Below are 69,448 nucleotides of genomic sequence, written 5' to 3' on the forward strand. Positions count from 1 at the left end.
GGGATGCTGGGCTGATCCTTGGTCTGGCCCAGATGTGCTCCCTCTCCTCTCCTCTCTCCTCCCTCTCCTCTCCTCTCCTCTCCTCTCCTCTCCTCTCCTCTCCTCTCCTCTCCTCTCCTCTCCTCTCCTCTCCTCTCCTCTCCTCTCCTCTCCTCTCCTCTCCTCTCCTCTCCTCTCCTCTCCTCTCCTCTCCTCTCCTCTCCTCTCCTCTCCTCTCCTCTCCTCTCTCTCCTCTCCTCCCTGCATCCACCCTCAGGCAGCACAGGGATTTATTGCAGGGTCTCCATGCTGTGCAGGGTTGTCTTTGCCATTAGTTTCTGGAGTGTTTTTTTTTTTTTTTTTTTTTTTATTTTTTTATCCAGAGCTACATGGTATGTATCGGTGTTGGAGCAGGATTATCTGGAGCGCTGCGAAGAAGCCTTTGGGATGAGGATCCATTGTGGAGCCAAACGAGGGAAAGCAAAGGGTGGCTCTTCAGACAAACACTTGTTTAAAAGAGGAGCAAAGGGAGACTGGAAGAGATTTTTCTTGTTTTTCACAGCTGAGGCTGGCTTGCAGGACTGACAAAGCCTGAAAGCCCACAGGATGCAGCCGGGGAGGGCTGTACCATCGGGCTGCACCAGCTGCACCAGTGGCTGGCTGGGGCTGGGCTTCAGCTGCTGCCAGAGAAACCTCGCCGCAGGAACGACAGCTTTTGTGTTAAATGTGGGCTACAGGATCAGGTATCCACCAAGCAGCAACCTAAATTACATTTCAGTCCTTTCTTCACTGCTTTTTAGGTTGGATAAAACCCTGGTTTAGTCCATTTCAGCCAGCTATAAATGTTAGTCGGAATAAAACCCTCCCCCGAACATATTCTTTCTGGCTCCAGGTCACGTTCTCTTGGTTTGGAACCCATCACCCTGCCCCACCAGCACCTCACAGCGCCGCGAGATGCTGTGCCCAAACCCACACCTGGGAGGGTGTCGTGGCCCCGGTAGAGGCAGCGTGTCTGACCCCCTTTTGGTACCTGACTCCTGTATCTCCCCGCTGCCTGCGCCCGCCCCAGGGCTGCCCGCCAACACACACACATGTATCCCAAATAACTGAACCACCCTCACTTTCCCACTCCTGTGTTCATCATCTTTTGGAGGATGAGACCCCGGTTGTGTGGATGCCAGTATGGTTCATCGCCTCCTCCCTGCCCGGCTGGGAGATGCTGCTGGTTTTGAGCTGCCTGCCCCTGCCTGCATCCCCAGGAGGGGACCTGGGGATGGGGAGAGGTGAGCACTCGGCTCCTGCCTCCTCCGTTGGTTTTGAGGTTTGATTCCAGTGTAGAGCTGCGCGTTGGGGCAGTATTTCATGCTTGCCAATGTCGGCTGATAAACCTTTGATTTTCACTTCTGGGAATAATAGCGTGGTAATGAATTATATTCACAAGAATAACTGTAATAGTCATAAAACTGCAAATAGAAGAAAACTGTAAATCAGTCACCCCCTTGTAATGTGCTTACTTCATCTGAATCACCCTCCCTGGGCAGATTATCAATTTTATTTGGCTTTTCCATCCTAAACTTTTATTAAGTGGGGTGCCTCATGCGTAAAGATACCGAGCACAAGCCATATGTTCCAGGGATTTATCTGTTTATTTTGCCTGCCTTCCCTCCCTCTCCCCTCCCGCTCGCAGCTCTCCGGACCTGCAGGCGGCTGACGTCGGACAGTAAAAGACACGTCCCCAGTGTCACTTTACCTTTATTATGCAAAAAAAATAAGCTGCCGGGTGATGCATAGGCCTCTGTGCTGTGCAGAATTAGCCAGACCCTGCAGCACGTTTAGACTTCCATGTAATTAAAATAGAAAGCCATTAGCATAGCTCCAGGGTAATCAAGGGGCCACATCCTGGACTCCAGCGTGTCCTGGGCTGCAGCACAAAGATGCTGCTGCTCCCAGTCGATGGCACGACGTTCGCCCCGAGCCCGGCGGGTAAACCAGGGCAGCCCCCAGGCATGGGGAGGGGTGCGAGGGCAGCCGGGGCAGCACTGGGGAAAGGACGGTGATAATTTACCACTGCGGTGCTGAGGCTGAGCACAGGTGGAGAAGGTGGTTTCGAAGGCAGAGCCGCGGCACCAAGTGCCGCCCGGTGTCTGTGCCACAGCGCTCGCCATGCTTTTTCCCCCCTGCCGTGGAGGGAGGCAGCAGCAAAGATCTTCGGGCCCCAAGCATCTTCTCTTGCTGGGGACAGCACGGCAACTTTTAGCAAAGCCCCTGTCTTTTCTCTTTTTATTGGAGAATCATATAAAAAATGGCTTTTTGTTTCTCTCCCAGCTGCCTGCCCATGCCAGTTTCCCCGTTTCCTATCAGAAATCCACTGGTTGCAGTTGTGTCCAAGGGGTGCAAGGCTGGCAGGAGAACAATTCTGAATCAGTGCTGGTGCGAAAGGCATCAGAGCAGCCAAATGAGCCGGGGGAAAGGTGCAAATTACACTCAGCAAAATGCAGCTGTGGGTTTGGTGACCTTTTCGAAGGCAAGGAGCGAGCCGGAGTGGAGTTTGCCTCAGCTGGACATGAACTTGCCAGGGCCTGCACGGTATTTCATGGCTTTTGGAAACACCGGCGGCAATTTTCCATCGTAACGCAGCAGGGAAAAAGGGGAAAAACCACAGACTGTGTGATTTACAAGATGCCTCTCTTGGATAGTTCCATCTGTGATCTGAAATCATCATGTAATGTAGAAGACCCAAATTGTTACTCCAACTACTCCCACTGAGTGGGCTTTTGCCTTGATTTTTCATGCAAGTCCAGCTCCTCCTCCCCCATGCCCAGCAGCCTCCAGCGCTGGATCAGGCCACGGCTGCCTCCGGCAGTGCCTCCTGCCTAGCAGCAGGCTCATTTTGTGGCTCACGGTGGTCACTGCATTCGCAAGAGGTGATGTAAGAAAGCGTTCAGGTGGCTTTTGTGCCCATATAGCTCGTCTTCGAGTCTAAAATCCAGATTTCTTGAGTTAATGAAAATAATCTTGTCTAATTAATGATGGCTAATGGAGCTGAGCCCACCTACACACATCGAGGACTCTTGGCCAGTCTCCTTACATCTTAGCGGGACCTGCAACACATCTGTTGAGCAAAGGATGTGCTGGAGATGAACCTTTTCTGCTCTGGCAAGTAGCTCCTCGCAAGTCTCAGGCTGTTTTCCTTGGCAAGAGCTTCAGCTGTGCGTGTGTGTGTGTTAGTGCAGGTGCCATCCTGGTGGGCTCGTCCTGCTGGCATTGCACACGTGGACATCTCCTGGGTGTTTATTAGTGCAGGCTCAGGGGTGACCAGAGAGGGGTGAGGGGGCTTTGCCCAGATCCCCCATTCCTCCCTGCATCGTTTCTGCCGAGGGCCTGTGCCTGGACCAGTCTTGTAACGTGGTTTTCCCAGTCTCCCTGGAGGAGATCGCAGTTTGAGCCTGGAGATGTCCCAGCTCACCAGCCCTTCTCTGGCTGCCGCTGGATTCAGTCAGGCTTTTCCAGAGCTCCTGTTTGGCCTCATCTAAGGAAAACCAGAGCCTGCCAGGCGTGCGCTCTCAGGAAGGCTCCAGCCCCGCTGTGCAGATCAAACTGTTACTGGCTTCGGCAGAGCTGGAAAACAGACTGAAAAAAATCCCGAACTGCAGAGGTGACTGAGCTGGGGCGTGGGTGGAGGACAGGCAGAGAGCGCAGTTATTGCTGTGACTCATGCAGGTGCTTCACTCAGCACCCAGCACATGGCGTTATCCCGCACCCATGCCATCAAAGAGGCTTGTCGGGGGGAATGAACAGTCACTGGAGTAGGGAGAAGGGAATACCACGAGGCTGGAGTGGGAAAGGCTGGAGGCACCGCGGCTGGAGGTTCAGCCCAAGAGATGCTCCCCAGAGAGGGTCTCACTTGCAGGCTCCGGGTGATGGGTGGACATGGGCTCTCCAGTCCTCTATTTCCAGAGGTCCCAGAGGCTGGGGGAGCCCGGGGTGACCAGCACAGGAGCAGAAAACCCCTTGTGGTATCCCTGAGGGGTGTGCGACCTGCCCTCGGTCCTCCAAGGAGGGCTGCGAGAATGAGTTGCTTCTCATGCTGCTTCACAGCTCTGCAAGCTGGAGCAGAGCCGTGCTTGGGAAGAGTGGGGTGGGGGGAGAAAAAACTCGTAGGAATTGGATTTTAAAGGCGAGTCCGAAGTTCAAAAGTAGCTGCAATTTGAACAGAAATCTGCTCTTTGCAGCCAATTAGCAAGGTTGAGAAAGCAGCGGGAGCGTCTCATGTTTTGACAGTGTTAAAAAGGCACGGAAACTAAACAGTGCGGATTGAACATGCCACCCATGCGAGCTGTCACTGCGGCATCAGCGACCCAGCGCCGAGACGAACTGCCGGCGGCCCCAGCAGCGCAGCAGGTCCTGGGGACCAGCAAGGTCCCAGCCTGCCTGCCAGAGCCAGCATCCCTGCCCTGCCCTGCCTGCTGGGGTGGTGCCGAGAGGAAAAAAACACACGTTTTTCATTAACTCCAGACAGAGCAATTTTGTATGCAAGTGCTTGTGTTTATACCACACGGCCCCCTCTTTTTCTTCTTGGGTTGAAGGTTTTCTCAGATGGAAGGGTCTGGTTTGGGCTGTCTCTGCTGTGTAACAAGGATGCTCTGGCTGCCTGGCTCTGCTCCCATGAACAGATGAGTTTGCAGGTGTTTCACTCTCCCAGAAGAGCGAATCGACGGGTCTGGCTCCAAATTCATTTAGCAGACTTGGTCTTCAGAGAGTCAGACGGATCTGGCACAGCATCCGGGGTGCAGCTGAGGGAGGGCAGAGGGTGAGGGGGACCCTTCCTGAGAAGGGATCCCCTGCATGCAGGGCAAGGGATGCTCTGTTGTCCTAAGGATGCAAGAAGCAGGTCCTCAGGTGATTTCTCCAGGGCCTGTGAAACACCGAGGCTCCCGGAGAGACAGATTTTGCTTCTCTCTTGACTAATGAACAGTGAAGGACTCCGTGCCTGGTGTCTGGGACTCACGTGCACACACACAGAGTCCCTCTGGGACCTGCTCATATCAAGAGCCTCTTGGTGCAATCCCCTCATGGTTTCCCAGTGAAAAGAGGCTGATCAGTGCGGGGGGGTGCGGGGGGGGGGGCATTGGTATGGGGCTCCAGAGGTCCTTTGATGCAGCTAAGGCAAGAAGAGGATCTCCAGACACTCGTCGCACGTGGCATGGGTGGAAACAAGCAGGATCTGAGCTCTCTTCATTTTGGCAACTGGGAAGAGTGGCGACCCCCTCCCTGGACCACCTTCCTGCCTTGCTGGTGAAACGTCTCCCCTTCCCGGGATGCTTCCCGGTGAGCAGCGAGTGACTGAGCCATCGACTTTGGGGACAGCAGCGAGAAGACACCCCCCAACCCTGGGCAGAGCTGGCGTGGAGCCCCGCAGCCTCCACACAGACCCATGCCGGCTAACGCAGCCCTTCCTCCGGCTGCTGCGATCATGTCTCCGTTCCCTGCTCCGCCATCAAATTAACGAGGAGCAGCAGCGCAGGCAGATCGCGAGCGAGCGAGCGGCGAGGGGGTGGCGGGGGAAGGTGGGGGACACACACGCTCTCAGTGACTCACTGCCCCGCTCCCCACTCGGGGAGAGGGTTTTCTGTTTTGGAGGTGAACGCTGGAAGGCAACTCCCTCTTTTCCTCCCTCCCTCTCCCTCCCAAAGCCAAAAAAAGCTGTGACAGCTTGATTTAGGGCTGGATAATGAGGCAATTGTGAGGAGGATGGGTACAGCGGGAGTCTGCGCTTGCCAAATCGTTCAGCTTAATTGATCAAATATTTTTATGCATCGTTTATTCCTTTAAGGCGACCGTAAGCCTCCTCTCCTGCTGCACTGAAATGAAAAGAGCAATGCTGGAAATCACCCAGGCTGAGCCCCGGTGCAACAGAGAGGGGTGGGTGGCTGCCGAGGACCTCCCCGGCCACTGAGGGCTTGCCTGGCTGCCTGCGCTGCCTGTGCTGCCTGCACCAAGCGGAGGGTGGGCGAGTGGATCCGGCCCCCCTGGGGCTCCCCAGGGCACGCAGCAGGCAGGAGCGCAACCGCAGGCAGCATCCATCCGGCAGGGCTTGTCCTAAAGGGCTGGCCAGAGCGCGGGGGCAGCCGTGTGTGCCACCCAGGCTGCGACTGCCCTTCCCTGGGCCCGGCTGTGTCCCCGAGCACCGGGGCAGTGTGCCATGCGAGGGCTGTCCCTGCCGTCTGCGGTGTGAAGGAAAACACCCAGCGAGCCAAGCCGGACGCATAAGTAATTGCTAGGAAATGTTTCCCCCATGCAATTAAGTCACTGTAATCACTAAATCCCTCAGTCAGAGCTGGATCTGTTAATCTACAAAGAAAGAAGGACAAATCAAATCCTTTCCTCGCTGGCTTTTATCTCCTGGCCTCCTGCTGCAGGATGCCGGTGGCTGGGAATTGCTCTCGGTGTAGGCAGAATGGGGTGTGTGTGTGTGTGTCTGTGTCTCACTCCAGCCTCCTCCCTCGGCCATCGCGGCTCCCAGGTACCAGGCTTCAGCCCCCTGAGACTCCCATGTCCCCTACAACCCTTTCTTGCCTGGGTCCAGGCTGGCCGGCGCGGTGCTGGGGGTTCCCTCGCCCACCCAGGCTTTAACACACTGTATTTGCCACCATGGAGAAGAGCCGCTGCTGAACAGGGTGTCGGACCCCGGGTGGGCTGCCGTGAGGGGCTGGGGGCCATCAGCGGAGGAAGAGCCGTGTCCCAGGGATGGCAGGAGCAGCCCCATCCCTCCTGCCTGCAGCTCAGTCCCTGGGCTGCAGCTCGGTGCCTGCGAGCGCCCGGGTGCTTTGCTTTCTCCATGCTCAAAACAAGAGCTGCCTCTAGCGGTACCGCAGACGCCTCGGGGCTTGTGCGGGGCTCCAGGCGAGGAGCTCCTGCCCAGCCCTGCCTTGGGGGCTGCTGCCTGGCTGTGATGTGCCCCCACCACCCAGCAACCAGCTGGGGCTGCACGAGAGGGACCCCACGGCGTCCCATCCCGTCCACCACCAGCATCCCCCTTCACTACCCGCCTTGCCCTGGTCCCCGGCATGGAACTGCCCCTCCTGCCAGTGCTGCTGTCAGCTCAGATCCTGGCTCGGAGCTCACCTGTGTGTTCTTGCTGTTTGCATTCAGCTTGGCACACAGAAACCTTGACCCAGGCTCCCTTTCAGCTAAACAAACCAAAAGCCTTGGGCTGCCGAGATGAGAGCGGCAGCAAAGATACGTCCGGCACTTTCCTGCGTCGCTTCAAGAACAGTTTGATGGGAAGCAAAGCACTGGTGTTCACAGGCAGGGAGAGACCAGCAGGAACAGCTGGCACATGATAACACACATGGACCAGATGTGTGATTCTTTCCAGGGGTGGCTTCACTGGTGCACAGAGAAATGTCAGGGATCAAAGGGAACTGGTCTGCCCCATTGTCCCCACACCTTGTACATCCACGGGGTCATGCTCAGCCCTCAGCACTGTCCCCCTCACACCCTGACTGTGTCCTGTCCTACCTCTAAGGCCACCTTTCCAGGCCAGGGGATGCTGGAACATGCTCTGGCTGAGAGGTAAGAGATGGGGCAGCTGATCGGTACAACATATCTCAAGATGCTATTTTAGACTCTCCTGACCAGCAAATTCTGTTTTCTCTTATTCAACCCCCATCCATGACAAACCTCCACCAACTGTCCTCTTACTTCACCTAGAGAATTAGCAGACATAAAACCTCATGATCCTTTTGGAGCTCCTGCCTAGCTGGCCAAGGCAAGGTGAGCTCCACCAGCATCTGTGGGAAGCAGAGGTCTCTTCCCTCGTGGGAAGCAGAGGTCTCTTCTCTCCCAGATGCAGCTGGGCCTCTGCATTTTCCTCTTTGTTCAGAGCAAGTCGAGTGACATGAGATTTCCTGGATCACACACCCAGGGATGTTCCTCTATACTCCTGTGCTCCAGGGATGAGCAAATAGACCATGAAGCTTCAGAAGAAGGCTGGAAATCCTGGAGACATCTGAAATGAAATGCAGGGAAGAAGACAATCAAGTGGAGGTGAATTGACAGCCAGGGCTGAGACTCCCAGCCCAAATTCATAGGAGAAAGATGGCTGGCACGTGCTCCTTGCTGCCAGTCGAGGAGGACACTGTGGTTGAGGTATGTGAGGAAGAATTGCCATTCTTTATTGACCACTAATGGTATTTGCAGCTCTGCATTTAAAGATGATGATAAAGGTAATCAAACTGTCAGGAACAAAGACAGATGGGGAGCTCGCTGGAGCCAGCGAGGGATTCCCTGCTTTCAGCTAAGAGCTGTGATTTATATTTCATTTGCACCTATGGACTCAGAGCAAGGAGCAGGGCAGCAGTGCTTCACAAAAACACTGTAGGGAGGAGTACAACAGACACAATTTATCTGCGCTTGAGCTACTAGACCTGTTTATGCCTTCTTCAGACATCACTGTGAAATATCGCAGGGGTTATAAACTTTTCCCAGAAAATATTTTGATGAGCAGAATTCCCTTATAACAACCAGTGGCTTAACTTCCTGCAGCCCGATTCATCCTGACAACCAGCGCCCCCCCTCTCCCTTCCTTCTCCTCCCACGCAAGGTTCTGACAAGGTCCTGACAGCAGGCACCGCAGTCCTTATGATCTGTCCGAGCTATGGAGTACACAGTTCTTTCAGAAGTATAGGCTGCAAGAGCAGCGGCAGGGATGAGGGAAGGGGAGGGAGGTGCAGGGACCCCCCGGCTGCATCGCCATTGACCTCCACCTGCCAGTAAGTCCATAGCTCAGATTGTGGATGGCTGTGGATCCCTAGCTGTATACTGGAGACCTCTCTTGCTATCCTCTGAGCTCTGGCTTTGTCATGATTCTGGCATCCCTCCTGTCTTCTGTCTTCAGATGTTGTCTCCTTTCTCATCTTACCTTTGTATAGTGTCACGTCGACAACAGGGACAGCCGGCAGCTTTACTTTCTTTGTAACACGAAGTCATTCAACAGGGTGCTGTGTCTGTGCTGATACCGTATCCATGCAACCTGTGTTTCAGGGATCGTGTTTGCTTTTATTGCTGTGCATTAAAAACAAGCCCAAGAGTAAGAAAACAGCCTTACTAAAAAAGTTCTAGCAGTTAATTAGTTTCAACATTGAAAGGGCCACTGCCCAGCAGCTAAAAATCATCATGTTTGAATGGTGAATTAAGTCAGCCAAGCAATAAATCTGAGCAACAAAACAGTCCCTTTAGCTCAGAGGAGTTTTCTTTCCTCAAAACACTGATAAATGGCTTTTTCTGAGAGCCCACGAGGTCATCAAATTAATAAAGCATTTCAAGTAATGTATGGAAGTGAAGTGACACCCTGCTGCAAGAGATTTGCTGTTAAAGCAAACTCTCTATAACAGAGTGTGATGCATATAGGATTTCCAAAGCGAACCCATCCTCTAATTTAGGACAGTTGTCCAAACTCCTTTGTGTCTGTTCTTGTCCTCCTCCCTAGTCATTATTTAGGAGAGCTGAGCTTGAGAAAAATTCACAAAAGAAAAAAAAAAAAGAAAGAAAAATGAAAACTTGGGATTCTCTCATTGACCAGGCAGAATGTTTACCATGAAGGAAAGTGAAGAGGAGGCACGAAGGAGGGAAAGTAAATGAAAGGCTGAAAATCTCTTGAGATAATGGTGGGACATGCTCATCTTCTTTGCAGTGGCTGCTTTCCATCCCTACCACGTATATGTAGGAAGCTATCGCAAGAATGCTGCAACCAAGATACTGGATTTACTCATTTGACGTGAATAGGGGCAGGGACTGTTGCCTGCCAGCACTCATGTCAGGGACACTTGCAAGACCTAGCACAGTTAGACAGCAGGAAGGTCCAAAGCCCAAGAAGCAGCACTCAGACATCCAGGCATTAAATAAACAAAAGAAGTTCAACTTTCAGTTAAATTCTGCAGCCTTAGCCTGCACACAGTACAACCTCTTCAGACATGGCAGGCACATAAAGCCAAGTATGGCCCTGCTTTCTCTCCCCATCTGATTCCTTTCCTGAGTGTTTGGGGTGGCCCTGATTTGGGCTGAGACGCAGCAACAGTAGGCACGGCTAGGACGAGATGGGTGATGAGTGTAGAGATGCTTAGGGGCAGATGTTAGGGAATTCTTTCCAGTAGTCAGCATAGTTTAGCAGGAGAACAGACTGCCTGGGAGGTGCAACATCTCTGCCAGGACGTCTGCGGCTGAGAGCATGTCCTGGGTGCCCTCTCATGCTCCCTTCTAACCCAGGGCTGTTCTCAGTGCTCTGATCTTCAGAGGACGAGAAAGTAGCATGGGACACAATTTTCACTTTCAGCTCTTGCAGATGGCCCATCACAGGCCTTACACCAGAGGCGGCGGGAAGGAAAGGCAAGGGGAACTCCGGCTCGCCACCTCCAATTACTTCACTGGAAGTTTGTGTGACAGCAGCCTCTCCCTTAAACTTAAAGCTGACTATGTCCCCTCACTTTTCACTGAATTGGCTTTCTGCAAGCTTGTATTATACTTGGAACGATTTAATATGAAATATATATTTACTAATTTGGTAGCACAAAGAGGCACTGAATAGGATGCACATAAAAAAGAGCTACCGATAGCCTCTGCAATGTTGTATCCACTGGGTACCCTTCTTCACGAAATCCTAGCCCAGGTTTCATTTGCCTTTGATTTACTTAGAGCATAAACCTCTTGAGCCAGTCTCCAGTTGTTTATCCACCCCGGTGCTCTGCCCTCCGAGTGCTATCGCAATACAGCGCTCATAATTACAGCAGTGCTGCCTTTGGCACACGTCTGTGCCGTGGACAGCTGATCTCCGAGGGGACGTGTTCATCACTCTTCCAGCTTCTGACAACGGCTGACATACAAAACTGGCGGCACACACGCGACGACGACTCCAGCCTCTTTGCAGACTCATTGACATGCAGCAGAAGCCCCAGATACCATATGGAATGTGGAGGCAGATGGATGGACATATGTATAATCTGTGTGCATCTCTGCTCATGTAAACGTCCCAGCGCAGGCATTAACACTCAAGTATATGGTTTGCATTTGGGGTGAGAGAGAATTTTTCTCCCATAAAATAAATAAAATACGTTCTGAGCAACTTGGGATGAAGCCATTCCAATCCTTTTATTCTTTCCAAAGGAAAATGATTCCATATTCAGGGCACTGTGCAAACAATTAATTAGCCTAATGAAAATGAAAGGCCTAATTGCTCAGTATTATTATGATCATTGGCAGCCAGGCGTGACCAAAGAATAGGCACTGTCTTACCAGGGATAAAGCGTAACTTTCCAGCTTTTTGGGCTTTTTTGATATTTGAACATCTAGCAAAACAATATTTTTTTTTTTGAGTGATGGCGTAATTCTCCTTTCCACGTGCAAAAAAGCTGGCAGTATTTGGAGACATCTGAATGAGCTGCTATACAATAAAAAAACACGAAGAGGAGAGAGACCCAGCTGGTGTGAAATGACCTGGCTGAATGGAAGTCGATAAAGCTGTAACTTGCCTGAGTTGAATGACACGGTGGTGTCTCCACTGCCTGTCTCCGGCAGGAGACTTGACTCACAGGACAAGTGCTGCAACATTAAGAAAAAACATATTTTTTAAGGAGCACACCTAAAATTAAAGTACAACCATCCTTAATGCAGCTCCCTTTTCAATGATCTGTTGTTACCCAACTGGAAAAGTGCTTTAAATTCATGCAGATGAGTTTGTACACTGTGGATAGGATCATGAAGAGTCAGATTACAGGAGCTTTAAGAAACTGAACTGTTATCATTCATGCGTATCTCGTAACATGGAGATAGAAAGCAGATGCTGACTGAACATTGACCTAGCCTGAGGAGTATGGGTCCAATAATTCTTCTTTAAGCAGCTGATTCTCATGGGAAAATCCCCAAGATTCAGCTTTAATTCTATTATCTGCCTTGTGCAGAGACTGGCAACCAGAGACTATTCTTTAAAAACAATGCAGATGAAGTCTGCTTTCATTCACACTTGCCCAACCCCACTGACTATATTATAGAGGGTTTCTCAGCAAGCTGGATTGTTTATGTTTGGGGTGGGGGGGATTGCAGTTAAAACTTAAGTAGGGGCACTTTTTCTCTGTGCTCCAGGCTGGCATCCAGGGCTGAAAGACATGCCCATACAGAAGACATCCATTATCACGCAATATCAGATGCTCACATGGGAAATACAGCTTCCCAGTCCAACCAGTGGTGACAGGTAAGTGCCTTGCTTAGGGGCTTGGGATCATGCCCTGGTAGAGTTTAATACTCTGAATTGATTGCAAAGGGATCAGGAACCCAAGCCTGGTCACTGAAATGAGGTGGGATGGTCCCCTTCTTCCCACTCTCAGTATGCTTAGCACAGCACTCCAGGGGATGTTATTCCCTCCCCATGTAATTTAATAAACTGCTGGCTTGCAAACAGCAAGGGTAAAGTCAGACCTACATCTCCTCCAGCTCTAGGGATGCAGAGTGAGAGCAGCCCACAACCTTCCCTTGGCGCAGGAGTGGAAATTTCTTTATGCCATCTCAGCAACTCACTGGAAAAACAGCAACACAGACTTGGTCACTTGAAGGCTTTAAATACTCCACATTTGTGCCGTGTTGCCTTTTAGGTGATAAGTTGTGTCCAAATACACTTGGGTTTGAGGAGGATTAAAAAAAAAAAGAGGTGATTGCAATATAGAATAGTACAATCCTGTGAAAAAGGTAAGAACAGAAAATACAGGTTTGTGGCTGATGGTCACTGCACTTCACAATCGCCCTATTAGCTTGCAAAAGTGAAATCAAGGAGAACGCATAGGCCTCCCTGAAACCATTTCAGGTTTGTTACCATTTGTTTATGTAGCTGGTAACAATTATTACAGATGCTGCTGGGGACTTCGAGACATAAAAAATGACAGACCCAAAGATGTCATAGCAGGAATGGTCTAGCAGATAACTGGATATCCCACCAACCTTTGTCAGGCTGGCTAACAACCTTCTGCTTAGCAGAACACAGCTGCTATTTAACCTCGGACAGACAGGCACTCATCACCCCTTACTGATAAAAAAGAAAACCCTAACAAAATGAGGCTTTTGTTTTTAATTTATTTTGCAAATCTACCAATTCATTTTATGAAAGTATGAAATCCTATGTGATTACATTAAACAGTTACATTACAATCCAGGTAATACAAATAACCACTACAAAGTTAGTTTTAGGTACTCTTGGATAACAAGTAGATTTAACATTATTTAAAATAAAAATAAGTCACAAAGAAGGGAAAAATAGCCTTGTGATTGTCAAAGAATTTAGTTTAAAGCAAGGAAACCACTGTAGACTCTCCTTGTCCTACAAAAAGTTAAGAGAGAAACACTGATGTTTACATCAACTTTTGATGTTAATGTTCAATTAGACGCAGCAAACAAATTTAAGTGCATACATCAGGATAACAAGAATAGTTCACAAGTTGTTTGGAAACCAGTGTCAGGTTTCATTCTCTGGAAATTGCATTTACAGTATAACATCACCATTATCCTTGCTTTCAGATGCATAAAAATCCCGTAATATTGTTTGTAAAACACACATGGGCTTCAAGTTTGCTCTAATTGAATTCACTGGGAGTAGGATCAGTTCCTACATTTAATAAGTACTCCTGATTTACTGAAATCCTTACAAAACAGCCTCCTTCCTAGGAATGAAATTAATTTACTGAACAAAATACTGTAATAGTTCAGCAAAACTCTTAGCTTTACTATCCAGCAATTGACACTGAAGTTGCCTTTTTGAGGACCTTTATGCATAATCATTTTTTCCTCTCCACCAGCAACAGGACACACGAAGACACCGAGTAACTGTGCTTAGTAAGAACTCGGAGCCATGTAAGTAAAGTATAAAAATCAAAGAACAGATTGAATTAATCTAGAAACTGCTCTCCTGACATCCATCTGACACACCTCTAGTGTCATTCTGCTGCCTGTAAGCTGCCACTTCTGCTGAGACATCTGTCAATCACGATTGCATAACTGCTTCTTAGGAAGCAATTAAATGGAGCTTTGATTTTGCAGCTGCATCTCTACATTGCATATGTATTTAGGGGCAAAATGTCCAAGATGCTACTGCCGCATATAATGCAACGGTTTTACAGAAGCAGAGAGAGCTGTTTACGGGGAAAAAAAGGCAGATGCAGGTACAATCCTGATGGCTTGTGGCACAACGGAGATTAAAACATATCATTCTCTCTTGTAGCCTTTACCTATTTCAACTAGGACATCCAAAATGGTGCAAACCCCCAAATCTCTACTCATACATGTGCAACAAACCTGCAGAGCTCGCTGTAGTACAGAAGTGAAGCCAGCAGCATCTTAGCAGGGCTTCTAAGAGAACTAGGCATTGATCCACAAGAGTATCTTTTAACACTTATGACCTCAAAAAACATAAAGAAAACAGACAGGTTACACAAAACTATACAAACTTTTCACCTGGACATAAAGCGCCACCGAAGTATGGAAGCAAAAATGAAGTCACTGTTGAGGGCAGTAGCTACTGTAAGTGTCTACAGAAAGCTTTATTCTCCTGAAACAGATAAAGTTTGCTACAGTCTTGGAAATGGCTGCAACCTGGTGGGAACGCTACTATAACCAAGGCTAGCACCATCCTTCCTGACAAACACCACTCTCGCCTGACAAGCCAAAGCCAACAAGGCTGCATTTACTGGCAGCCGACTGCAGAACTTTCCTCAGAAGGTAGTTTAAAATGGTAATAGATGCTTCCGTTTCCCATTCTCTGATATGAAATGATAAATATAATTTGTTCAGATGCTTTTTTATGAGCATGCATTACAACAGATGGCCCCACCCAGCTATTACCACTGTGCCTGCTTGTTTTCCATCTCTACTCATGTAAATGTAATGTCATATCCTCTTAAGAATCCTGAGCAGCAGTCCAGAATCACTTGTTCAACTGACATTTCTGTAATAATAAGGAAAGAAAAAAGAGTTGTGGGAAATTAAATGGTGCTCTGTTGCCAAGTTGTTAAAATTATATGGCAATATGCTTCCAGTAGTTGTAAGAAATTAATTTGTAGAGTGCTTACAAGCCTTACATCTACTAAATCTCAACAGGATATAAAATGCTATTTAAGTGATACAACTTACAAATGTTAAGGAGAAAAAAAATCAGCACCAAAGAGTGAAAGAAGAAACTAGATTCTCATCTGCACTCTGATTCCTTGAGGCTGGATCTCTACAGCTGAGGAAGCCATGCCGGATATCCTTGGTGAAGTACTTATGTGTTCATGCATGTCAGCACCTGCACCTCTCCCTTCTGTCACCCCTCTTCAGCGGATGAGACAGGGCACCTTCAGCAAGTTACTCCACTCCTGCAAACAGCGGCTGGCAAACAGATCAGCAAGCCCCTCTGCTACCCACTCTCTCTTCAACTGCCTCTGAAAGTACTAGCCAGAGCAAAGTGAGCGTCACTACTTTTCATCTCCTTTATCATAATGCTGTTCAGAGAGAAGTGCCTGAGACACCTGATCTGTAGATGAATTCATTTTTAAAATATGCCACTACTTATTACTGTCATTCTTTTTTCACAACAATAACAAATACAATATAAAACTTTGGATTTTCTATAGTAAGTGAAACAGCAAAGTTGAAAGAAAGACAGTGCCAGCAGTGCTGTTACTGCTCCATTCTCTAAGACAGAACCAGGGTAAGGCGCTTTGGCAATCAGCACCACGTTTAAGTGACAAGCGTTGTAACAATTTCCTCTCCGCACACTAGAGTACAAACAAGTTTCCTGCAGACGCATGGAAAACTGAGACCCCCTGGTTGTTCTCTAAGCTGCTTTGAAACTGCAACAATTCGTTTAATCCAACAGCAGATCCTGGTACTATGCTTTTTCCTAAGTACAGTACGTTTTGATAGCAACAGAGAAGCACACGACACAAAACAGATTTGTTCAAGCTCACCATGGTTCTGATGGGCTACACGCACCAAGAGGCAATCGAAAAAAGAGCACACAACTCATCAGGACAACAACACTGACTCAAAGGAATTCCGGCTCCACTTTTTGGAAAAGGTCTTATTGCAAGTTGTACTGCTCAGCTTGGCCACTTTTGATACACATCAGAAGTATCAGAAGCTGCCAAGGACAAAGAATTCCTGTTTGGTAAATATTTTAAGTATAGCAAGGTTGCTTTAAAAAGAAAAGCCACTGCACAATATTCCAAATGGCCTTCTCTAACAGACTTAAAATCATTAGATCAACACTGACAGAAAATACAGATTTCAGTAGCAGTTCTGGCACTTTGCAATTTGGATAACTCTTGTGCATATGGGACTGAGGCAGCTTGTTTGCAGACCCCTTTCTTGCAGTATCCCAGGGTCAACTCTGCTTCCTTCACAACAGCTATTGCTGGACTCAGCAGTTGCCTTCCTCAGAAGGCGCAAACTGGCAGCTGTCATGAGAAACAGTGTCAATGCTCTGCACTTCTGACTGCGGGTGAATGGACACCTGAACAGCTATCTCTTGACCTTGCTCATTCATGGACCCATCATCTGAATCCCCGGCCGGTGAATCGCTGCGCTTGATCTCTGGGTTGCTGGGGTATATTGCAGCTTGGGTACCACAGGCTTGGGTCTGTTTTTCCTCCTCACCAACTTCATCGGGATCATCAACTCGCACAGCCTCAAAGATCTCCTCCATGAACGCCCTGCAGTTAAGGATCAGTGGTGGAAGGGGAATGCTTCTGGCAAGCTCTTCAATGTACCGAGCAAACTCCATGGTCTTAAATTGAGTGACTTTGGCTAACTCCAGTGTTTTGGCAGATGTAATGATAGGGATACGCTTGGCTATCTCAAAAGCCTTCTGAAGTTTCTCGGCCCCTTCCGTCCTGAAGAACTCATTGATAGCCTTCTCTGTTTTGCGGAGGTGACTGCTCATCATGCACAGACGGGTTATGTTTAAAATGAGGGTGATAGCAAAGGCAACGAGGCACACAATCATGTAGTAGATACTCATGTCTCCTGAGGTGAAGATAACCCTCAGGGTGACTGTGTAATACAAGGTGTCATTATGATTAACAGCTGCACACGTGTATCGCCCCCGATCAGCAAAGCTGACCTTTGTGATGTTAAGGGAATTATCAGCAATCCTCCACCGTCCACCTGGAGATTCAAAAGAAACAGACTGAGCTAATGAAATAAAAATAACTTGGTAAACTAGACACATACTGTTTACTCCATCAACAGGAGATAGCAGCCCGTTCCTAGCCTAATAATACAAACAGTACACCAAGGATGGAAATTTCCTTTTCATGCTTCTGATACAGAAAGCCATAAACCAGGTAGCAATCTTACTGCTTAATGGTAAATTATTTTGTGCACTTGCTACTCTGGTTCTACTGCTTTCTCTCATCTGCAGTTTTCTGTGTGCTTTCTGACAGGGAACTGAATTCTTAACTAGTGCTTCTCACCCACTGTGTAACACTATGCTGAAAGACTGTCTTCTATAAAGCCTAATTTTCTATACGTTCAGAGTCAAAAGTCAAGCAACCCATGAAAAAGACCAGAGTCTGTAAATGGCTCCGCTGGCAAAAGAACCCAGGATTTTCTTGAGACACAGTTTTCTGCTGAGCATGCAGTGCTGATATACAAAACTGATGTAAAAAGAAATCAATACAAGAAGCTAGCTTTATACAGTATTTCCTAGGCATTTATAACTCAGGGGGAAAACTGTTTTCATAACTCATTCCTCTAATTACTCTACTTTGAACTAATCGCCAGATGGCATTCTAGCTACAAGGAGGCTACTGAATACTTAAGGCAGAAAGATGGCCTCCGAGAAGATCCTATCAATTAGCTCGACGACCTTTATTAATACTAATAGAGTAGAGAAAAACCACACGCATCTCTAAAAGACATTATTTTTTGAAAATTAAAAACTACAGGGACAGAAGTATATGAGCCAATGGCTAGGAAAATATATTCTCCCTCTGTACAAAAAGGTTAAATAGCATGTATTTCATTGTTGGCCATCACAAATTGTGTTAGTTTCCACGGTCTCGCTGGTGCATAAACTAGAAAATAATTGTAATAGTTACCCCATGCTTTAAAAAAATCCTGTAACAAAATTAAAGCACTGATTGCCAGCTGCAAAAGGCACAAGTTGTGGAGGATTTTAATTCATGTGTTTGGAAAAATAGAATATCAACCAGAGTAATACAAAATAAAAACATCAGTTAGTATCTGGTAGGACGCAGATTCATTTCTTTTGAATACTGTGATACCTCTTGAACGAAATGATTCTGTGGGTCACTGTAGCAGGACGGATGGGCTAGGGAGGGAGAACTCAGATGTAATTCTCATGGCCCATGCCAGAGGGCAAAGGGCTTTGTCTTGCTCTCTCTTTACCTCCCAACAGTAAAAATGGGAGGATGGGAAGAGAAAATGATAATAAAGTCCCAGAGTTTTTCAGATACTGTATAAAAGGGGAATACTGAAGGATAGAAAACAGCAGGAAAGCTCACCTTCATCTTTCTGTTCAAGCAGGTGTCCTCTGGAGTTATACCAAAGAATATATTCATACTGGCTGATGTTCAGTTTACATTCAATTAAAATACTGGTTCCCTCTTTGGCTATGATATCATGGTGTGCTGGAGAACTTACTAAAGCTTGAAACACTGTATGAAGAGATGTATTGAAAGCCCCAAGAGCAACTGTCCCATTAGAAGCTACATTTTCCAGTGTAAATCCAATTGAAAGATCAGCACTAACAGTCAAAATTAACAGGCAATAGCTGAGCTTCATGGAAAGCTAGAGAAAGATCTTTTTTCATTTAATTTGGAGAAATGAGGTCATATGATATTAAGCTGTCTGTATTGCTTTGAGATAGGAGAGGAGGCTCTTGATTTGTTCAGTGATAGAAAATGTCTTGGATCCAAATGCACTTTCAAGACCGTCAGAAGTGGAAACTGGAAATCTAACTGGAAAAAAAAGAAAAGAATTAAGTTTATTAATGACAGCAAGCTTACGGCATATTCAAATTTCATTTCCAGTAAACAGATTTTGATTAGCATAATATAAACTGTCAGCTGAGAGGTTCCAAATCAAAGCTTTGCTGAGAACACAGTAATGAAACAAGGGTAAGGCAGCATTAGCACAACCTTCAGTCCTCTAGATGTTCATCTTCCTATCCAAATAAATAATCTCAGGAACAATAATCATTAAGGGGAAAAAGGTTTTAAAAAAAAGAACAAATTGTTCAGCTACTCGAAATGCATAACTATCTTTAGGGACAGAAAGTGGATTCTGAATTTATTAATGGAGAAAAAGTGCTTTCTTTAATAGAGGAAGAAAAGCAAGAAAGATGATATCATTTCTGCTTCCCTCCCCAGCAATATCAGTGCTTTTAAGCCCTGATTTTCTAAAGCCAGTCTTTCATTTCGCATCTAGAAAAAACCCAAAGCATGCACACATCTGATTTCTAGCATTTATACATTTACTACTTAATTTTAGAGGCACGGTCAGTGTTAGATGTCTAAATACTATATAATATGCTTACAGTTTCTTGTGTGGGAAAACTCTCTTGGCAGTTATCTAGAGTCACAGAGAGGAAGTCCCTTTCTGAATATCAGGGCACTGATGTCTTAATATACTTCCTTTTTTGCAATCTCTCTTGTTGATGTTGCATTTTATAACTCCGCCTCTTTTTTTCTTGTTTATTTTACAATAAGTTCCTATTGAAAATGTTTTGCTTATGCTGCCACATCTCAGTGGTTATACCTTGTTCATCATCTTCTCTACCCAAATTCTGCCCCATATTTCACTGCAATTTGAAAATTTGTTTTGTCAAGGGACAGATTTCACACACTTCAAATTATTGTGCACAAAAGATATTTTTAAGACATGAGGATACAGCCTTTAATTTTATATTTTTTTTTGCTCACAAGGAATTTTCTTTTTTAAAGGTCAGAATAAAACCAACTTGTAACAAAATGCGACGACACTGATAAGAGAATATCTGTAACCAATTTTCCTGGAAGCCTGACCCAATAAAATTTCTAATCCAATATGCGTTCCCTGAAGTTACGATTCCATCTAGACTGCATCAGAGCCCTAAAAAACAATTTACAAAGCACAGAAGCCACAAGCCAAAATGTTATCTTAAAGAATATCTCACTTCATCCCATCGACTGTATGACTTCAAACTTATCATCTTGCCTTCTACCAATAACAAATGCTAGTAGAGTTGAATTTCATAAATAACACAATACAAAGGAATACTTTTCCTCAATAAATAATGCAGACACTTCTAGCCCATCCAGAATCACTAGTTAACACTGCCTACAGCAGGCAGAAATCTTATCACTTATGAAAAATACTTCAATATAAATAAATACAGGTGATTTGTACTAATCGTCTTTTCAGCAGAAAAAAAAATAAGTGTATTCAGGAACTTGCTGATAACACACTACCCAGGTGGCATTTTTTTCAGTTAAAGATAATTTGTCAGAGGTCAAACCAGATTCCAGACTTGACATCTGATGGGAAACGTTTATCTGACCCATTTCTGTTGCGGCTATTACCAAAATCAGTTTGACAAAGAAGGCAATGAAGACAGCTGTGTCCAACTCTCCTTCAAGCTTGACTAACCAACTCACCCCCTGAATCCTGCAACAGCAACTGGAAAACAGGCCCTCCGCTTGTTTCCCTGTAAACCGCAATCCCTTCATCTGCCCTCTTTTTTGTTTGGGTTTTTTTTTTTTTTTTGAATTGGACCCACTCTTTTTTCTATTGTGCCTCTTGTCTGCTCATTTAAGATGAGACCAGCACTGAGAACTCAATTATAGCATTGTGCTGAAGAAGCTACTTTCCCACAGCTAAACAGTTAAAAAAGTACCAAAGCCTCTTTCTTTCCTGTTTTCCACCAGTCACACTTTAGGGAAAGTGCTATTGAGTCCTGCCGCCTCTGGAGAAGAGTATCCCAGCCACATCAACTGCACAGGTCTGAAAAAATCCCAATACTGATTAACTGATCAACAACTAATATTCTGTTTGAAGGAGTGGTTTTAGCCTTCCTTTTTTAGCCCCCTAGTATTTTCTGAGGGTTTTGGAGCCTTCAGAAGGCTGCTGACAACTTGGTAACCTTGTGCAGATTTCTTAAAGGCAGGCTGTGGATAGTTAGCAATTTGCGGACCACTGACATTTGGATTGCCAGTGTTGCCATTTGAGCGTCAGTCACAGCTTGCTCTAGCAAGTGAGGCGCCATGGTCGCACATCGCTTCACGACCCAGCAGCCTTCAGTTAAAAATGCCACTGCACTTAATGGCTCTCGCATGCATTGGGACTCGACTTCACAGCATGATGCAGTTACAACTCATGACAGCTCCGCAGTGGAGACAAACCCTCATCTTCAGTATCGAATCAAATGCACAGAATAACTTCCAGTATTCCAAAACAATAACCTCCCAACTAATAACGTCTTAGATTTATTAGAGAATAATTCCAGTACCTCGTCTACTTTGCCTGTGTGATTATAATTTTAAATTATTAAATTTAAATTGTTAGATTTCTGAGTGTCTCTGACACTCCTCCTCAAATGACATTAGGAACCTCAGTCAATTATTTAACACAAGAAATACTCAGCAATATTTTTCCTCATAAGAATAAGATAATTATCTTCAGTAATTGCATATGCTCTCCACTATATTTGCACTGAGCTTGCCTAATGTATAAAACATTGGTGACGGGTCATTGAATTTTACTATTAAACTCTTCGAGGTCTGATTTATTAGAAATTGTTTGTCACATTTCTCTTTTGGAAAAGCCATTATTGCTAAGCAGACAATGATCTCTCACTGCCGAGTGCTGGGAAAAATAAAATGATTTGCGAAAACCGTATTCTTCAACCATCACACTTATGCAAAACAGCTGCTGGAGCTGATAAAGGATCCAAAAAGGATAAAGAGTGAGCAGTGCCAACACCACAATTCTTCAAGAAAGCATTAAGCCCAAGCAAGATGAAATATGCAGAACAGAAACTGGCTATTTTACAACTGAACCTGAAGTTCAGCTCAACATATTTAACCTTTATTGAACCATAAGTTGTAACAACAAATAACGGTGGAAAGATAAAAATCTGTGATGCATACACTTGTATGAGTCATCTTTGGCTCTTATCCTGAAAAAGTGTATCTGTGTTTAACTTAGAGCACTATAAGTAGTCCCACTGAGGTCAATGGAAGTCCTGACAGTACTTAAAATCACACACATTTATAAGGCACTGCAAAATTGAGGCCCAAGAGGTTGCAAGTTATATGGCTTTACATTCACTGCTCATAACATCATTTCATACCTGGAGAAAAGCAAAGCAATAAACTGAGACACACCTGACAGACCACAGACTGCTCTGACCGACTGCCACTCCTGGCACATGACGTGCAAATGTCTTTTGGCATTTCCAACAAGCTAATTGATAATAACACGCACTAAATAGATCTAAATGCATCGCTTTTGCACAGAGTGCACCTTCCTACCCGCAGCATAATGTCTTGCAGAAATAAGGTGGCTGTGACCATCCCGCGATGCCCCTCTGACCCTTTTTCAAATCAGAGAGCCGCGTGTGGACAAGCCCTGAAGACATTAACTCCCAGGAAGTTTATGAAAATAGATGGTGCGGTGTTGACAAGAGACGTGTTCCCAGTGCGGGAGAGGCTGCAGGGAGGGTTCACCCTCTGCCGGTGCCAGCGAAGGCCCCGTGGGGGGAGCGGCTGCACCCCCAGCCCCAACACCAACGGCGGGAGCAAATCTCCAGGAGCCCAGCGCCCTCCTCGCCCGCGGGCGCTGCCTCACGGGACGTGGTGTCCTGCCGTGTACGTGGTGCCGTGGCTGCCTGACACGTCACGGGGTAACTCACGAAGGGCACGGGATCGGCTGCAGGTGAAAACACGCTTCTCCCCCCCCCCCCCCCCCATTGGCTAAAAACGCTCAGGGACAAAACTCCCCAGAACGGCAACCCTGTCCCCAGCAGCCCCGGCCCCACGGGCGCCCGGCTTCGCTCGTGGAAAAACCCCGCTCAGGCCGCGCCGCTCAAGGCAGCGGGAAACACCCCGGACATCCACCCCCCCACCCCCCCCCCTGCAGTCCAGTCTTCATGGGCATGACGTCAAGCGGGCATGACGTCACGTCAGAATACCGCCCCCCTCCCCCCCGGGCAGCACTTCCATGCCAAAACAGCGAGGTAAACCACAGGCCCCCGACGCCTCCCGCAGCAGCGGGGAGGGCGCGGAGGGCCTGCGCGCCGCTGCGCCGTTTCCCCCGAGTGTGACGTCACCAGGTAAAACCTGACGTCACCGTAACGCCGTGAGGTTAGACGTACGCCGCTCTCACCGGCAGGAGAATGGCCGGGCTCGGCTCGGCCCGTTCCGCCGCGCACCGACGCCGCCACCGGCTCCGCCGCCCGGACGTACTTCCCCGCGCGCCCTTCCGGGTTGGGCCGCACTTCCGGGGTCAGCCGGCCGGTGCCGCTCTGCGCCTCGCCTCGATGGTTACGGTCAGCCCGGTGCGGGGAGCGCGGAGCTGGCGGGACGGCCCGGCCCGGCGGCGGGTGAGCCGGGAGCGGGAGCGGGAGCGGGAGCGGGGCGGCGGCGGAGCGGGCCTTCGGAAGGCCGGGGGCACAAGGGGCCTTCTGTTGGACGGGGAGTCCCAAGGGGAGGGGGGCTTTGGGGCACCTGGGGGTCCCCTGTGGGAGGGAGTCCCGTGTGGGGTTATGGGACCCTGGGGGCCCTCCCGGGGAAGCGGAGGCACAGGGAGGTCCCCAAGTCTGGGGAGCGCAGGGGGCGCCCGGGGCGGGGACGGGCCCGGTGGGCTGCCCCGGTTCCCCCCGGTGGGAGCCGAGCGCGGCCGGGGCCGGGGGTGCTGCGGGGTCCCGCTAGCCACTGTGGGGGGGTCACGGGGAAACGGGAGGGGGATCCCCTGACTGTAAGCCAGAGCGGCCCTTTCTGTGGGGGCTCGTGTCCTCCTCCTTCGCTTAAAGCCAACAAAATCCCATTCCTGGGGGTTAGCTGCCCTGATTGCATCAGAGGCTGCCTCTCTGGGGACGCTGCTCGGTGCTGGGGGGCCATGGGGTGCTCGGTATGGCCCTGCCTGTCCCTGCCTGCTGCTGCCTGCACCCTACTGCCCCGGAGCTGGTGAAGCGCTGCCAGCGGGAGGGAGAACCCCCTGCCCCGTGCGCAGGCCGCAGCATGGCAGCCCTGTTCATGGGCACTGTCATCCTCGATGTGCCATGTCGGGGCTGGTGTTTGTGGCAGCTAGATCACATTTAGGCTTCTGGCTGGTGTTAATGCCCTGGTGAAGCTCAGCCCTAAATACGGAAGCAAACCAGTCACTCTACCTGCCTGGCATTCTGACAGCCATCCCTATTCGTGTCCGACACCCTTCAAAGTAGCTGTCCCAAGCAATTTGGTTTTGCTTTGTTTTGGTGAAGCAAGTAATGGATTTCATTATCGGAGGATCTTTTGTACCTTTCATTTGCTTTTCAGAGTTAGCAACCTGTTTCTTTCCTGCAGAGAGGGTGTGTCAGTTAGATAAAGCCACGTGTTTCTGTGGGACTTTAAACTTCCAAGTCTGACATTTCTTCCAGTCAGATGTAACTCAGTGTACACACTCCCTTAAAAACATAATCTCTTCGTGTGGGTATATGTGGCAATGTAAAGGGATTTCTGTCTTAGTTGTGTTTAATTATTTAAAACACAAATGTGATGCTTTTGAACTAACGTCAAAGTGTACAAGGGAGTGATTATTTTATCTGCTTCGCTTTCTACGAACATTTGCAGTCATGTCTGAGAAAGACAGCGGTGAAAATCTGAAAGAAGAAACCTGTTACAAAGATGAAAATGAACAGAAAGCAGAGGAACTTGGCTGTATTGAGAGCAATGAAGAGATACAGCAAGAGCTTGAACCTGTGACTGTGACTCGGAAAAGGCCTGAACCCAAACCGCCAAGCCAGCGTGCTGCCACAGAAAAGCCTGCAGCTGAAACCCTCAGGGTATGATTCTGTGCTTTCTCTGAATAACATGATTTCTTGTTCCATGGCTTTATGCACAGAAGAATTTTGACCATATAAGCCACGCTGTTTTTTTGAAAATTCACATTGCTGTTTATCTGAAAAGAAAATGCTGTGCAAAAGTTACACGTCACAGACTGCTTGTGTTCCTCTCCTCACCATAATACCTGCATCACTGTCTTCTGCTTTTCTTCATTAAAGGTCTCAGATTCTCCTGCTGCAGTTCAGACAGGATGGGGGTACTGGGGAAGCTGGGGGAAATCTCTTCTGTCAACTGCGTCTGCTACTGTAGCTACTGTAGGTAAGGGTCTTTCTGGTGTCTGATATATGTTTTAACCATACTTCATGTCTCAATCTAGTGCTTTTGAGCTTGTTTCTAGATAAGGAGGTTTCTGTTATAGATGCGCTTATTGGGAAAATGTCAAGAGAATCGTTCAAGTAATGGAGAAAACTTACACCAAAAGGTACAGTGAGATTAAGGAGATATGTACAGCCAAAATTACTTTCACGCTTTTAAGGTGTTAGCATAATTTTCAGCTGGTATTTTAAAAAGGTATTCAGCTGGTATTTACAACTTTATTTAAAAGCTGAGATGAAACCTGAGTTCATTACATCAGTAAGCAAGCTGGATGGTAGGTTTTAGTGCTGGGTAAACTGTCTCAAACAGGAGGAATCCAGAATAATAAAAAACAATTTTCAGCCCTAATCCTGTTTCTGTTCTGATTTCTGTTGTATCTTATGGTTAAAGTAATGCTGCTGTCTTCTCTAGGTCAAGGTATTTCAAATGTCATAGAAAAAGCAGAAACTACCCTTGGGATCCCCAGTCCTACTGAAATCTCTTCAGAGACTAGAGATGCTACAAGAGGTCAGTTTTTACTGTGCAAGAACGACACTGAAATGTTTCTCATATCCTAATCAGTCCCAAAATAACATCACCTTACCCTGCATCTTGCAAATTGAAATAGATATCTATGTGCTAAAAACTCTATTGCTTACTTCTGTTAGCTATGAAGAGTAGGTAGGAAAATAATCCCAATTCTAGCCCTGCTCATGGCTGACATTTGGTGTTTAATTTTCTCCACTCTGCAGCTGATGGGATCTTTTTTTGGGAGTGAGGAAGTTAATTTTCTGCCTTCTAATGCAGGAAGCGAGAATGCTGGTGCTAGCAGCACAGATGCAGTTGATGATGGCAGTTCCTTTCCTATTGCTGGGGCTCTTGGAGTTTTATCAACCATCTCTACTGCTGTCCAGAGCACAGTGAGTGAGTTGGGAATGCAGGAGAAGATGGGTTTAAGAGAACATTGGGGGTTTTGCCTTTCATCGGAAACATCGTAAAAGGAAACTTTTAATTTTGACTTTTGTGGGATGGATGGTGAGAAACTGTTTCAACCTTCAGACAGTCTTTATCCTATGCCTTGCTTCTAACTGGCACTTAATATGTTAGTTATCTTGAATTTTGATAGTTCTGCATTAAATGTTGATACATAACAAAAAACCCTAATGGTGGACAGTGTGGTGTGTGGATTCCTGTGCACATCACCTCTGTATTCTGTTATCTCTGCTTCCTTCTTTCAGAGTATTCGGGTAAATGCGGGGTCAGACTTATTCCTGGAATATTTCCACTGATTTCCACAGAAATGCCTGGAGATGAAATCCATTCTCCTCTTCAAAAAATTCTGTGAAACTAGCCCAAATTGCTTGGAAATCAGCTTGCTCCTGTGACCATGAGAAATGCACTTCAAAGGAACCCATTACCCTTAGAAACTGTGCTTTTGTGTCTTGTCAATTTGCCCGTGAATCTAAAAAAGCCGCAGATGGAAAGCTTGCTTCTCCTTTTAAGGCTTGTACAAGAGTTAGCAACCAAAACCCACAGGTCTAGTGTTCTCTGATTGGAAGGATGAGAACTAAATACTGTAATACTTTAATACGCTGAGAACCAGCTTGTTCACAAAATAAAAATATATTTCCCACCAGATTGCTGCAGCTGTCCGAGTGCTATATTAAACTGTTGGATGATAGGGTGTTGTGGCTCTTTCCATGTCCTTCTGCTATCTTTTTGGTGATAAGGGTTGAATTTTAGGGTTACAAAGAGCAATTTGGCTTGTATGTGAGTGTCTGGCATAACATTGCTGTATAAATCCCCCAATTCAGTGTCTTCAATTGTATAGCCTTCTGTGACTTTTATGCGCTGTGTATATCCAACTCTAATTCCTAGGGAAAAAGTGTTATTAGTGGAGGTCTGGATGCCTTGGAATTCATTGGGAAAAAGACAATGGATGTAATAGCTGAGGGAGACCCTGGATTCAAAAAAACAAAGGGCCTAATGAACAGAAACTCTACATTGTCTCAGGTATGGCAGTTCTGTATCAGCTCCTCATTGGTTTCTCTCATTTCTTCTCCATTCTTTTGTGGTCCTGTCATTAAGCAACCGTTTACTATTGAACCAAAAACCTTCTCCTCCTGTATTCTGTATCTTCTGGCACTGACCTGAGTCCTCTGCTTTTTTTTTCAGGTCTTACGAGAGGCAAAGGAGAAAGAAGAGCAGCAGACAGCTACTGAGGTTACCATGGCTACAGAGAAGAAAGCCCATTATGGGTTACTATTTGATGAGTTTCAGGGTCTTTCGCATCTGGAGGCCTTAGAGATGCTTTCCAGAGAGAGTGAATCAAAGGTAATGGCCTTGAGCGGTTTGCCTTCTATTTTGAGTTCAGCTGAGCAGGGCAAAAAAGATTAGGAATATATGTATATAAATATAAAATCAAGTGCTCAGAACTTGCTATACAATGATTGATTACACAGCTTTACTTTGACCCCTGCATTATCATCTGGTGTTTACCTTGGGAGCATTATGTCCTGTCCTCAGCTCCTACAGCCATTCTCTTTACCCATCTAGCCTCAGTTCCTGTGTGTCTTCAACAATTTTGCACAAGCTACTCTTTTGTCATACCCACTTGTTTGCTGCCTTGGTCTGGAGGAGAGTATTGCAAGCACAGCAGAGATTGTCCTTTTTGTCTTGGGGCAGGGAATAGGGCAGATCAACATGCAATTTCAGAAGTCATTTTCTTTTTAAGAAAGAGATTATTTGAATAAATCCTTAAGAATCCATTATCCATCAATGAGACTTCAGAAATAGGTCTTTTTCCCTTTCCTCCTTCCCTCAGGAAAATGCCACTTTCTCATTAATATCAGTCTGTGATGTTTTTACATGCAGTGTAAACCAGTGCTGCATCCTCCATCCCATTTCTTTTTCTTGTGGGATTTATGATTCTCTCCTTGGCTGTGCTGCTCCTAACTAGGTGAAATTGGTTCTAAATGCCCTCTCTGGAAAAGAGTTGGACACACTGAAGGAGGAAATGGAGCAACTCAAAGAAGCATTTTCCTTACCTGAATTCTTTGAAGAAGAAGAGGAAGAAAAGAAGGGTAAGAGAGCCTCAGGTTCTGGTTCTCAGTGAAATTCTCAGTGTAGAACCAACCAGCCCTGAGATTACTAGCAATGGGCATGATGCCAAAGTTAAGTTATTCTTTAGTTGGATGCTTAATCCTAAAGCCGTCTGTGGCCAGGAGCATGACAGGTAGCGAGTGATACCCTCATCTCTGGAAAGCTGCTATGCATTAATTCTGTAGCAGGAACAATTTCTTGCCAGAGCAGGATTAGAGTTGCTCGAATCATGGGCAGTTCATACAACTGACCTTGAGCCAAGATGCAAATTCAAAGAGGCGCTGGGTTTCCCTGACCATAAGGGAAGTACTGTGAATAGAGTTGTCCAGCCTGTGGGAAAGCAAAAAGCCTTTTCGTTTATTATTTTTTTAAATGAGTTAGGCACACAGACCAAAAGGCTCAGAGGTGCCTCCATACACACAAGCCATCTGATTTTTGAGTATTCTGCAAATTTAAATGTAATTTTTTTGCATTGCTTTTACCTAAATGGCTCATCAGGGAGGGCTTATGCACCTGCATTTGCTATCATTTAACATTTAATGTACCTTTTATATTTGCACATGATGGATCTCACAGCTTTTCCCCCACTGTTAACATCTGCCCTGCTGTGTATAATAGGAGAACCATAGTGATATTTCAGACTCTCTAAGGTGATGCACAAGTTAGTGCATTGTAAAATGCTGCCTGAAAAAGAAAATAAATAGAACTACTTTAGCTGCACAACCAGGACTGAGAAAGCAAAAGCTGACCTTTTGGCACTGGTGTCTCCACCTTTACAGAATTTACCTGATTCAAAGAGAAATAAAGGAAACAGTTGAGAGACTTCTGCAGAACCAGTTGTGCATTGAAGTGCTGCTTATTCCTATATCTGTCCTTTGTGTGCATTCTTAAACCTTTCCTCTCCTTTAGGAGATGAGGAGTTCACAAAAGAAGTAACAGAGTTGTTTTCAGAATTGCGTGTCTGTTCAAAGCCGGACAAACTGATTATGGTGAGTTATTTCCCATCTTCTAAAAGCTGGAGGGATTCCTCACAGGAACTGCTTCTCAGTCCTGCTTTGCTTGTGAAATATCAAAGGCATGAAAATAATCTGTGTTTTAGATCCTTTGACAATGGTAAGCAAGAGATGGGCCTTTCCCTTTGACTTTATGTGGCAAAACCGTGTTCTCTCATGTCTTTGGCTCTGAATCAGTAGACACCAGTGTGTCTTTGCCCTGTCACTGGGCAGTAATAAGCAATAGCAAAGATAACTGGGAGCAGTAAGCCTTCAACCACCACAATGAAATCAACCTACGGTCATGAATTGAAGCCCTCCTCTTGGTACAAAGCAGTTGTTTTTACTACGTTCAGAAGTTGATATGATGTAGAATTGCCTTTCTTGCCTTCATTTCACTACCCTTCAGATCCACCAAGTGGCAGCAGCAGTCTGCAGACATGTTTTTAAAGCACCTCTGTTAGTCTTGGTCTTGCTGGTAAACTGCAGTACACAGTGCTAGAGAAATGACTGCCCCCAGCTACATCAGTGCATCCAACTCTCTGCAAAGTCCTGAAGGCTTTTGTCATTTGATCATTTGTCCTGGTTCTTCTCAGTAGCTCAGAAGTTGTAGCTGTTTTCTTCCTCTGGAGAGGTCCGATACTCCCATGTTTTGTGGTGTGCATGGGGGCTTCGTTCCAGTCATTGAGTACTATGGCACATCTTCATACAGGTGAGGACTTCTGCTCATAAATGGATAGCACGATTCAACAGTAGTCTTCCTAAAGAAGAAAAAGAGAGTGAAGAAAGCCAAGAAGTGGAATCCAGAGATGGGGACAGTGGTGCTACAAAATCAGTAGAGGTAACTCAGTAATTAAGAGAATATCTGGCCGCAGAGTGTTTATCTGGCTGCTAAGTTACAGCTGGGCTTTTCACAGTTTATGGGTTTCTGTTTCTGTGCAGATTCTGAGGTCTGAAAGGGCAGTGTACTGATAGTACAGTGTCTGATTCACTTGTTTAAAAAATAAAAGCTGCTTGTTTTTGTATAGTATGGGGAATCATCTTAACTCTTGCAGGATATTCATGCATTTGCCATAAGAAGTCTGGCTGAACTGACAGCATGCTCCATTGAAATGTTTCACAAAACTGCAGCTTTGTTTCTACATGGTCAGAAACAAGAGGTGACAGCCACAGACAGAGCCAAGTCCCTTTCACAGTAAGTTCATTTCTTAGTAAATGTGTAGCATATAATTACATGCTGATTAAACAGTGTAATAATTCTTTGTAAATCCGTGGGATGTGAGGCACTTGAATTCTGCATATGTGTTCAAAGCTGTAATGGGTGGCATCACTATCTTCCAGCAGAATTCAGCTGTCTCTTTTTCCAGCTTAAAGACATTTCTTGATAAGAACGAGGAAACCCTACTTGAAAGCTTTTATATAGCCAAGAAGAATGTTTGCCCTAATCTTGTGCTAGTTAGTAGATAGACATTTTAAATATGACAAAGCAGTTGTATAAAAGTGATTCTTAATTACCTCTCTGTTAATCATTTAGTATATTAGGTAGGTGATACTGTAAAATGACTGCAACTAATTAGTAGACTGGTCTTACCAATAATGCATAACACAAGATTTTTCTGTTGGGAGATACACGGCAAGTATGTGAAACATGCAGTACTTTCTAAGTCAGAAAATTACATGTGGCAGTAAAAAAAGGCGAGTTAGTACTCTTCCTTCTTGAATGGATGTGTCTGTCCTCTGACTGCTGTTTCAGCTCTTCAGCTTTAATTCTTTATTTTTCCCCTCCCTAATTTATTTGGGGAACTTCTGGATCTTCATACTCTGTTTATATGGTCTATATCAATTTTGGTTTAATTTAGCTTTATGTGCGTGGAAACAGGGTATTTGCATTTCAGAGGAATGCTAAAAGAAAGTTATTCTTACAAACTGTAATTACTACATGGGTTTCTTACTCTTGTTCCACAGAATGACGATTGTGCTGTGTAAAGAACTGTCTACTTTCTCTAAAGAGTTTACTGCGTGCTTAACGACTGCAGGGGTAAGAGTTACACCGCAGTTCTTAGGAATAAGATGTGGTTGGTTGATTATAGCCTTGGGATCTTCACCACGAAGTGCTTTTTGTGTTTGCACATTTATATATGCAGTTTTTTGCCTTGGGAACTGATCTTCTGGGCCAGCATTCCCCAAGTCGCGGCAGCTGAACATATGCTGAGCTTTTGAATGCCTCCTGCTGCATTCACAGGGTGGGGGTGGGAATTGCTACTGACAGTACTAAGGAGACAGAAGAAAATAAGGTTTGTGATCCTGTTTTGGATTTTCCAAAACATTCAGATGCTATTGAAGATAACATAATTATCTCCAAATTCTCCAGTTGTCCACAGTTCATTTGAAGATGTAATGTGTGTATTCATATGTGACTTGTGTTGGGCATGCTTTGTTCTTATTTGCATGCTACAGGGCAGGACCTCTGCAGTTTGTGACTTAGCTTTCCTATAGTCAAGGGAGCAATGGTGATTTTAAACTTACTAAGGATTTAGCTTTATCTTGCTTGAAGAAATGTGATCAAATTTTCAATCAGGATAATATATGTTTGATCTCTGCAGGTCAAAGAGAAAGCAGATGTGCTTAATCCCTTAATCACTGGAGTGTTTTTGGAGGTCAGTTGTGCTAAAGTTAAAACTTTAAGCTAATACTTATAAAATAGATGTGCTGTTTTTTTCCACTTCGGTATCTTTATACATGCCAAGTTCTGTAACCCAAGGTCTAAGATTCTGCTTCCCTATCTAATAACTTAAAAGTTTTAATAAATGTCTGTAGACTTGCACAAGAGATGAGTTACTTAGTGAAGAGTGAGCCTTATGAGGTCTCAACTGACAGCTATGATGGGTCAGAAGACACGTATTAAATTCAGCAGTCTGGATTTCGAGAATTTAAATGTCCAAAGTCAAACATTAGACAAGCTCATAAATTAGCATGCAAGAGCCCCAACTCTTCCCAGCTGTTAAGTTGGTTCTCAATGCTTGTAAACTTCTGAGGTGTGGTAGGAAACGGGTGTTTCCTGTTGGTGTGTTCTTCCTTCCTGCCACAGCATGCGTATGCTTCACTTTGAAATAAGTTCTTCTCATCGAAAACAGAATCCTATATTTGGATTGCACCTAATCTTGTTTGGCGGTTTTTAAGCCAGTTGCTCTTTTGCCTACTAGCATAAAGCCCCTCAAAAAGTTAAACTGATTTCTAGAATGAGGCCTCAAAAATCTGACAAGCGCTAGGCTTCTGTTTCTTATGTGCATTAATCAATGCTGTTTGAAATGAGTATGTGGTTAGTAAAGCTGATTGGTAGCATAATTATTTATGTATGTATTTTGATTTTTATTTTCGTAGGCTTCAAACAGTGCTTCATATATCCAAGATGCCTTCCAGCTCTTGCTGCCTGTACTGCAGATCTCTCTTATTGAGGCTGGAACAGAACTATCACAGCAATAAAAATCCTTCTAATTAAGAACTTTTTGACCTTCCCACTTCGTAGTTTCCATGCTGGAGAATGATGTAATGGCTGTTATTAAAGGGAAAAAGATTAACTCTGATCACTGCTGCTGCAAGAACGGTGATTAAATGCAGCCTGGCAATGACAGCTCTAACAGCACATCGTGAGATGTGATTAGCATAGTCCAGGCTGGTGGACAACGTGACAGACCTAAAGTGCAGATTGCTTCTCTGTTTTCATGGACTGTCTATATCTTTTCACTGAAATCCCTCTGCTGTATGTGTTAACAAGCGCTTTGGAGAAGCTCTGGACTGTGAAGACAATGCTGGAGAAAGGGGTAGCAGCTGGCTAGTTAAAGAGTTAGCTAAAATCATGGTGTGATTTTTAAGTCAGAGAGACTTAATTAGGTTCCTGATAGCTCTGCATTGGTGTGGAAATGAATATTGGATAGGAGGTGCAAGAAAAGGCAAATATTTATGATTATGAACCTTGCAGTTCCTAGGCTGGAAAGAATAGAGCAGAGAGGATTCCTTATCAAGCTGTTGTTGCTGAAGAGAAGCTCTGGCTAATGTCTGCTAATGACTGGGGGATGTGGGACGGGGACTCTCACCTGAGTGCTGTTTCTCATTCTCTTGCAGAGTGCTTGCTTCAGCACAAGCTGGGGAAATGCTGATCTGGCCCTAAGAATTTGGCTACTTTGCTTTATAGCAATAAATGAGAACTGGCTAAAAGGGGTTGATTTGTGTTTGGGCAATTTAATGAGAGAATTTAGCTGGAGGACTCCCCTTTTTCAGTGCAGCTTGACATGTCAGCCACAGACTGTTCACAAACTCAGGTACTGCTTTTCTGCTGTTTCTGTGTAAAAACACGATAATGCAATGCTCCTTCTTCTTGGAAGGTATATTAAAGTAGGGGGAGAGGAAGCAATTTGGTTCTGTTAGCAGGAGTCCTAATATGTCTCAGAAGCTGCTCCACATATGGTATCTGTTTCTTTGTACTGTGCAAGTTCCCTGCTTTGTTCCTTTTCGCAATGTCTATCTTTTGAGCCTGCCCATTGGGAGGGAGCAGGCTCTGTTGGAATCACAAGAGCAGAAATGCACAGCTAAAATGGAACTTCAAGTGGTCCAGAATAGCTAACCAGAGGTGACTGAGTGTCACACCTGCCTCTGTACTTGCTCATTGGTAACGGTGATGCTCAAATCCCCTTTTGAAAATCCTCTGGGTTTTAGCAGGTCTTGCACGTTTCTGCTGTACTGAAGGCTTAACATTCCTCTGCTCTATTTGTGCAGTAGAGAAGTGTTTTTATTATTAGAATACCTTTTGGCTGATGATCCTCTGGTTTTAAATACGTGGAAAAAGCCTTGCCTTAGTCCTGGTTAGACTGATCAGATCTCGAAAGGAGAGCCTTTTTTTGCATCTTAAAGAAAACTAGACTTGAAAGGTATGTATCTGGGGTAAAAAAAAAAAAACAAACTGCACTACAATAAACTCTGGGTTGTTTTTTTTTTTTCTTCTTTACGTTGATAGCATTATTAAAGAAAAGATTTGTTTTGACAACCGTTTCGGTTAAAAGCTATCAAGATAGCAATGCGCACAAATGACATGAGAAGAAATAACGGTGGTGTTTTTTCTTCTCAGCCCTGCCTGTGGTTTGCGGGGCAGGGCTGGGTGCTGTTCTGGGGCTGGGGCAGCTGGGGCTTTTCTCAGGGCAGGGTACCGTCTCATGGGAAAGAGGGCTCTGAACCTGCAGCTGAGCTCCCAATTCCTGGATCACTGTGAAATGGCAGCTTTGCTCCTGCTGCAAAGCCAAAATTTACGGAAATGTCAGAAGAGAAGAAATAACGATAACAAGGTTTTATGAAGCAGCAGCTGCTCTTCTTGCAGATAAATTCTACTGACCCGCAGTGCTTTAGTGCAGAGTAGTTTAATAATTAAAGGAAATGAGGTGGTGGTGGTTGGTTTGTTTTGGTTTTTTTGTTTTTTTTTTAAGATGCAGACAGTAATTCAGTCATATGCCCACCTGGATTTTGTTATAATAATCGAATGTGCACCAGCTTCACTTGTGTACCAGTGCAAGGACTGCAGTAGATCGCCAACAATAACAGTTCCACAGTTGCTGAAATCCTCTTACCCAGAGGATTCGTCAGAATTCAGCATCCAACTGTCTGGAAGTCTTATTGCTCGGCCTTGCCTTGTGCGTGAACCTAATGAGAGCTGGCAGTAATTTGAGCACTTCTGGTAGTGTCTGGGGAGGTGAGAGGTGGCTGAGAATAGATAAGAGTTCGCTAAGATACTGGCAGTGACTTCGAGGGGAGGAAAAAAAAAAAAAAGAAAGCTTTCCACAATTATTTTCTTTCCTTGGGAGAGATTCTGTTACTTGCAGCTGTAAAAGCTGCTTCCTGGCAGCTGCTGTGGAAAGGTTTAAAACATAAAAAAGGCTTGGTCCTCCTGATGGGTTTTGGGACTTGCTCCCAGTCCTTGCCCAACCACCTTCCCAGAAACTCATTTTTCATTATTAAAACACGCGTGTTCAGCAGCAGCAAAACCTCTGACACAGACGGGACGAGCAGTTGTCCTCGTTTGGCAGAAGCAGCAGCTATGTTGCCACTGGTGGCCCCGAGCAAGGGGACAACTGTCCCAGGTCACCTGCAGCACAAATTAAATGGTGTCATTCAGAGGCAGGAAGGGAAGAGATGGCAGGAGGAGGATGAGGAGGAGAAGGAGAGCTCTGGCATTTCCTTCCCGGGTGTGCACGCTGGATCCTGATTAAACAGCAGTCTACGATGATGATATGATTTAAGCAGAGATTGGTCTGATGTAGCCAAAGGTTCCTTGGCACAGAAGTGGAGGACATAAGCGCCCAGTACTGTGCTAATTAATGTTTTCTGGGAGTTTGGCTAGTCCCTTGCAGCTCTGCACTTTGACAGCAGGTTGGAGGTGGCCATGTGCTGGTGTTCTGGGTGCCAGGCTGGCAGGTTGCTTTCCTTCCTTCAAGGGCAGCTTTGTGCCTGCTGTGGGGCAAGAGCAGAGCCCGTGCAGTCTCTGGGCTGGCACCTAGAAGTGGCTGCGGCTGCCACTCTCTGCTGTCCTGCTGGGTGGTGGCAGCCACCCTTGTGCTGTAGGACGTTGGTGGCTGCAGCCTGGACCGATGGCTGGGGCAGTCCCTGCGAGCCAGGTCCCTGCGATACTGCTTCCTGTCCAGGGAGCGATGGCAGGGCTGTCCCTTGGGCTGCTCTAACTGGAGGATGCTGCAAGCTTAGGTCCTTCACGTCAGAGTACTGAGAGCCCAGCTGGGGCTGGCAGGGAGCGAGCAATGAGGTCAGCAGTTAAAAATGAGGTCGAGCATGGTGTTTGTGGGGGAGGATCCTCCTAAGGTGGCAGGAGCTGCTCAGAGGAGTGCAGGTGGATGCCAGCCAGTCCCAACACCAAACAGCCTCCCTGGATCCAGCCCAGGATGCCGTGGTGTCTCCACCAAGCTCCCATACCATACCCCAAGCTCCCTGGCTGCGTCACCCTGGGATGAGGTGGGGTTGCTGCTGTGGTTTACCCCCAGACTGAGCGCTGTCCACCAGGAGTTCCCCAAATGATTTGTGTGTGAGCTGAAGCATCTCCGCTATCAATTGTAAAGATGGCAGCAACGGGGACTCTGCCACCAGTTTTTCTGAACTGCTCCAGGGTCTATCCATCCCTGCCCTTAAGGCTCGTCCGTTACTTCTGATCTAAACCCACTGAGGGGACTCTTGCTCTGCAGCTGGGGCTGGTCCAGGCTCTGGTGGAGGAGGCATGGGGCAAACATGACCGCGTTTTGGGGATGAGCGACTTCTGTACAGCTGCTTGCTCCCTGCATGAGTTACCCAGGGTTAGTCTCGCTCGGTGGGAGGGGGCTCCACGCGTGCGGTAAATTAAACTAAAATGACGGTGGGAGCAACATTGTTGTAGAGTTGAAGGTTTTAAATAGAGCAAATCTTGCGGGAGAAGTAATACCTTTTAATAGGTAGAGAAAACAAATTGGCTTTCAGGTACACAAGCCCTTCTTGACATTATTGTTACTGTTATTACCCCATATTGGTGCTATTGGAAACGAGGGCATTGCATTAGAGGGGGAAGCACATTGTGCAAGTGTTTAGACCTGCTGGTAACTGCTCTCTGCTGACAGGTATTTGCTTAATGATATGTTGGAGTGAAAGCCAGCAGCAAGGACAAGCATCGGAGGGAGCTGGGAATGCTGAGCTCTGCCTCATCCAGCCTTGCCTGGACCTCCTGGAGCAGCCTCACACCTCCCATCAAGAGGGGAGCAAGGACCTGCTTGGAGGTTCCTGGTCTCAAGGACATCCCCAAATCCCCTCTTCTCTACTTCAAACAGAGTCCTGACCATAGCACATTCTTGGATGAGTCCCCAGTGCCCGCCCTCATCCTAGGGCTGGTCCTTGCGGATGTCTGCAGCCTCCAGATCTGCCCTGGCTTGCTTGCAAAGGGTCAGGAGGTCTTTCTGCTCCTGCCTTCGCTGGAGGCAATGTCAGTCAGGCTCTTGTGGGCACAAATGGGACCAGTCATGTTCCCGGTGTCATGTGCTGCCCGTGGCGGGCGGCAGAGCCAGTTTTTCTGCTCCGAAAGTGGGACTGGGGAGGAGACCGCAACACTCAAATACCCAGATCCCCGGTAGCTGCCAGCCAGGCATCTGGGAGGCCACTTGCCTTCTGCAGCTCCAGGTAAGGCACTTTGCTGTCTCCCTCGTGTCATTGAGGGGGATTTACAGAGCCGCTTATCAATTTGCTGGGCTGGAGAAGCAGAGCGGGAGGGCAGGGTGCAGCAGGAGCATCCCTGGGAGGGCTCTCACTCCGTGTGGTCTTGAGCATCGTGCCTGAGCCTCGTGGGAAGGACTTCAGTCCTCTGGGTGAGACGGGAGCAGGGACAAGCACTGGGACCTGTGAGCCCGTTGTGCCTGGGGGGTAAGGCCATCCAGGTGGGGTGCACCTGGTGGGGTGTGAATACGCAGGTTTGCCTCACTAACTGGAGGTGTGATCCACGTGCACCTTGTGCTTTGCTCAGCCATGGAGAGCAATTGCAGCTTGTCAGCGGGGACCATAGAGCTGGTCGCTGGGTTTTGCTGGTCTGCCTGCCCGGGCTTTAGGGAACCAGCTCATCTGGGGCAGGGAGACCTGTCTGCCCAAAACGCGGGTGGACCAGGCTCCTAGGGAACAGGCAGAACTGGATCTGCTGGTCTGGGATGGGAAGAAGAGCTGATCGTTGGCGGCCGTCGTCTGAGCCAACCACCCATGGCAGGGGCTGCACAGGGTGCTGGGTGGCACCGGCCTGGACAGGACTCTGGCAGAGCCCTGGGATGGGGAAGCCCACCCCATCTCTTGGCAACCAGCTGGATTGGTCCCCAGGGACAGGGTTACCAGTGCAGTTGGGGATTAAAGGGTTGTAACTGCCCATGGTGGCATTTCTTAGCATGCGTTGGGGCAGCACTACCCTTTCCCAGCCCTGGCCGCTGGGCTTTGGTCTGGTTGCCCACCTCATAGCGCAAAGCTCGAGGTCCACCTCTGTGTACCTTGTGCCTTTCTTATCTGCTCACCTCCCAGCAGTGAAAGCCCAAGGCGGAGGCATCTCCCACAGACTCGGGGCTGAGTACACGCCGCAGGAGCTGCAGAGCAGCTTTGGTGCACAAGACCTGCGGTTGGGTTATCAGCTGCATCTTCTCCTGCACCCTCCCAGGGGCTGCCTTTTCTTTTGTTAACGTTTGATTATTTTTAATGATTTTAGATTAAAATGTAATTACTTTCAATTAGTAGTTGCACTTCTTAATTACAGAGATGAATTAGATTACTATTCATTATTAATTAGATTTTAACTTTGCGCTGATTATGCCTTTTATCAGCCACTTCCCACACTCCTGCCCTCCCCATCCAACCTGCCTCTCCCCTGTTGCTGCCCCAAACTCTGCTGCTTCCCGCTGCCCTGCAGCATCCCGGGGGGGGGGGGTTTAAAACCTGTCTAGAAAATACGAATCAATGTTATCGGCTCAGAAACTACTCTTTTAAAAGCCCAGATACCAACCAGATGATGTCATTGGGTGGCTAAAAAAACATTAAAAGAAAGCATTAATACCCTGCTTCCCTCCATCCCTGGCTGGAAGAGAAACTGTTTCCAGAGAAACTGGGTGGCTAAAAAAACATTAAAAGAAAGCATTAATACCCTGCTTCCCTCCATCCCTGGCTGGAAGAGAAACTGCTGCCTTCCCTCTGCCCCTATTTCATGGCTATTTCGTGAACTTTGTTTGGTCCTGCTATTTTTAAAGCAAGCTGCCGTCTTTCTTTTCTTTTCACCTGTCACCTTTCAGGCACCTAATCAATGCTCGGAGTTTTCTTGCTGTTGCTCTCCATTTCTCTTCTGCTTGCTGCTGCTTCCATCTCCCTCCCTGCTGTTGCCCTGTCCCCGGGGGAGGTCTTCTTTCTACAGGGGCTTCCTGGGAGCCCCAAAACCTGCTCTCTATTGATTCACCCTCATTTAATTTTAAATATTTCTGTAATTTGCACCTGCTCACGGGGAGGTTTAAGGCATCTCCTTGCACATTTGCCCTGAGATTTCTCGAACTCCTTCACTTTCCCCTCGCTGCTTCCCCGGGCAGAGGGCAATGGATGCTGCCTGGGTGGGTGCAAGGTCTGGTCCTTTTTTTCTGGAGGTCACAGACTGCTTTGCCCCTCTCCCTGCTGTTTTGGGGGGTAGGAAGTGTACAGGGACTCTTTTCATGGAGAAACAAAAACTGAATGGTGGGATCCAGGAAAATGTTTTCATCCTTGAAAAGCTCAGCTCACTCCACTCTCCAGTTGCTCCTTCAGGTCCCCTCTGTGCTGTAGGTGCGACGGTCTTGTGCCCCTGACCCCTTTGGCTTCGCTGAAATGTCGACAATCCTGAAATGTGAGTGTTTGGTGTGAACACAGGGGGACTTGCTGCATTTGCCTGTGCTGGATGCTGGACGCTGGCAATAAACCTCCCTCTGTGCTCCGTCATAGGGTTTGGACGGGAAGATAAGGAGAGAGAGGAGAAGGAAAAGGAGAAGGAAGAAGAGAAGGAAGAGGAGAAGGAAGAAGAGAAGGAAAAGACTGAGGGAGGAAAAGAGAAGGATAAGAAGAAGAAGAGGAAGAAGAAAGATGAAAAGGTAGGCAAATGATGGCATTTTCTGTAGATCAGCTGCTGAACCATTTGCCAGAGGGTTTCCAGCCCCAAAGTCCCCATTGCAGTGTTCAGGGTGAGTCCAGCACCTCCCAAAACATCTGATGCCGGGGGCTGTGCTGGGCCCCCCTGGACCGACACTGCCACTGGCTGTGTGGTGCCTGTGGGGCACCCAGCACCCCAAGCACCCTGCCCAGCATGCGGCGGGATGGGGCCAGCTCCTGTGAGGACGATCGGTGTCCCAGGGGGACGCAAGCAGCTCCACAGTAGTGCCACCTCTGCAGGTGAGCATGGTGCAGCAGGGATATGAACGATGCAGAGCCCCCAGGTTACCACTGAGCCCTGTGGAGAAGGATGCTTGGCACAGGCAGGCACGGGGCGGCAGCTGGGGTTTGTAGGGTGTTAGAAAGCACCAAATGATTTACATCCTGGCTGTGAAGGGAAGCTGCCTCTGACCTGTGGCGACCCGTGGCAACCCCACACCTCTGGCAGATGGAGCTATGTCATCCACAGCCTAGAAATCGCACTCCATGCGTGGCTTTTCCATTGAGAGACAGCTGTCTCTTTGCTCCCAATATTCTTAGTCAGTTGTCCCTCCTTTTCTCCCTATTTCAACCCAGATGAGATGCTGCTCTGGACAGCGATGCTGTCTGCACTGCGCACACCGCTGAATCTTTGCTCTTGGCTCTGGAGGTCTCTGCGGGGCCATGGGCACATGTGGGTCCACAGCAGCACCAGTGGTGCAAAGCCCACAGGATGAGACAGGATGCCCATGGGACCAGAGAGATCTCTGACTCCAGGCTCTAGCTCGAGCAGCAAACGGGGTGTCAGGGTCCCCGGTGATGCTTGTCCTTCTCTCTTTGCCCCTGCAGGGAGGTGGGGAAGAGAACAGGAGCAGCAGCAGCTCCGGCAGCGACTCAGAGAAGGTAACCACACCAAGAGCGCCGTGCTGGGGCATGGCTGGCGCAAGGGATTTGCACCTGCAAACCCCCGTGTGGGTGCTGGTTGCGGGTGCTACTGAATAGCTACAGGGGGATGCAAAAGCACTCCCCTCACATGGTGTCCCTTTTCTTTTTGTTCCTGCCCCAGGACCACCGCAGTGACAAGGAAGATTAGCCTTTCCATGCGGGAGCAGCAGCTTGCGCCCTGGGCACACCAAGGAGGCGGTCCTTGGCTGCTTTTAGCCAAATAAAGGTGTTTGTGGGCTCCAAAGAAAAATGCTATTTATTCATCCAGTCACACTGCCTCCCCAGCCGCTATCTGTCCCTCCTGAGAAGGAAGCAGCCAAGGAAAGGCAATAGGTGGGGAGCTGGGATCTGGGTGACCACAGGCAGGTTTTGTTCAAGAGCATGAAAGAGTCTGGAGAGAAATCCCAGGGCTCTGTTGGCCTGACTCTGCATAGTCCTCCAAAATTAGGTAGTACCAATATCCTCCTTGTCCTCCTCCGTGCCACTTGCTGTGGGATGGAGCAACCTGAGCGGGGGCAGACGCCTGGGGCTGTGCTGAGCTGTTAAAACTGACTGTGACTTCAGATTTATAAAAAAAAAAAACAAAACATACGAAAAGCAGTTATGGAGGGGGGGAACCCAACAAAACCTTGACTTTCTGCAGTGCTGCCTCAGCGCAGGGGGCTGAGCGTGTCCCCCCGGGGCTGCCACCGGGCGCAGCGCAAGGGGGAAAAAAAAAAAAGAAGGAAAAGGGAAAAAAAAAGGGGGGGGGGGGGGGGGGAGGGAGGAGGTGAAATATCGGGAAAAATGAGCTGGCACCGCCATCTACCGGGGATGGGACGTGTGGCAGCGGATCCCTGGGTTTCATAACCGCTCGGCTGTTTTGTAAGGCTCCGGCAGGGGCAGGGAGCGCACCATCTCCTGCGGCGACAAGGGACCTCGGAGGAGGAGGAGGCTGTGCCCGTAAGAGCAGTGCCAGCACCCCGACCCACCGGTATTAGTCCGAGCCCAGAAGTCTCACCGTCAATGAAAACTTCAATGCAAACTTGAGCGCAAGCTCACCCCGCTGTGTCGCTGCCTTGATTTGTTTTCCTTAAGGAGTCTATTTTTAAGGGTATTTTCCAGAGTAATGCAGATTTCAGACAAACTCGAGCTTAAGAGTCAGCACCACAGAGGATTTTACTTGAAACCACAGAATGTGGCTTTAGATCTTGTTTTCATAGAAGAAATGCAGCTGGCTCTTGTATAATCACAACAAACAGCAGGAAAGATGCTGAGGAATGTTGTCTTAATTATCCAGCACAAAGATTAAAGGGGAGACATGAAGATGGGAAAAACAAACAAGCCCAAAAGCTAAACTGGGTTTCAATGGGCTGGTTTGGCTTCAGCAGGCAAAGGCCGAGTCTAAGTGCCTTATTGCTGTGTGAACCAGGAGAGCGCCTTAATGTAAAATAACCCTGTGTGGAGTTATTTTACATGCTTTATTTTCCCTTCCATGCAAGTATGCAGGACTCTTGCACAAGACACAACCTACTTTGAAATAGTATATGGAGTTGCAGCATTTTATGGTCCCCTCAGGCCATATTCCCGCAGGATGGGAATCTCTTGGAATAAATTCTCTGTGTCTGGACACAAAAATGGGAGGCACTGCCTTTGCTTTTTAAGTTAAAGGTTGGAAACTTTCCAAGCATGCTGTGCCAGACTATTTTCTGAGGTCAAGTATGCCTGTAGACGCTCAGTTGGAGCTGAGAGGTGTTGCACCTCAGTAGAGCGAGATTCTGCTTTTCAACTGATGGCAGACATGTCACCTAACAAGCTAAAAGCCCTAGAACTGTCCTCTGCACCTTGTGCCCCAGCTCCCAAAGCGGGTGAAGCTTGCAAGCGGCTGTCTGCAACTGACCCCACCAAGGTGTCCTCACGGTGCCCAAATCCCAGCACCTTCATGTTCCCAGAGCCGGTGTGGGTACACCCTGTGCTGCTGGGTGATGGCGAGCACTGAGCTAGGCAAAGTTTTACTGTTTGCTGGTTGCGTTTTACAATCCCTGCTTCAGGCTGATCCACTAAGCTCTGTGCAAATATAACATGTGCAGCCAGATCCCTGTGGCACAAGAGTATAAAGCAAAACACACCCAGGGACCGGCCGTGCGAACATCCAGGCGTCTCCTCCAGCAGCCCAGACATTTTCTGTCCTGCCTTCGGCACCTCGCCCTGCACGTAGCTCGCTCCCCTCTGCGCCGCCTGGATTTGAACTGGTCAAGCTTCCCCAGAAAGTTGGAGGGGTGAAAAAACCATTTCAAATTACCTGGCGTCCCCGAGTCCTCGTTGCATCTCAGCCCTGGCTTGGAGCCAGGTGACGTGAACGGGCGTATAGCGCGAGCGTTCGCGCCAGCCACGCGGATTAGGGCTCTTAAAACACTTTGTGGAGGAGGCAAAAAGCAGGTGGAACATTTGGCTTTTGGGGATGCTGAGGACCCTTAGCAGCAGGGGAAAAGTGGCTGTCCTGTGGGACACGTCCCCCAGCGTGACCTCGCTGTGCCGAGGTGGGTGCTTGCCCACAGACGCGACAACCAGCAGCTTCCCAAGCGCTGCCGGGCACGAGGTCTGACTTCATCGGGGTGTTTAACCACCTCGTTTGCTTGAAGCATCTGCAAGGTTCAACTTGGGGCTCCTTGGAGCTGATGCGCCTTCAGCGGACTGGGAGAGGAGCTCGGACAGGGCCGTGCTGAACGTCCATCACGTCAGGCTCACGGAGGGGTGGAGCAGGAAAAGAAGACCAGCGAGAGAAACTGGCAGCCGTGGAGTTACTTAAGCGAGTCTTGTTTACACGTATTTACTCCTCTTTATATAATAACCTCATCTGGTTCTCGGGGGAGCAGGAGGGGTTGTGCTGCCCCTGCTCAGAGCTTCTGGGGGTACCTGCAGGGACCCCGGATGACACGTGGCCGTTGGGGCCCTCGTAGCAGCAGAGATGCCAGGAGAGCTTAGGTGTTGAGAAAGAACTGGTTTCCATACCGTTTCATGCAGAAATGCCCCCAAATGAAGGCGTTTTTCTATAAATGCCAACGATTTCGGAACAAAAAGGTTGGATTTTTTTTTTGCAATGAAATTATTCATCTTCCATCTAGGGGCTTTATTATATAAAGTGCTCTATTAGGGAAAGAAGCCTCTCTAAGGTAGAGATCAAAAAGAAATCTTTCCTCTGTTCCCAAGTGACCTTCTTCAAGGAAAAATTCAAGCCGCTTTTTTGTTCCACTAAAAAATGGAAACAGTTAGAAATCCTGACTTTCCCAGAAAAGCTGATTCCTGCAGCCCTGCTTATGATCTGCTAATCTCTACAGAGCGCTGGGCAGAGGTTTCCTATGAAATGACTCTTCTCTTTTTGCGCTGAATAATAAGAAAAGCAAAACCCAAACAGAACTTGAGTTTTGCAAGTGAAGGGTGTTTTGGAAGGTCAAATCCCTGTGTCTGCTCCTGCTCCCTGCAGAACGCTCACACTTGCTCCTCTCTGGGCTGCATCGTTCTGCGATTTATCCCTTTGTTCTGGAAATACGTACATTAAGACTTTTTGCTATGTTAATTAGCAGCTAAAAGTTATAGCAGAGCTTTATTCACTGAACTGGTTGGGATTCATTTTCATAACAACGACTCTAAGGACACACAACTTTCACAGCACCCTCCTCTCCTGCAAACCTTTGTAGCACTCCTGCATTTGCTCTTTCAGAAGGCTCCTTACTCCCCAAACCTCACTGCAATACATTCCTAAAACCCACACAGAACCGGAGCCAGGCTTCTTGCGAGGCAAAACCTGCAACTTGCTCCAGCAGATCCACCAGGACAGGTTTCTGGGTGACGGATCTGCTGCTGAGTACTAACAACCTGACCTCTTTAAAAGCCGTGACGTCTGTGCGTTATGAAAGGGCGCGCTGGCAGCGGGGCCCATGACTCAGTTACCCAAACACGATTCACCTGCCGTCCAAAGTGCAGCGAGAGGTGGAGGCGAAACAGCCTGTGAAAAAAAGAAAAAAAAGAAAAAAAAAAAAAAAAAAGGCACAGCCAGAAATACTCGTCTGCTCCAGCCCACAAGCAGCTATTTATGCTCATCCTGCCCCAAATCCAGCCCAGTGTCTGTGTTTAGGGCTTCACAACTGGCTGGCTGTGGGGAAGGGGGGCTGCAGGTAGACCCTGAGCAGCCCCCTGCATTGGTCCCCAAGCCTTCAAGATGCTTCGTTGTCCTCCACGGTCAGATACAGCTCTTAGCTGGAATTTGAGCCGCTGGCTTTGCAAAAGCTCTTTTGTCCTCATGAAGGACACCGAATTATCAGGCTCCAGGTGGTGGAGATGCTGGAGTCGAAGGAATAAAGACCAGGGCAGAGGATGAAGAAGCCACACACAAAAGCTGATCTGGAAAGACGTCTGTACAGGAGCCAACATCAAGAGCAGAGAGAGGGGGAAAGATTTGCAGCCCCCCAGGCAGTTCAGCCGGGGCGAGCACTCACTCTCCAGTTTGGCCACTGGGGAAGGAGTATTCATGGAGGGGATGGATGCTCAGCTGCGGGACCTTGCAGCTTGCCCATGCTCGCCCTGCACCATCACGCTGGGATGCCCCGAACAACCCCGCTGGTACCAGCAGATTCTCTCCCAGTCGGTGCTCTGGTGAAAGGGAGCAGGGCTCCTCTGCCAGTTAGCACCCTCCTGTCACCCACTAAGGCACTGGACGAGGGGGACAAGCTGGACCCTGGACCTGACCTGACCAGGGCAGGATAGAGGCATCACTGCAGACCAGGCTCTGCCATCTGCAGAGCCCACTCGCCGCCACTTGCGGCCTCCTCTGGCAAAGTGAAGAGGAAGCGCTGGGTCCCCGCCAGCCCTGCTGGCACCTTTGTTGGGCGGGTGGGAGCTAAACAGGAAGAGTATAAAAAGGAAGAAATGAGAGAGGCGGCACGTACTCGCTTCTCGCTGGGGCAAGGAGCCAAGGCCACACGGGCTGGTGAACGAGCCGGGCAGGGCAGCCTGGCAAGTCCCCGAGCTGCAGTGACGGGCCACCTTGGTGTCACCCCTCGTCACACATCTCAGGTCAGGTGTGTGGACACACAGCAGCTTGTGAAACCAGTAAGTTTTGTCTGACCCTGTAGTAATGACTGATTAAAATAACTCTCCCCATCCAGAAGATGAAGTGGATGATGTGACCTCTGGGTCTGGCCCACTAGGATGGAGCTCCCAGTAGACACCAAATCCTTTGGGAGTGGTGGAGCTTGCTGTAATGTAAAGGTGGAGCTGTGTCCTCAGAAAGTGGGTTCCACATGGCTTTTCCTCCTTTAATCACTTGGTTATGTTATCCGTGCCCTTATGTACCCTATAATTAGATGGTGCTAAATGAGCCATACTGACTTTGGGCCCCTCTGTGGGATCTCCTACAGATGGAGGATCATCAGCTGCCCTTGAAATACCAATGAAACAATTGCGACACATCAAGGCAAGCTTATAGCACCCTGCACCGCAGACCATGACCTTGTCACTCATCCTAGGGCTTCCCCTCGGATAATGGGGACAATTCTGACCTCGCTTTTAGCTGTACTCCCTTCTCAGGAGGATGTGGCTTGTGCATGACTGCCCACGGAAAAGAACATCTCCACACATTTTATGTGGAACTTGCTTTCAAGACCAAGTGATAATGCTCTGCCAACCTCTTTGCCAAGATGTTTTGTCCAAGAGGGTAAAATGAGCCAGATACAGATCTGGGCTCTCCCCCTGTGACTCTCCAGTTTCCAGGAGTTCAGGCATAAGCCCAGTTACATGTGCAATGAGATAACGTTACATCGCAGCTCTGTGTCCTGCCAATCCATGTGATAGTCAACTCATTTCTCTAGGAATGATGATGCCTCAGGCAAAGCCTGTATGACTCAGAAGGGAAAATATTAAAGTTTTCTTTAAAGGAAAATATTAAAGTTTTCTGTAATTCCCCAACCCTGTTTACATCTGATCCTCCTTACTGAGAGAGTCAGGGCCTCTCTGAGCTCTCAAGCAGCAGAGTTTCAGGACCCAGGAACACCACCATGTAATTTAGATGATTGCTTCTTGCCCGGAGCCTAGTCAGCACAGTGCAGACCTCGAATACCAAACATCAAGGAGCAGTGTGGCAATCTGCTGGCCTCTGCCCGAGAGAACGCCAGGCATGGAGCAGATCCCCTTATCGCACACAGAGACCTGAAAGACAAGGTGCTTGTTATAAAAGATGAGACGTGACTGCAGATGAAGAGTATCCCACACCACCTGCTCCCACTTCCTTTCGCTTCACTTAGCACGACCGGCTTTGAACCGCACGTGGCGAACGGAGAAACCTGGGCATTAAATAATATCCTGGATCTAGAGATATTTTTTCAAGCAAAGAAAGCAAAAATTCCAGGAAGCTGATGTGTTTGTTGACAGGCTGGGAGGGGTATGATGCAAATAACTCCCTGCATGTTATTTGCACGTACTGAGGTATAAAAATAATTCCTTAGACCAACTTTAGAGGCTTGCAGGCAAGCCGGGATCCAGGCACAGCGCTGCTGAGGGGGTGCTGTGAGCCATGGGGGCAGGAGTGGGTCTGCAGGTGCTGAGGCTGGATTTGGCCCTGGCTCTTTGCCTGGTCATCTAGGCAGAAAAAAACCCCACAACCCAAAGAATGGGGGCCCGATCCTGCGCAGGCTGCATTGGCTCGTACACGTCTGTGCCACATCAGCCCCACATGGCCCGTGCCGATGGCAACACTCCCTCCTTCTGCTGCTTTTGAAATAGGGAAACTGGTTTCACTTCTGCGCAACTGGACTTTCAGGTCTGATGGCGGCAGCCTCGTCTGCGAAGGAGGAGCTTGGTGGGCAGAGCGGGGATAGCTGTGTGTAAAAGGGGTCATGACATTCCCGGTGCGTATTCCCGTTTAGCAAGTGCTTATGGTGCCTTTGGAGACACCTTAAGGAGCACACAGGTCTCTCCTCTCTGCACAAAACAAGGCAGCACTGGGTAGGTGCTGTCCCTCTGAGCCACTCCTTAATCCCTAATGTGTCAAAATCAAATGTCAACGTTTGCAACAAATATTTATGAGCAAAGAAAAAGCAAACAATGGCTGGTGTGAAATCCCTGATCCCCGTGTTGCCCTGTCAAACGGCTGGACGGCATTAACGAGGCCGTACCCGACGGGCGCGTGTGGCTGGGAGCCAGAGGAGATGCTGCTTTCTCCTGCAGCAACACCTGGAACTCCTCACCCTGCACTGACCCTCGGTCATTTCCCGACTTTAAAGGGAAGAAAAAATATTATTAAAAAATAAATCCTATCGTGCTTTGCAAATAGTTCCTAAACACAGTGTGATGTGTTCTGCGTTATGCAAAATGTGATGTCCTCATCTGGCCAGCAGAATGGTTAGCATTAAGCGTTTAAAGCTTTTTTTTTTTTTTTGGTAGTTATGTACTGAGTCAGCACAAACACACCAGTGACAAGCGAAAGCATTTGGAGTTCAGAACCAGCTCATCTCTGGATGGAATGAAGAAAACAAATTGTTCTTGCGCTGACGCTAATGAAGCCTGGTTTCCAGTGGACTCGCGTGTCGTGGTTGATTGATTTTTAACTGCATTATGCAAAGGCAGCAGCAGGTCCTCACCGCTTACAAGGTGCTGGAGAGCCCACACATGTGAGAACAGTTGTGGAGTGAATCAGGAGGTGAGGAAAAGAAGGAGGCAGGTCCCAGGGAACCGCCCCGGTGTCTCCTGGAGCATCTGGCTGGGGTGATGAAAAATGCTCCTCTCCTCACCTAACTCCGGCTGCCCGTGGCCGGAGGGCTGCTGCTCCCAAGCTGAGCCACACAAACAGGTTACGGGAGCACTCTTCAAGCACATTGCTGCAAAGTTGGCCATGGTAGCGAAAATCACCCTCATTTCACGGCTCAGGAGCTGTGAACGTGTCCTTGAGGGGTAACCTGGAGGTGAGACCGGTGAGGACTCCCTGGTGGCAATCTTTTGGTTTTGGTGGAAAAACTAGCCATGGCAAGAACTAAATTATGAGAGGAGAGCATCTGTGTGAATGAGCCTTGCCCATCTGAGAAATGCCCATGGGAGAACCACTGGCGAAAGTGATGCGGCAGGTCCCTCTGGGAGGACAACCAGAGGCTGATCCTGTGGATGGGGAAGATACAAAATGTGCCTTGCGGAGCAGAGCCCCTGACAGCCCCACAACGCTCCTGAGGTGACTGTTGTCCCTAATGCCATGTTCAGGATGTGTTTGGGGCTGTGCTGCTAAACAGGGCCTGAGATTTCTCCAGTCTGAAGGGACCACTGAAGAAGATAACGGAGCAAGCAGCGAAACCTTCCAAGCCCATATAAAATACTTAGCTGTTGAGCTTTTAAAACCACTCATGAGCTGTTTAATGTAATCACAGTAGATTTTGAAACAAAACCTGCTCCACAGCCCAAACCTCTGCCAGCCACTCCCATAGTGGGGCATGGGTTTCACCAGCACTCATGTCCTACTGGTGATCTCCTTCCCTGGGCACCCCTTCCAGTGCCTGCATGGGTTCAGCTTAGTTTTGGGGACACACAAAAGAGCCCTGGGGGAATGTGCATCATCCTTATTTAAAGTCTGATCTACTAAGCTCCGGAGTCACCAGATTCCAGCTGTTTTTCCCAGCACCTGCTATGCAAGAGCTGCTGGCTCCTTGCTGTATGGCTGCATGGTGGGGGGAATGCATCTCCCTTGGGACACAGAGCCCATCCTGGGTGTCCATGAGTGGGAAGGAGACCTTCCCCAAACAGGGTCTGAACTAGTTCAGTTCTAGATAAGCAAAGCATCTGGGAGGGACACCCCTTTCCCCCAAAACACCCTGCCTTGACAGGTCTGTGTGGTGGGGGTCTGCAAAGGGGCCTCTGGTGTGCCCCAGCCTCACCAGCCCCCGGCTGCTCTGGGGCACCACAACACCCTGCACCCCAGTCCCGCTCTGGAGAGCTTCAGCTAGCTCAGGCATGCTGCACCGTGGGCTGCTCCTGGGTACCCCAAACACCATGAGCATCCTGTGCCCCATCCACTCCGGAGCAGCCTGCCCTCCTGGCTCCATTCCAGAGCACCCTGTGCCCCCCCCCCCCCCAACTTGTTCCACAGCACCCCACATACCCCAGGCAGCCTGCGCCACGGGCTGGCTCCGAAGTGCCCTACTCTGGGGCACCCCAAATCACCCCCCAGCACTTTGGCACCCTGGTCCTGCTTCAGAGTGCCCCAGTTTCCCCGCTTCCCCCCCGCCCCCCGGGGACCCCAGCTGGTCCGAAGAGCTCTCCAGCACCCCCCGCACGGGGCTTCACACTCGAGTGTCCCGACTTGTCCCCACCCGCACCTCGGCTGCTCCGCAGCCCCCCAACACTCCCGCGTCCCGGTTCCGAGGGGATCGGCACCGGAGCCCCCCCCCAACACCCCGGGGGCGCTGCTCAGCAGCCCGTACCCGACCTCACACCGGGGTACACCCCCCTCTCCCCCCCCCCCCATCCCGCGCGCTGCTCGCCCGGTACCACCCCTGCTCCGCGGCGCCCCCGGTACCACCGGCTCCGTTACGAAACGCGGCCGGGGCGGGGCGGGGCGGCGCGGCGCGGCGGCGGCGGCAGCCAATGGCGGTCCCGGTAGCTCCGCCACCGGCGTGCCCCCGCCGGTTCGGCTCGGAGCGGGGCGGGGGGGCGTCCTGCCCCGACGGGACGGGACGGGACGCACCGTGGCCGGGAGCCGCGGGCCTCCGCCGTGCCGGGAGCGGCGGGGAGGATGGGCTGAGGCGGGCGGAGCGGAGCGGGGCAATGCGCGGGGCCCCGCCGGCCGCCGGGGTGTGCGGGCACTGCCGGCCCTAAGGGCAGCTCCCCCTCCTCGGCTGCAACCGCTGCCATGAGCCGCGGCCCCCCGAGCCCGTCCCCCCCACCCCGCGGGGGGAGCCCCGCCCGGCAGCCCCTCGGCGCCGGGAGCGGGGGCTTGGACATGCTGCGCTGCCCCTCCTGCCTCCTCCTCCTCTGGCAGCCGGTGACCGTGTCGTGCGGTCACTCTTTCTGCAAGCCGTGCCTCGGGGGGGCCGTGCCCTCCCGCTGCCCCCTCTGCCAGGAGAGGCTGAAGCTGTTGGGCGTCGGGGCTGCGAGGTGCAACGTGGTGCTTTGTGGCCTCCTGGAGAAATGCGTGGAGCGGGAGACCCGGGTGGACTGGCTGGTGACCCGCGTCCGGGACCGTCTCACCCGTGGGGACGCGCGGGAAGCACTGAGGATGGCTCAGAAAGGGGTCGAGCTGGGTAAGCACCACCGGGCCCGAGGGGCTGGCGGGGCGGGTTGGGGGTTGCGGATGGTGGGTGCGAGGGGCCAACCCTACAGCCGAGATGGGGATGTGCCGGCCGTGCCTCTGGAGCGAGCGGGTACCAAAGTGGGTCACTTTGTCCCAGCACCGCAGTGCCCTCCGAGCTTGGAGAGTCCGGAGCTGGGAGACCCGGGAAGCTGGGAGTGTTGGAAAGGCAGGGCTGGTGGGGATGGGGAGGGGGGAGCCAGCTGCTGGGAATTTCTCCCATGTCCGCAAGTGCCTCAGAGTGACGAGAGGAGAGAGGGTGGCAAGACAAGCCCCACTGCTCATCCTGGGGTCCCGGGATGCGGGCAGGGCAGGGTGCACAGCCCATGTCCCATCGGCCACATGCTTCTGGCGTTAGCAAGCAGCCGGAGAGGAAAAAGCAGCCAACAGCTTCTTGCATCTTGCCACCCGGCAATATTTTAGCGTCAGAGGAAGAGCTCTGTCTGGGGGGGTGGCCATTATGTAAAGTGACTGGGACTTTTCCAGTCCAGGGACAGACACGTCCTTGCCCCCAGAGCCTGGCAAGGACACAGTCTTGGCTGAGCTCCTGCCCCAGCCCCATGGTGCAGGGTGCCCCCCCCGGCCCCCTTCTGCGACCGACTCTGGCAAGACATTTGCCTTGCAGGGTCAGGATCGGGCCCGGGGGGGGGGGTTGATCTGCTTTAATGTCTGGCTGTAAGTGGATTTCTTGGAAAGTAATGCTTAAATAAAAGGGGTTATACAAGGCGTCTGGAGCAGGGGGTTGGGACGTGGAGGCAGAAGGTCCTTTCTCCACCGGCGTTTCTATGACAGCAGTCAGCTCTCCTCCCGCGGCGCAGACACTTATTCATCGCCCGCTGCAAGACAAGTGCCAGAGGTTCAGGGTATGACTGGAACCAAAGGGCTGAGTGGGCCGGCCGATCCTGGCGTTGGCAGCAGGTCCCTTTATGCAACCACCCGAGGCGGCCGTCTCATACCCCGCACACCCGTCCTCCAGCGCAAATGCACGTGCATGGTCCTGTAGTACAGTTTGCCTTATTGCCAGATTATCTGATTGGGGTGTACAATTATATATCTCTTTTTAAAAAGCCTCGGTGAGTATAAAGAGGAAACGTTTCAAGCTCTGTGCTCGGTCTTCCCTGCACGCACCATTCCCTGAAGGACAGGGGAAATCTGGCTTAAGGCAACGAGGAAATTGCAATCGCAGCCACAGCTCCTGTAAACCTGCGCTTGCTGGTGCTGCTCGGGCTCAGCCATGTGGGTGGTGCTTTCGGGACGTGTTTTCCAACTCCTGCACACTGCTTTTAGGCTGCACAACTTCTTACAGGCTCCCCTTTGCTTTCAAACGTAACAACTGATAATATGTCCAGCCCACAAGTATGGGTGTTTTTTGTGGTTCAGCGTTGCACGATGGGCTGGTTTGCAGTGCTTCACTCAGTGCAGCCCGCACAGCAGTGCTCTTCACTTGGGAGAAAATAAATTGTCAACTTTTTATCTTCTGTTTTTCTAAGAGAACAAAAAAAAGTACTGTAACGCGTAACACGGGAGGCCTCCCAACGTGCCTGGAGCTGGGAGGCTGGGGAGCGCTATCAGTCACTCATCAGCTGCCGGGGCCGCCAGCTGGCTTACGTCCCTAATGTCTAATGATATCATAGATCAAAAATAGCTGCAGCAGAAGAGAAAGGCAGAATTCATAGCCCCATTTTACACGTTGTGTTTGTACCAAATCTGTCGCTTTATTGCCGGGCTGTGCGAATGTTCGAATGGGTTTGCCCACTGGGAAAATAAACCTATGGACTTTGTACCCATTTGTTCATCTCTGCCTGTTGTTAGGGGCTGGAATATTTCGTCACTGGATGTGTGCTTGCGGGACAGGGTACCCAGCAGCAAGTTCCCACATTTCCTGACTTGAGCGCTAAGGCGCAGGCTAACGTTATCAATGAAAATAAGCTCCAAGGGATCAGGTGTTGCTGTGCCGCACAGCTCAGCGTGGCCAGCTCAGCCTTGGTGCGAGAGCGGTTGGGTCCAGGATCTCTGCTGCTCTCTGGGTGGCGGTGGCACCTTGAGCCTCAGGCAGGGAGCAAGGTCTGCCTGTGCTCTGCGCCGGGCTTGGGGACAAAAGGAGGCGATGATAGCTGTGGCAGAGCTTCCTCCTCTGTGATAAGACGTGATGGGGCGCCTGGGCATGGTGGCAGCGGAGGCCGGCAGGGTTGTGGGCAGACGCTGGCTTCTTGCACCCTGCTGTCACGGGGCTGCTCGTCCGGACCTGCAGTTTGCTGGCAGAGCTGCATCAGCACCGTGTTTGAACTGGGGCAGGAGGAGAGGCTGCTGGGGTCGGGAGTGCAGGTCACATCATCAGCACTGATGTCTCCCGATGATCGCCGGTCGGCCGCTGCCCGGTCCCCTGGACACAGCTCGCCCCAGCAGGAGCTGCTGGTCCTTCAGGGGTGCTGCCCGCACAGTAAATGCAGCACCAGTGCCTGCAAATGGTGCCTAATTTATGATGCAGGTTTGGCCTCGGAGCCAGCATCCTACTGGTGGTGACGGTATGATTCTGTGACACGGGGCTGGGCGCATGGACCCGTTGGCTTAACTGGAAAACCCGCAGTGCGATGGATGTAGGTCACCTCCACGGGAAGCTGTGATATAACGGGGTGGGTCTGGGAATCCTCCATGGTTCAAACTCACAAACATAACCACACCTGGTTACTCCATGACGCGCACTATTTAGGCTTTTGGGGTGCTGCTCGCTCATACTCCCCGACATCCCCCACCCCGATTCCCCTGCTGGCAGTGCTGGTAAAAAGGAAGGTCTTTATGGGGTTTCCCTGAAGCAGGAGAGAAGAGGGTCTCCCTACCTGTTATTTAGGAGCATGCAGGGTGCCCAGCACCATGACACTTGGGATGTCATGGCCACCAGCACCTGCGGGAGCTGTGCCCCCACCCCCCACCACTGAGATCCCATCAGTGACATCTCACTGACGAGGAACTGGATGCTCAGTTCCTTTCCTCCTTTTTGGGAAATCTCAGCCTTTTCTCATACTTGGAAACCCTGAGTCATGTGGTGGGGGCAGATCCTTGCACCCCCCTGGTTTCCCCTCTGCCCCTGGAGAGCAGGGACAGCCAGGCGGGTCTGGGAGGCTCCCCGGCATTTTGGGATCGCAGGTCTCTGCATCTGCAGGCTCGTTTGGTAATGTGTTATTGTGGCTCTGGTGGATGAATCACATTGCAGAGCCTCCTGTGGCAACAGGCTCTGTAGGGACTACGTGTATGGTACAGCCTTTTTGCTGCATCCCAAAAGGGTGGATGAGGACCCAGATCCCAGTATGGCTGAGCACAAAGGCAGCAGTGGGGCCCCTTAGCTGAGGGTGTTTGGAAGAGATAGGGAAAAGTGAAGGAAAGAGCCTCAAAAAGTTTAAAAGTAGATATTTAGGGGAAATAACTCCCTTGCTGAGACTTATGAAGCTGGTGACTCCTGCCGAAGAGGCGCGCGGGAGCTGGCTGTGCTCAGTGCGAGGCAGCGGCGCAGGGGCTGTGCCACTGCGGTGGCATCTTCTCGGCCTCATCCAGCCCCTCTGCCTCACCGCAGACGGACTTATCACACGAGTGACGACATTTCTCTTTCCAGCCCCGGACGCCATCTCCCTGCGGCTGTGCCGGGCAGAGGTGTTCATGGTGCTGGGGCAGCACCCGCGGGCACTGGAGGACCTGGACGCTTTGTGCAGGGCTGAGCCTGGAGATCACGAGGTGAGCAGAGGGGACACCCCATCGGCCGGCTGCGCTTGGAACCAAATATTACTGTACGGGAGCAGTTTCTCCCTTTCCTGAATTCTCTAAGCCATTGGATTCATCCTGCTCAGAAATACACTCGCGAAACCCATTAAGTTGCAAATCCAGGCTGCAAGTGCTGCGTTGCGCTAACGGGAGAGGTCCTGCACCGCGTCCCTCTTTCCTCCTGTGCAGGCAGGGAGGACGTGTAGCTGTGCCGGGGCGCAGGATCGCAGCGGGGGTTTCGGGGAAGGGTTGCCTGGAGGCTGAGCTGCCCTTGGAGAAATCAGCCCTGGGAGCTTGCTTGCTGATTTGTGAAGCGCTCGTTGGCAATAGTTTTGTGGCTTCAAAGGCAGAAGCCCTTGACTCCGTCTCTAGGTCTCCGTAGGGTTTGGTTGCTTGGCTTTTGCAACTTCTGCATTTTGGGAGACTCCTGTTTTACGGGTACCTGCCTGCAGCTGGACCTGTCCTTTTCAGACATCTGAGCATAGGAGCAGCGACGTGTCCGGGTGCTTTGGCCTGGGATGGGAGCAGGTGGGAGGCTGGAGGGAGATTCCCTTGGAGCTTGCATGGGAGCTGAAGGGGCATGTGCTCGGCTGGTTACTGTCTCGTATCACTGCAGGTTTTTCTGCTCTGCAGGGCTTCTTCAGGAAAGGGAAGGTGCTTCTGGAGATGGGACAGAGAGCTGAAGCCCTGCTGGCGTGGGAGCACTGCCTGACACTCAATCCCCATTTCCACCCCGCTCGGAGAGAGATGGAGAAGGTGCGTGGGCCATACCGTGGCAGGGTCCTGTGCCCTCGCATCACACAGGGAGATTCCCTTGTCCTCTGGAGGACTCATGTCCATCGTGGTCGTGCTGTTCTGGCCAGCGTTGGGATCAAGGGAAGTTGGGTCCTGGTCCAGTAGCCTTCCCATCACTCTGATGCAGTTTCACCTGTGAAGAAAACTCCCCTTCCTCAGTCTGTATCTTCGGGTCTCAGGTTTTGCAGGGTTTAATACTGCAATGGCATGAGGTGGGCTTTGAGGCAGCATCAGTAGTCACCCAAGGCAAAGCAGCCAGCCAAAAGCTGCCACTGGAGAGCCAATGTCTCTTCTGCAGATGACTTCAGGCCAGCACCCACCTGTGTTGCAAAATCGCCATCACTGGTGGGCCCTCCGGCAGTATCCCCGGCACGGGGACTTCATGTCGTGAGTGGGCACTTGCCCTCCAGGAGGGAAAGGTCAGGGGAATAGGGAATGGCCTTGTACCCTGCACAGCTCACTCCCTTCCTCCTCTTGGTGAGTGATGGAGAACATGAGTCTCGGCCCTGAAAATACACCATTTTGTTCGCTGCCGCATGGTGCTTCCTTCCTCATGCAATACTAAGGCAGGTGTTTGACAGAGAGCTCAGCCAGCGCTGAAACAAATGACCCTGACATGCCCTGTGGGGGGCAGGAGGCTGCTTTGGGGAAAGAGGGAGCCTGGCAACCCACCCACATCCCTGCTTCCTTCTCCCAGCACCCCCTGAGCCCTGCTTTCTCCTTGCAGATCCTCATGCGAGAGGATGCTCCACGGCCACGCACGGCTGCTGCACGCCCAGGCGGTGCTCACCGGGGCTCGACTGGTGCCCAGGTGGATGCACTCCCATCCTCCTCCCCAGAAGCTCAGGTAAGAGAGCCTGCAACCATCTGAGACTGCAATGGGACTTCCTGTCCCCCTGGGACATCCCAAATTGGGGTTTTCCAATGCTGGGAATGGAAGTGTGATAAGGGGAGGCTGTGCAGGACCATAGCTGTGTGCATGTGGTTGCGTGCTGAGGTGAGAAGCTGCAGGTAGCAGAGGGTGGGAGAGCAAAGACACCATCGGAGCTGATGCTGTGGGGACTGGGAAAGGAGAGGAGGCTCTTTCTGTCTCCATCCCTCTCCCAGTTTTATTCTGCAATACTTCTGATAAGATTTTAGACTCTCATAGTGTTTAAAACATCCAAGTCACATTACATTCAGAAAATAAAGAAAATGTCAGCTTTAATGTATTTTTTTTTCATCCAAATCCCACATTTGGGAACAGTTCAGACCATTACAGTGATTAAAGAAAGCTCATCTTTTGCTCTTTGCCTTCTGTAGAATTTGGCAGGTTTGGGGAGAGGGGGAAATCAGAGAAAATGTGCTCAGGTGCACCCAAATACCACGTGGTACATCTGGACAGACTAAACCCATGTTTTGACCATGAGATGCGCAGGGATGTCTGAAGGCCACACTCCCCCGCTGTCCCTCGGATGCCAGATGTCACCATGCAGCAACACACCAGCAAAACCCCCAGTGACATCGGGCTCGGTGGGGTGGATGGGGCAGTGTCTTCAAAGGGAGAAGAGGTTTTGGGCTCAATTCCATCTTTGCTGTGTCTAGGATCGGGAGGGAGAGCCGGCGGATGGCAGAGGGGACGCTGGGTCTGAGCACAGCCAGGGGACAGCCACCCTTTCCCAGCCGGGGCGACGGCAGGAACCGGTGACCTCGTCAGAGAGGCAGGACCGGCAGTGGGTAGGTGAGTGTCATCAAAGGTACCAAAACCTCATCTCGTGCGCAATACTTGTTTCAAATCTGTTTTGGCACTGAAAACTTAGGGCTGGCGTTGTGTGCCAGCTCAGCGAGCGGACATCCCAGTGGCACCGATGGGACAGCTCTGGCCAGCACATTTGCTGCTTCTCATGTATGTGAGGAGGATCGGATCTTCCTGCATTGAGCTGGTGAATGTGCACCGAACCTTTGGGTCTCACTTGGTGAAAAGTTCTTGCTAAAGCCAGGCATTCCTTGTTTCCTGTGTGGAGCCAGGGAGAGGCTTCCTTTGTTTCCCATAGATCGCAAGTGAAATTCCCTTGCGATGCACGCAGCGTGTCATGCGTTGTGGGGAGCGGCACCTCCATTGGCATTAACTTGCCATCAGTGTCCAGTCAGATGGCTTTCGTGTATGTGGGTTTGCATAAAGCAGTGGTGATGCCTCACGGCTGGTCTCCAGAGACCTCCATCTGGGAGCTTCTTAGGTCGCTTCATCTCCCAGTGCCTCAGTTTCCCTGCCTGCAGAAGGAGGCAGGGGGATACCACCTTTCTCTGCCGAGCACCGTGAGACCCACCGATGTAAAAGCTGTGGATGAACATGGATTAATAGAGGGGTTTATGTCACATTTCCTAGCGGTTTTGGTTTTAACTTTTAAGACACTTTGTGTAGCAGTTAACTACTTACACCTCAGAACAAGGTCCGAAAGCCAAGATTAATTTTCAGTATTGAAACGGGGGGGTCGTCTTCTCTTTCCTTCTCTTTTGCCAGTAGATAATGGAGAGGAAACAGCAGCAGCAAAGTGCACCCAGCTGTGCCTCGGGGAGCTGCTGAGTGTGGCTGACTTGGAGTGCTCCCTCTGCATACGGTGAGTTCTCCGGCGGGAGAGCTTTTGGGATGAAGAGTTAGCACCTGCTGGGTTGTCTTTCCTGGTGTGGATCTTTCTTCACATCTTAATAGCAAACTCAGTCCCCAGTACTGCTGAGACGGAGGTTTCGGTAGAGATAAGAGATAAGAGATAAGAGAGGAAGACAGGGGCGTGCTTTGCCCTGCCAGGCTGTAAGAGCTGAGATCGCCCTGTCTCAGGCCACAGCATCGTTGGGTCTGTATTGCTTGGGACATCGGTGTGGAGGTGGGGATGTTCAGCAGGGTCAAAGACTGAAAGCGGTGTTTGCCCTTTGTAACCACGGGCTGGAACAGGAAAGTATTGCCCCAGGTAAACACCATCCCTGATGGGGACATTGCAAACCCAGAGGGGAGCATTTCCGAGCTGTGTGCCTGCTGGAGGTGGAAAAGGGGACAGGGTAGAGCCTGTGTCCGTCTGCTGACTCAGGGCCCGGGAAGGGCTGGGTGCTGCCACAGGACACGCTGAAACCAGGCTGTTATTTCTGGTGTGTCTTGGGACCTCGGGCAGTTGTGGAACCGGCTGCTGGCAGAGCGCTGGGTGCTGCACCGCCGCATGTGCCAGATGGTCGAGGTCTCCTGTGCGGTGGCTTTGTCCGGGTCTGGGCATGGCACAGGAGAATGACACAGCGGGGAGAGAGGTGCATACTGATGAGGTCCGCAGGGTCCCCACAGGGATGGCAAGCAGTGCTCAGGCCTGGGACAGTTCTCACCTTGTGTCATTGTGCAAGGCCAACAGTCTGAGCCCAGACTTCTAATCAAAGGAATAAGCCAGTTAAGAACTTTTACGCTTAATTAACAGGAGTTATGAGCAAAGCTTAGCCAATGCAGCTTTAGTGAAGGTGAGTTTCAGAGCTGTGGGCTACCAGGGCTTGGAAGACGCAGTGTGAGATAGCTTTCCATGGCATTGCATCCCTTCAGCATCACTGCCTTCAGTGCAGAAGGCTGGTGAAGGCAACAGATTTCCCTTGAAATAGTAGGAGAGGACATGGGAAATGCCTTGCACCTGCTGGAAGCCAAAGCTCTTGCTCTCAGCAAGGTGATACAAGGAAGGTGCAGGTACAAGGCTGGGGATAGCCAGAAGCTTTGCCCACCCTGACCTGCTCGACCCTTGCAGCACCAGCCTGGACCTCTGCAAGTCCCTGAGCGCTTAGTGGGACCCCCGCACTGTGGGCCTGAGGCCAGCCGGGGTTTCCAAAGCGGGGTGCTGAGCCAGGCTTGCGGAACGACAGCTTTGAGGGCACCCAGCTCTGTGAGGTCTCTCCGCTGGGCTTACCTGCGCTCCTTGCCTCACGTTGCTCTCCACAGTCCATTAACTTTGGTCCCTTTGCAGGATGTTCTTTGAGCCGGTGACGACGCCGTGCGGGCACACCTTCTGCAAGGAGTGCCTCGAACGCTGCCTGGACCACCGGCCCAACTGTCCCCTCTGCAAACAGAGCCTGAGAGAGGTGAGGGCATGTGTCCCGTGGGATGGAGCCCGAGGGAGAGCTGGGCACCGGCTCCGGCTGCCGGCAGCGTGCCCGAGTCTGGGGTGGGAAGGTGCAGTGCTCTTACGTTAGCAGCTCCCTAGCGTGGCGGTGTCAGCTCCACTCACGTGGGAATGACCAGACAGTTGATAATTAAGACCAAGAGATTCATTTCCACAAGATGCCACAGTGATTTAGTGAGATTGTAAACAGGACTGAGAGAGAGAGAGAAAGAAGCGAATGCTAATTACTTTAAAAAATGGAAATGGATGGAAAACCTGCTAGCCTGGAGATTTGATTTAATCTTTAATGAAAAGGGATTCGGATGAGACCGTCAGGGAAATTAGGTTGTCATACAAGGACTGCATCACTGTCAGAGACAGGACGCTGCATTGGATGGGCCCTGGGTCCGAGTCGTGTCTGGAGGTCTCGGTGGAGCTGACATCCCATCCTGCTAGATGGCTCGACATCCCCCGATAGGTTTTATCCCTGACTTCCTCTGATCTAAATTTACCCTCAGCTCCCGTAAAAGTGAGCGTGATTCAGAGCCTGGCAGGGCCCCAGGGCTCACCCCCCCTGCTCTTCTCCAACCTATTTCTGGGTCTAATTTCTTTTAGTACCTGAAAGCTGGAAGCTACAGCCCCACCGTGCTGCTGCAGGACATCATGCTGGCCACCTTCCCCGCACAGCTGGCCGAGCGCCGGGAGCTGCACCGGGCTGAGATGGCAGAGCTCTCCAAGTACGCGGGGACCCGCTCCAGTGTGTGTGCGTGCGTGGGGGGGGGGGGGGGGGCTGGGAGGGGCTGCGAGGGGGCTGTCCACACCACATATCGTTGCTCTGGCTTGGTTCTGCTAAAAGTGTGTGTCCCACTTTTAGGACCACGTTACAGCAGTGCCGGGTGGATGCGGACATGCCCCATGGGGCACCTGGGGATGAGGGGACATCTCTGCAAAGACATGTTTTCTGGGTAACATCTGTCCTTGGGCTCTTGGTGAGCCAAGTGGAAGCTTTGATGTTGCTCTGTGCTGGAGCATCACTTCTTGGGGTAAAGGACACATCTGGTTTGGGGGAGCAGGTGAAGAAGAGCCCTTGGGATGGGATTTACTCTGGGAGGTTTCATAGTGGTCTCTCCTCCTGTCCCTCAGCCTGACCAAGAACATCCCCATCTTCGTATGCACGATGTCCTTCCCAGGCATCGCCTGCCCTCTGCACGTCTTTGAGCCTCGCTACCGCCTCATGATCCGGCGGTGCCAGGAGACTGGCACGAGGAGGTTCGGCATGTGTATATATGAGAATGGGAAAAGGTGAGCTCCTGGGGAAGGTGGCTTCCCTCTGCCCCAGCTTATTTGCACCTCTCTGCCCCAGCCCCACTGTCTCAAATCCCAAATGGTTCAGAGAGAAGGGACCAGGTGCCATTTCCTACCCCACTGCACCCCGCAGATAAAATCAGCAGAGAGGTGGTGCGTTCCCCACGCAGCAGAGTGAAATGGGATCTTGCTGCCTCCTGGCATCACCACCAGCCAGGCAAGGAATGGGGCCAGTGCTGGAGCTGGGCAGAGCCAGCAATGGCTGTTGAATACGATGGTCTGGGAACAGCTTCTGGCTCAGGACGTCTCTGAGCTGAATGGTTCCCCTGGTTGTGTCCTCCAGCTCCTCTTAGCGAGCACTTTAAAATTGCCATATTTTTCATACTCTGTCCTTAACAAGCTGCAAGAGGACACTGGGCTAAATGGGTTTTTGTTTGGTACAGCGTGGCCATGCTTATGTTCCTGGTGGCACCTCCAGATCTCAGGTGAGCTCAGTCTCCAGGCTCCTTACCCAAGTACATGACATATCCTCCCTGTGCTCCAGTCCTGTTCAAGTGAAATGAGATAAACAACATTTTATGGGCTTTGGGAGGATGTCTCTGCAAGGGATGGAGTCTTCAGGACCACTGGACGTCAGGGCAGTATGAGGACCTAAGTCATTTTGGTATATGGCAAATTCAAAGGAGTGCGGGCAGTGTGCTCGCTATGCCCTGCCCTCTTAGCAGCAAGTGGTAATGCAACAGGGTTGAGTGAACCTCTGAATTTTCCCCCTCCCAGCCAACTTGTTCATAGGCCTTTTCCTCCTTTGGAGGCGGCGCCTTCAGGAGAAGCAGCTCTCTCACCGCTGGTATCCCAGCTCAGCCCCCCTTTTCTCTCCCTGGCTCCTTCCAGTTTTGCTGACTATGGCTGCATGTTGGAGATCCGGCAGATCGAGCTGCTGGCGGACGGGAGGTCCTTGGTGGACACCATCGGCAGGCGGCGGTTCCGGGTGCTGAGCCGGGGGCACAGGGACGGCTACAATACTGCCGACATCGAGTACCTGGAGGACAAGAAGGTGAGGGCAGGGCCAGGGCGAAAGCCCCCTCTGCGGTGGGACAGAGACTCCCCATGGACACCTTCTGCGTTGCTCTTCCCTCCACGCAGGTGGCCGGGGAGGAGCTGCAGGAGCTGCAGTGCCTACACGAAAACACCTACCGCTTGGCTCAGCGGTTCTGCGAGCACAGAGACCTTGCCTCCAGGCACATTTTGATGCAGCATGGACCGCTGCCGGAGAAGGAAGAGGACATCCAGGTAACATCCTGAGGGAAGGGATGCTCTAAACAGGGCGGGTACCAAGAGAGCCTCTGAAGCAGCGCCGTTCCTGCCCTGACCACCCGGCTTCCCTGCTCGGCTCCTCTCCCCCAGGATGAACAAAACAAACCCCGTTTTTCACTCCCGTTACCAGTTACAGCATCTCTCACTCAGAGAGATGGTAGAGCTTATTTCTTAGAACTGTTTAATATTTCTGTATGGTTTTAAACTGTTCTTGGAAACTAAGCACTGAGTTTTAAAAGTTTTCCTGAAGTCTTCCTAAATGACAGCTGAGAAACTGAACGCTCTGGGTTTGAAAACACTTGGGAAAGGAAAAAACACAAATAGGCAAAAGAAATGAACCCCACAGCTCAGCGAGTCTGAGGTCTGCTTTCTCATTGTGTTCCTTTGAGACAGCCGTGGCTGGACAGAGGAGAGGAGCGAAGAGGGCAGGATCCAGTTTGCTTACTAAATTGCTCTGACAAATTCAGATTTTGGAGGAAAAAAAAAAAAAATCTCCAAATTTAGTTTTCACTCCTTTAAGAAAGCGTTTCCTGTCTGGATCATCACAAATATGCTCTTGCTGGCTTGTCCCAGGCTAAGGTTGTCCTGGCCAGCAGTTGCATCAAGGCTGCGCTCAGAATTCCAAAACGATTCACCCTCCTTTGGCTGAATTGAGTATTTCCCTCTTAGTTTGGCTCAAGTTTTTAAAAAAAGCCGCTTTACAAAAGCGCTGCCCAGCAGTTGTGCCTGCCTGGCCTGCACTTCGCCTCTTTGAGTGATGACAAGGCAAATGCCCCAAAAGACACCGACTTTGCAGGATTTGGCCCGTGTTTACAAAAAGCATTGCCTTAAACAAGGAAACGCACAAGATATTTCTTTGTCTCTTTAGTATAGACTTTTTCCCGGTTACATCTCTGTCTGCAGACTCCTTGGGGAATGCCTGTCTGGAAATTGAATTAGTTTATCCAGCAGTTTTGAGCTTGAACAGACAAAAGGGCCGTTCAGAGGAATACCTTAGCCAAAGCGGGCATTGCTACCCTGACCACAGCGACCGTTTCCCATCGGCCATGCGGTCCAAAGGCCGCGCGTTCACCTTGCTGGTCCTCACGCGCGGCTCTCTCCCTCTCTCCCCTCCAGGCTTCAGCAGACGGCCCGACGTGGTGCTGGTGGCTCATCTCCATCCTGCCCCTTGACCCGTCCTACCAGCTGAACCTCTTCTCCACCACCTCCCTGCGTGCCCGCCTCACCCAGCTGCAGCGCATCCTCACCGCCCTGCTGCAGCAGCCCCCCGCCGGGCACCCGCTGCCCGAGCGCAGCCCCCGGGGCCGCGTCTGAGCCCCCCGGCCTCTCTGCAGGGGACACCTCCACCCCCTTGGGTTTCTTTATGTGTTGCTTCGTGGGTTTGCGCGTGGTTTGAGCCTCCCCTCCCTCCCCGTCCCCGAAAGTGACCTCAGCAATGAGCTGGGCACCCTCTGCCCGGCTCGGTGGGGCTGGTGCTGCACCGGCAGTGACACGACACCGTCCATGCCGCCTCTGGGAGCTGCTCGGTGACACGGCACGTGCCGCCGGAATGGGGACCGGGATGGAAAGCTGGGTGGCATCTCGGAAACCAAAGTCACTTGTTGAGCTGCTTCGGTGCTAAGGAGGATTCTCCTTACGGCAGAGGACTGAGTGCCAGGATCGCCTCGGTTTTGGCTCTTTTGTTTTGAAGGACAACCTAGGGGATTTTGGTACATGGTCCTGCTCCGTGCAGCAGATTTAGAGGCTTGGGAGAGGTGACACCAGGAGGCAGAGAGGTCCTGATGGCTTACCCCAGCCTCAGGAGCTGATGGCTCTGCCTCCGCTTAAGACTTTGACTTAATTTCTATTCAAACGAGAAGAAAGGTTAAATTAAACAATCTGAAACTCATGGTCCTGCTCCTAACCACCTCCATGGCCACGTGGCGAGGAGATGCTGCTCTCCGAATGTGCCCAGGTCCAGCCATACCATTCCCACCGCTCCGCTTGGTGCTGTGCCGTGTTTGCTGTGCCGAGCTCGCCGGCCGCTTTCCCAGGCTGGAGCCGTGCCGGAGGCTGCCAGCCGCTTCCCCGGCTGCTGGCTCCACTGCGTGACGTGCCGTGGGAAGTGAGGGGGATTTGGCAGCGTTGGTGCTTTTCCCCCCACCCAAAGACTGCTGTTCCCGAACCTGGCTGGGTTCGGGTTGCGAGGTCAGACCTGAGGTCTGGAAGGAGCCTCTGGCATGAGGGAATTAAGCCTGGAAGTGGTTTTGTGAGACTTTCTGCCCCTTGACTAGTGCAATTTTCCCACGTTCAGTGATTTTTTTTGTGAACTTTCTGCCACCTCAGGAGAAAATCAGGATCTGAGCTGAGGCCAGATGCTTTCACTTGGGACCCAGAACAGTTCAGGATCCCCCAAAAGAGCACAGAATAAAGTTAAAGGGAGCTGAACCTCTGGAGAGGCGGGGAGAGGTAGGACCAGTGACCGAGGCTGTGAACCCCGTGTCAGGGGAGCAAGTGCCTGTCTGCTGCTTGTCTCTAAACACAGGGAAAGGACTATCCCCCTGGACAACCAGGCTTTCCTCCATGGAAATCCTGAAGGTTTGGGATTTTTGTCTCCCATCCATAATTTCAGTGGCTTTGGGTTGAATTTTAGGAGTGACATCCACTTAGTCGTTGGATTAACATTACTTCCAGAATTTTTTCCCTGCTTTTCTCAAAGGCTCCAAGCCCCATCTGGGGGCTCAATGGGCTGTGCGTGGGAGAGAAAATCAGGCTGGGGCTACAGTGCTCCTTCCTGCATGTGTTGCTGGGCTGAGTCTGGGGCAAGAGGCTCTGGACACAGCTTCGGAGAGGTCCCTACCCAGGGCCACCACCTTTCCCCGTCCCACTCTCCAGGAGTGAGAGGTCTTTGTCCTTCCTCTCCAGCAAAGTGCCTCCCCAGAGCAACAGTCGGGGGGAGCGGAGAGCTTGCTCCCCAGGGACCATAGTGAGCACAGGGCATCTGAGGACAACTCAAAGTTGGGTTTGCTCCTCTACCTTCGAGCCATGTCCTCCCCCGCTTTGCTGCGCTCTCTGGGGCGCCATGACTCCCCCAAGGGGCTTTGTCCCCAGGATGTCAAATTCGGATGGGCAAGGGTAGGTGACGGAGGGACACCTCACAGTCCCAGGGCAGGTGTGTGCAGGTGGCAGGATGCCACTGAAGTTTGAGAAGTGCCTTTCTTTTCTGCGGGGTCAATGTGAGCTCAGATAGTGACAACCTATTCCCTGCCCCGGCCCAAGCCCCTCGCCTACCCCCTGAGTTGCCTGTTCCCCAAACGCAGAAGCTCGCTGGGACATTGTGGGTCCCTCCAGCAAGGGGGAGGCACGGGGGATGCAGGGGAGCAGCCTGGGTCCACACCATGTCCACGCTGGGGGAGAGCCGGGGACCAGAGCCACGTGTGCCTGGCTGCTTTAGGAAGGGACTTGTGCAAATCGCTCCGGTTTGCTTGGAGTGCCTTTGGGGTTTGTATTACTATCTTTGCTCTTTGAAATAAATTTTCTTCCCAGTCATTGAAATAAAGACCTTTTTTGTTGTCGTTGTTTTGTTGCTGGTATTAAGCCTTTATCTGCTTATTGATGGAAGTGCTTGGGCATCACCAGGGGGATTTGGGGATGTGTGGAGAAATGACACCCTGGCCTTCAGACAGCAAGTTCGATATACGCAGTGAGCACAGTCCAGCAAAGGTAGATGGCAACATGGGAAAAAAATAAGGTGGTTTTGCTTGCAGAAAGTGAGCATGTGAAACAAGGCAGGAGGGACTAGCTCCTGCCTGTCATCGCAGCTAAAGGCTGTGGGGAAGGGTGGGAACTGGGAGATCAGTCTGGTGGTAGAGATGCTGACCAGTGTGGGTTGACCCTGGAGGGTGTCTGTCAGTCGAATGCTGGGGAGAGCGTCTGTCTCTGTCCCACCTTTGCAACCCTGGGCAGAGGGCTGCAAGCTGGGACCAGGTTTATTTTTGGCAGCCGGCATTAGGGACGATTGACAATCCAGGGAGGCACACATGGGCTCTAAAACGATAGGGTGGCCCTGGATGGGGAGGGGACGGTCTTCAACCTTGAGCATGGGGATGTCCTGTGAAGACAGCTCTCACCTGTTTGTTGCTCCCACATCACCTCTTTCCTCCAACTCCCAAACGTGCCATCCAAAACTGAGGGCAAGAAGGGAACTTCTGCCCAGCTCTGCATTGCACCTTGCCTGGGAATCTGGAGCAACTGTAGAAGAGAGGGAGAGAGCTCAAGTGGTCTGAGATGATGGCTAACCCTAAAAAGGCTCCAGGGTCTCTTCCAGGCCATTAATGATCGGCTCCATGAGGAATTATACCTTGAATTTCACCCCTGGCAAGAAAACAGCCATGCCCTGGTGAAGCCCAGCTGCCTGCTGTGGCCGATGCCAGCCCCTTTGGTGGCTCCAGTAGCCCAAGCTTTGTGTCCGGCCGGGCAGCTAGCGTGTGTCTGAGTGTCCAGGAGTCTGGAGCTGGCACTGGATGCCTTTGCCGTGTTGCCCTGCTCCCACTAGATGTCAGGAAGAGGCTGAGTGTGGGCGAGGAGGAAGGCATAGAGGAGGGGATGTGCGGCATCAGTCGCTGCCAGAGCCTTGGCCATGCTTTTCTCACCTCCAGCCCCACAAGCAGCCCCGCTCTCAGGCCTGGGTCCGCACGTCGAGTAGGGCTGAGCTGCCCCGAGCTCTCCATCAGCACAGAAGTGAAGCTGGGGACCGGTGCAGTGTGTCACTTGAGGCCACCTCCTCTTTCCCAGGTGTGCAGTGTCTGTTCTGGGAGATCCTTTCTCCACTCCGGCCAGTAAGGTCTTGTTTGCCCTCTTGGGACTGGAGCAGGGGACTGGGGCAGTTGGAGGGGTGTCCTCCTCCCCATCCTCCTCTGGCCACCCTGCTGGTCATGGCCTCAGCTCAAAGGTGGGAGATGAGGCAAATTCTTGTCCCAGCACATAGCTGGGACAGAACGGTGTCCTATGACCCCTTGCAAAAGCAGACCCAGCATCTTGCAGCCCCACTGGGATGACTTTTTTTTTTTCACACAGCAATTGGGATCTGGATGGAGGCAGTTGAGAGGGATCTGGCTGCATCCATGCTGCTACTCTCCCAACCCTGCCCCACATGTCTACCTGGGTGAGGGAACCCCAGTATCCTCACCATTAGGTAGGTCTGTGAGGTGAATGTTGGGCTCATCACTGGCTCCCACCGTACCATCCCCTCCTGAGATGCTCTTGCCTTCAAGATCCTCTTTGGGCAGCTTTTTGACCCAGGCTGCTATGGCCTGACTCTGTAGGGGCACAGAGGACTCAAGGTGGCCAGGGGTGGCTCCTTCCCCAGCTCCAAGGGCTCCTGTTTAACCTCGTCCTCTGTCACAAGCCCATGGAGAGGCCAGATCTGGTCCTGCCTGGCATGGCTGGGGCTAGCAGCTATGGGCACCTCCAGCCTCTCTGCCCCAGGCTCAGTGGTAGCGTGCACGGCATCTTGACCCCCAAATGGGCAGCCAAAGCCGTGGGGAGATGGGTCCATCTCTGCATAGCCTCCTTAGAGGCACTTGGGGTCTGAGGGGAGATGAGCCACCCAACCCTGCCATGCAGGATCTCCATCCCTCCTGCACCGCCACGCTTTTCTTTCTGCTTTTTATTTCGGATTTGTTTCCTCCATGTATTTTTCCATCTCCATGTGTGCTCCTCCCCTGCACATCCCAACAATACCTAGTAGTGATTTCTGGCCTTTATGTAACACTTATCATGATAGCTTTCCAAACAGACATCTGTATCCTTCTCTGGATTTCACAGGCAGGAACTGGGAGTGGGAAGAGGCAACGTGTTGCCCAGGGTCACCCAGCAAGGTCCTTGGTAGTCAGGGGACCACTCTCCAAATGGGTTCCTCTTCCCAATGCATCCAACCCCCACCTCTGTGGATGCTGGGACATATCCTGCACCTGGATTTTACATCCCTGGGGAGGCGTAAGCCAGAACTAGCACTGGCCCCGCTCCCACCATCCCAAAACAAATCCTCCAGCTCCCCGACCTCCTCTCCAACAGCACCTTCAACTCGAGACGTTAGTGACAACGTCCCTCACTTAATAGTGTGGGCAAGCAATTAGCTAAAGAGGCAAGTAATTAATACAGTAGGTGTCAGGCTGCACCTCGTCTTTCTTTAACAAATGGCGCATTTCCAAACTAATTAGACCAGCCAGTACTTGAGATAACGGAAAATCAACATGAGATTGTTCCAGCTAAGATCTTCTCTAGCAAGGCCATGCTTGTGCTACAAGAGGAGCACAGTACACGTTAAGGTTAATGAAGGTGGAAAGAAAAGGGAGAAAACCAGCACCTAATTTTTTTCCATCCTTTAGCAATACCAGTTGGTGCAATGAAAAACAGATTGTATTGTTCCTGCTTTTTTAAAAAAAAAAAAAAGGAAAGCAGTGAAGACAGATGTCCCATCTCTTTCAAGAAAACTCACCCATGGGATGTATTCAAAGACGCAAAATGACAAGTGATGAACAAAGCAACTCAAAGCCGCTGCTGGAGCAGTTGGAGTGGGACCTTCCCGTCTGCCTGAAGAAACAGCTCCATTGCTTCCTCCGTCCAGGCTGTGCCTGGTGTGAAATCAGTCTCTGTCCTGTATGGAGCAGAGCAGGGTGATTGAGGGCACGTGCTGAAGTCAACCCAGAGCAGAGATCAAGTGGCAGCTGGACAAATGCCTTTGCCTCCCATTTGGTGGCATTTCAGAGGTGCCTTGCTGGA

General features: G+C 50.2%; 3 protein-coding genes across 3 annotated transcripts; 2 read left to right on the forward strand and 1 right to left on the reverse strand.

Moving 5' to 3' along the window:
• Nucleotides 1–13,081: 13,081 nt before the first annotated feature.
• On the reverse strand, nucleotides 13,082–23,451 carry MFAP3 (microfibril associated protein 3). The gene is made up of 3 exons (XM_082490100.1): nucleotides 23,383–23,451; nucleotides 18,522–18,977; nucleotides 13,082–17,160 (listed from the first exon to the last, which is right to left on the reverse strand). The coding sequence occupies exons 2-3, from the start codon at nucleotides 18,799–18,801 to the stop codon at nucleotides 16,415–16,417; spliced, it is 1,026 nt and encodes a 341-aa protein (XP_082346226.1). The 5' UTR covers nucleotides 18,802–18,977; nucleotides 23,383–23,451; the 3' UTR covers nucleotides 13,082–16,414.
• Nucleotides 23,452–23,536: 85 nt separating this feature from the next.
• Nucleotides 23,537–33,703, forward strand: FAM114A2 (family with sequence similarity 114 member A2). The gene is made up of 14 exons (XM_082489930.1): nucleotides 23,537–23,599; nucleotides 24,828–25,039; nucleotides 25,259–25,358; nucleotides 25,827–25,922; nucleotides 26,202–26,314; nucleotides 27,273–27,407; nucleotides 27,570–27,728; nucleotides 28,354–28,477; nucleotides 29,406–29,485; nucleotides 30,201–30,329; nucleotides 30,544–30,683; nucleotides 31,454–31,526; nucleotides 32,092–32,145; nucleotides 32,870–33,703. Exons 2-14 carry the CDS (start codon nucleotides 24,830–24,832, stop codon nucleotides 32,969–32,971), a joined length of 1,515 nt encoding a protein of 504 aa, XP_082346056.1. The 5' UTR covers nucleotides 23,537–23,599; nucleotides 24,828–24,829; the 3' UTR covers nucleotides 32,972–33,703.
• Nucleotides 33,704–50,863: 17,160 nt separating this feature from the next.
• Nucleotides 50,864–64,085, forward strand: LOC309677246 (LON peptidase N-terminal domain and RING finger protein 1-like). The gene is made up of 12 exons (XM_082490015.1): nucleotides 50,864–51,372; nucleotides 55,027–55,145; nucleotides 55,806–55,928; nucleotides 56,695–56,814; nucleotides 57,552–57,687; nucleotides 58,471–58,564; nucleotides 59,933–60,047; nucleotides 60,683–60,804; nucleotides 61,211–61,369; nucleotides 62,264–62,426; nucleotides 62,516–62,662; nucleotides 63,803–64,085. The coding sequence occupies exons 1-12, from the start codon at nucleotides 50,982–50,984 to the stop codon at nucleotides 63,998–64,000; spliced, it is 1,887 nt and encodes a 628-aa protein (XP_082346141.1). The 5' UTR covers nucleotides 50,864–50,981; the 3' UTR covers nucleotides 64,001–64,085.
• Nucleotides 64,086–69,448: the final 5,363 nt, after the last annotated feature.

This window comes from Vanellus vanellus, assembly GCF_965231255.1.
Source record: "Vanellus vanellus genome assembly, chromosome: 13".
NCBI lineage: Eukaryota > Metazoa > Chordata > Aves > Charadriiformes > Charadriidae > Vanellus > Vanellus vanellus.

Bases quoted from the DNA above. Each gene is read 5' to 3' on its own strand.
- MFAP3 (XM_082490100.1), bottom strand. From the start codon at position 18,801: ATGAAGCTCAGCTATTGCCTGTTAATTTTGACTGTTAGTGCTGATCTT. The intron at 17,161-18,521 runs GTGAGCTTTCCT...TTGAATCTCCAG, and splicing joins GCTTGAACAGAAAGATGAAG to GTGGACGGTGGAGGATTGCT.
- FAM114A2 (XM_082489930.1), top strand. From the start codon at position 24,830: ATGTCTGAGAAAGACAGCGGTGAAAATCTGAAAGAAGAAACCTGTTAC. The intron at 25,359-25,826 runs GTAAGGGTCTTT...TGTCTTCTCTAG, and splicing joins TGCTACTGTAGCTACTGTAG to GTCAAGGTATTTCAAATGTC. The intron at 30,330-30,543 runs GTAACTCAGTAA...TAACTCTTGCAG, and splicing joins GTGCTACAAAATCAGTAGAG to GATATTCATGCATTTGCCAT.
- LOC309677246 (XM_082490015.1), top strand. From the start codon at position 50,982: ATGAGCCGCGGCCCCCCGAGCCCGTCCCCCCCACCCCGCGGGGGGAGC. The intron at 55,146-55,805 runs GTGAGCAGAGGG...TCTGCTCTGCAG, and splicing joins CTGAGCCTGGAGATCACGAG to GGCTTCTTCAGGAAAGGGAA. The intron at 62,663-63,802 runs GTAACATCCTGA...TCTCCCCTCCAG, and splicing joins AGAAGGAAGAGGACATCCAG to GCTTCAGCAGACGGCCCGAC.